This window comes from Strigops habroptila, chromosome Z, assembly GCF_004027225.2.
Source record: "Strigops habroptila isolate Jane chromosome Z, bStrHab1.2.pri, whole genome shotgun sequence".
Lineage (NCBI taxonomy): Eukaryota > Metazoa > Chordata > Aves > Psittaciformes > Psittacidae > Strigops > Strigops habroptila.
In genome coordinates this window covers 101,806,294-101,869,369 of record NC_044302.2, presented here as the reverse complement: position 1 = coordinate 101,869,369, position 63,076 = coordinate 101,806,294, and the positions used below count along the sequence as shown (strand labels likewise).

At 44.7% G+C, this 63,076-nt stretch overlaps 3 protein-coding genes across 7 annotated transcripts; all 3 read left to right on the top strand.

Annotated features, from left to right (window-relative positions):
- Positions 1 to 23,966: 23,966 nt before the first annotated feature.
- On the top strand, positions 23,967 to 46,764 carry LMAN1 (lectin, mannose binding 1). Of its 4 annotated transcripts, none has more exons than XM_030474871.1 (14): positions 23,967 to 24,200; positions 25,532 to 25,686; positions 25,776 to 25,883; positions 27,283 to 27,344; positions 28,119 to 28,218; positions 29,343 to 29,466; positions 29,847 to 29,905; positions 30,523 to 30,655; positions 31,350 to 31,543; positions 31,664 to 31,734; positions 35,074 to 35,227; positions 35,858 to 35,979; positions 37,697 to 37,752; positions 46,680 to 46,764. In XM_030474871.1, the coding sequence occupies exons 1-13, from the start codon at positions 23,984 to 23,986 to the stop codon at positions 37,731 to 37,733; spliced, it is 1,536 nt and encodes a 511-aa protein (XP_030330731.1). In that variant the 5' UTR covers positions 23,967 to 23,983; the 3' UTR covers positions 37,734 to 37,752; positions 46,680 to 46,764. The 4 variants fall into 4 exon arrangements, with proteins under 4 accessions (XP_030330731.1, XP_030330730.1, XP_030330728.1 ...); XM_030474870.1 differs by lacking the exon at positions 46,680 to 46,764 and adding an exon at positions 40,048 to 40,660 and having other exon boundaries at positions 37,697 to 37,748; XM_030474868.1 differs by lacking the exon at positions 46,680 to 46,764 and adding an exon at positions 40,048 to 40,660.
- Positions 41,127 to 54,968, top strand: CPLX4 (complexin 4). The gene is made up of 3 exons (XM_030474872.1): positions 41,127 to 44,052; positions 46,680 to 46,767; positions 54,299 to 54,968. Exons 1-3 carry the CDS (start codon positions 43,886 to 43,888, stop codon positions 54,524 to 54,526), a joined length of 483 nt encoding a protein of 160 aa, XP_030330732.1. The 5' UTR covers positions 41,127 to 43,885; the 3' UTR covers positions 54,527 to 54,968.
- Positions 54,969 to 60,543: 5,575 nt separating this feature from the next.
- Positions 60,544 to 62,407, top strand: RAX (retina and anterior neural fold homeobox). Of its 2 annotated transcripts, none has more exons than XM_030474889.1 (3): positions 60,544 to 60,822; positions 60,935 to 61,164; positions 61,777 to 62,407. In XM_030474889.1, exons 1-3 carry the CDS (start codon positions 60,546 to 60,548, stop codon positions 62,227 to 62,229), a joined length of 960 nt encoding a protein of 319 aa, XP_030330749.1. In that variant the 5' UTR covers positions 60,544 to 60,545; the 3' UTR covers positions 62,230 to 62,407. The 2 variants fall into 2 exon arrangements, with proteins under 2 accessions (XP_030330749.1, XP_030330750.1); XM_030474890.1 differs by having other exon boundaries at positions 60,546 to 60,804; positions 60,917 to 61,164.
- The last annotated feature ends 669 nt before the right edge of the window (positions 62,408 to 63,076 follow it).

Below are 63,076 nucleotides of genomic sequence, written 5' to 3'. Positions count from 1 at the left end.
CGAACTCCTTCCCGCCCTAACCCTTGCAGACCCAGAGTCAGGGGTTTTGGAGTATTAGGGGGCCACCACAGCGGCTCCGGCTCCACAAGCACAACCCGTCATGGAAAGGTCTTTTTGGGGGAATCAGCCACAAATCAAGCTGTTACCCCCCTTTCTTCGGAGGACCCCCCATCCTTTACTCACCTACTCCTCTGCCAAATCATCGCCCCTCCACAGTGACACCGGGGTGCCCCAAATGACACCATCCGTCCCCAGATTCCCCACACACCCCTTTTTATTCCACCACCCCCCAAAAAAAAGAAAAAAAAAAAACCTCAGCAAAAAGTGAGAAAACTGCCCCAAGAACAGCTCGTTACTTCATTACTTTAATAACTGTCATTTACACAGATACACGCACACCGAAGAAAAAAGGGGGGGCTCTGCTAGAAGGAGACAAAGCGGGGGACAGAGACCCCAGCTCGCCATTGGCAGCCTCGCCTGTCAATCACTCTCAGCCCCCTCCCCTCGTCCTCCCCCCTGCTGCTCCCATTGGTTGCCGCCTCCCGCCACCTCCAGTGGCCCATGATTACTTCCGGCCGAGCCCACCCGGCGCTCCCATTGGCAGCCGCCCCCAGGGGTCTCCATTGGCTGCTGCTCCTGTCAATCACTCTCTGCCCGGCCCCCTCGCCGCTCCCATTGGTTGTCGCTCTCGGGGTCGCCATTGGTGGTCTCGCCTGTCAATCACTCCCGGCCCTGCTTTCCCGCCGCTCCCATTGGCTGCCACCTCCCACCGCCTCTATTGGCTTCCTTGCCTGTCCATCACTCTCGGCCTGGCCTCCCCCACCGCTCCCATTGGCTGCCGCTCCCGGCACCACACTGCCCCCTCTCCTTCACCACCACCTGCAGTACCGAGTCTCGGCCACACGATGACAGCACAGAGCAGCTCCCGTAGCCTCTTCAAGCCCCCCCTCTCCACCACCTGCACTACCGAGTTTTGGCCACATGATGGCAGCAGCGAGCAGCGTCCAGCTCCACAGCGCAAGCCCCCACCTGCAGTCCCGAGTTTTGGCCACAGGATGGCAGCACCCGCTTACTTATTTGGTACCTCATTGGCAATGGGCTGAACAACGGCCGCTCCCCCGCCCAGTTTACATCCTCCGAGGACACCAACTGCTGACTGGGGACAGGGCTGACTCTTCTCAGTCCCCGGCGCCTCGGCACCGAAAACCATTCCAGGCCTTTGCCGCTGACGACACCTGCTCCTCTGCCAAACCATCGCCCCCCACAGTGACACCGGGGTGCCCCAAATGACACCATCCGTCCCCAGATTCCCCACGCACCCCTTTTTATTCCACCACTCCCCCAAAAAAAAGAAAAAAAAAAAAAACCTCAGCAAAAAGTGAGAAAATTGCCCCAAGGAGCAGCTCGTTACTTCATTACTTTAATAACTGTCATTTACACAGGTACACGCACCCCAAAGAAAAAAGGGGGGGCTCTGCTAGAAGGAGACAAGGGGGGGATAGCACCCCCGCCCCTGTCCCGCAGGCTGCAGAGGATGACGCCACGGCTCTTGCTCAGGCTCTGCTCTGCAATGTTCCCCCTCCATTCCCATGCTGGGATGGGCGCCCCAGGGCACCATGGCCCCAGTCTCTGTCGGCCCTGTCGTCCGGGGGCTATCTGTTGAGCATCACATCATGAGATGTCTGCAACAAGTCACCTGAAAAACACAAATTATGTTTCAGCACGTTAAAAAAGAGCACAGAAGAACACAGACAAATGCAGTCACAGAAAGAGAGATGATAGAACAATTGGTGAGGTTAGAGATCCCCACATGGTTTTACTTGGCAGGAGGAGTGGGAGGGAGGGATATCAAATCCCCAGCGCTGGAATCCATCCGGCTGCCAAAAAGGACTGGCAGATTTGCCAATGCTTTTGGCTGTCCCGGAGCATGCAGAGGGGAACACATTTTTATGTTGTCTCAACTGTTAAAACTGAAAACCCCAAAATTAGTGATGCCATCAACTTTTGCGATACGTGCTGTGCTTGGGTCTTTGGAAGGAAATAGGCTTGCTTTCTTTCTTTGTAGAAGGTGAAAAGTCCTCTTGCTGATAAGTTTACTATCTAGAACAGCAGAAGGGATGCAAGGTAGAGCAGAAAGGATGCAAGGTACAGCAGAAGGGATGTGAGGCACAGCAGAAGGGATGTGAGGCACAGCAGAAGGGATGCGAGGTACAGCAGAAAGGATCTGAAGATCCCCTCTGATGGGGAGTTCCACAAATGCAATTTCTTTGAGAAAGATTTCTCTTCCAGAAATCTCTTTGCAACTGAAGTAAAAATTTACACATCATAGGGTAAGGAAAAAGGACACCATTGAAGCAACAACTCACCAAAATCACATCCAGAGTCACTGTCCCTGCTTACAAGGCTGCAAACGCTTCTCAGGAAAGCCTGGAAAACACACAGAAACAATGCCAATTTATCCCCTTGGGTCCACATCTCCGCTTCAACCTTGGTTGCTTCTAGTACAGCTGCTAGTGCCTCAGAGCAAGGTTCTCAAGTACTACTGCAAGCTCTTCTAAACTTATGGACTGAAAAAGCAGAAAGCTTTGATTGTGAATATCTGAACTCTTACGAACACTTTCTTTTCTCTTTCAGCACTGCAGTATTTTCATGGTATCATTTAATTGTAAGTGCACAGAAACAGAAGATTATGCTAACAGGAGGAGACAACAAACGGAAGGGAGTAAGCTTCACATAGCATCACATGCTCCACAACAGACCTTACTTTAAATACTTGTGTTAAAAATATTTCATATTAAAAACAGAGAATGAGAGTTGGCACAGTCTTAATGTCATCCTTAAAGTCCATACTCCAAGTACCTTTGGAAAAATCCAGACACACATCATTGACATACCTTGTGCTTGCAGACCTCTATGGATTCATCCCTCCTCCTTGTCCTTTTGTGGTGGAACAAAGGGTGATCGTGGTGAAATGGCGGCAGCCGACATCCTGCCAAGAGAGGAAGAAATCCTTTAACATTGAGCTGGATGGGAATCCAAAGCTTCCCTTGTTGGTGCAGCTCTGCGAAGACCCATCTTTCTTTTCTGCTGGAGCTCATCCCTTTCTCAGCATATTGTCTTGTCAGAGCATGATGGCCAGATGATCTGTATTCTCATGACACATGCATGTAATGAATACACGTTCAGAAACAGAACGTTCAGCTGTCTAAGACTGGTGTGATTTTATAGCTTTGATAATGTGATAACTCCATTTGATTTCTGAGGAAATTTCCAAACGGAGCCTCTCCTTGGGGAAAAGCACGTGCTAGAAATACCAAAAAGAACTGTGATTCATGGCTCCCAGCCACGAGGGAGTGATGAGAAAGTCATGAGAGGGAAGAACCACAGCAACCACATTAAGTGAAATTTGGCTTTAATTCTGGTTGTGTCCATAGGACCTCAATCCTATGAATGACTAGATCTTTTCCCGAAGGACAAACTTTTTTTACTTGGAGGTCCTAGGCTGAAGACTGCTGAACAGAAGGTGAATCATGCCACAAGACAACGTGCCACCAACACTCCAATGAAAAATACAATCAAACAAAATCCAAGTTGAAGTATCAGCTTCCACCTGCTTTGATTCATTACATTTCTACTGCCATCTAGATGCTCAAAAGCTAACTATACTGACACCACATAGAACTAAAAACTTAGCTATACTTATAAAAATAAAAGGCTATGAACAAGATGGGTCCCAAAACTGACCACTGACTCCTGAGAGACACCACTCATCACCAGTCTCCAGTTGGACACTAAGGCGTTGACCACAACTCTTTGCATGCGGCCATCCAGCCAATTCTTCATCCACCAAGTGGTCCATCCATCAAACTAATGTCTCTCCAGCTTAGAGACAAGGATGTCGTGTGGGACAGTGTGAAATGCCTTGCACAAGTCCAGGTAGATGACGTCAACTGCTCTGCCCCTGTCCATCAGTTCCGTAGCTCCACCAAATTGGTCAGGCAGCATTTCCCCTTAGTGAAGCCATGTTGGCTGTCACCAACCACCTCATTGTTTTTCATGTGCCTTAGCATGCTTTCCAGGAGAGTCTGCTCAATGATCCTGCCAGGCACAGAGGTGAGACTGACTGGTCTGTAGTTTCCAAATGAGGGAAACAACGTGCCAGCAGCTGGAGTCCAGCACAGACCAAGAGGGCCAGCTGGTGCCAATGGCGGGTGTCTGCCGGTGTATGGTCACTGGCCAATGCACAGCCCAATCAGCCCAGGCCTCGCTCGAGTGGCTTGTGAGCCTGGCACTTGTGTGTGAACAGAGAGTGCTGGAGGAGCTGTCACAGACCAGGACACTTGTTTGCACGGGTCTGGGCCTCTGTGTGGGAAGAAGGTGGGGAGAGCAAGAGTCCAGTGCCAGCTAATGGGGTGGACAGACCATGTATCTAAGCACTGTTGCCTGAAGGATCCACAGTGAGAGGGGAGAATCAGCATCCAGAGCGGGACCGTGAGCCTCGGGCTCATGTGCCCAGGTGCCAGCAGCTGGGGACACCTGGGGACCAGCTACTGAGCAAACTGTGTCTCAGGCCAGCTGCTGCTGGACTGGCAGCATGTGTGCAAAGCAGAGGGGGCTGGACACCCAAGCTATGAGACACACCGAGTGTCTAAGCCCACCTGCTGGAGGGACTCTCCACCTATATATGCTAACGGGCCTTCATCCTGATCAGCCAGATATGGGAACAGGATGAGGCCATTAGTGCTATTTGTATTTTTATGAGTGCTGAAGGTTGCTTCCTGTGTTGGTCTGTGTGGATTGGCAAATGTTCCCCAGCCCCACCACTAGCTAGACCCAGAGGCATGGAGTTGCAGCAGCTTGCATGATGGATTTTACTTGCTGCTTCTATTAAGCCCCTTGTATTTCACATGCAAACACATAAACCGCAGACATGAGTGGCACATAAAGCCTTTTCACCAAAGCACTGCATTAACCACTAGCTTTCTTCTCCTGCAGGCATTCAGCCCACCAGTTCTGGGCAGACAGACCTCATTCTTTTTCGTGACTACCTTTAGTAGGTGATGTGAATTTTCAGCCTGTTTTCACCATAACCACCTTAATGTTATGGTGATGCAGGGGTTAAATGTGATGCAGAATACTTGTGTCTGCATATTGCTGGCTCCATGCAGAACACAGCTGACCTGCTTACAAGAACCAGTTCTCTTAATACCCTAACTTAGCCCTACAAAGAATCTTTTCCTCTTCTTTCATCTACCTTTAGTTCCCACAGGCCTCCATTATGAAGGTTTCAATCGAATGCTGTTGACATATACTTGAATTCCAATATTTGTGCTATTCATAGTGAAATGCTCATTCAGCTCACTGCTTGGCTGTGTCAGGGTTCTTTTGATGAAACTGAATAAAAGACATTACCAGGTATTCTGCATAGACCCAGGTCATTCAAAGGAATTCACCAGTGCAGGGACCACATGCAGCATGCAGCATACATCCTGCCCAGCAGATAGAAGGAAAGATTCTGCCAGGGCAGGTCTTGATCTGACTTTAGAAGCCTTTAAGGGCACTATCTAAGTGGAAGGCAGAGAGAGGTAGATAAGTGTATCCAAGTAAGATGATTCTTGTGATCCAGAGAGTGAAGTGCAGGTTGCACACAGACACACTACTCTTTCATTGCGAATGTTTGATTTTTGTCCTCTTTCCTGAGGACTGTAGATAAATTTGGTGTTCCATTTAACTCTCATTACCCTCCTCAGTGACACCTCAGTGACAGGAACCCCACTGTCCTACACTTCACTGTCCCCACATCTCTTTGCTCCCTTCCCGCAGGGAGCAGCCAGCCCTCTCCACTCCCTGATACCTTAATCTAGAGGATGGGGAGGATGGGCAAGACATGAGACCACAACCAGGCTGTAGAGAGCACCTATGCCTCTGTGCTCCCACAGGCAGAACTGCCAGTTGTCCCATCAGATGGAGTGCCTAGCTTCATCAGACCCGATGGCATTTCTAGTGTTCTTATGCTAAGATACTTCATCTCTTCTCAGACTCTTTGCTATGCCTGAGCAATGCATTATGCTAGAGCCTGCTGATATTACACTTTGGCTGCTCTTCTGGCCAGAGTAATGCAGAAAGAGATTCTGCCTGCTTGCCTTTCTGCGCCATGGTTGCACATGTCTCTTGAGTCTTCTTGTGCTGTTCTTCCAGTATCCATGCTTTGTAATTCACCTTCCCGGCTTCTTCAGCCACCCCTGTTACAAGCCACTTTTCCCACAGTAAAAGTCATCTTTTGGTGCTGCAAAGCCTTTCTGCTGTGTACAGTTCCCTTCCAGCTCTGAAAGTCTCATTTCATCAAAAGAGGGCACTCTGGCACTGTGGTCGAATCTGCATGGGCGATGTTAGTACAACAAATGGTCCGCCTGGAGTTGAAGAGCTCTGACCAGTAACCGTTCATCACTGGGTAGTTAATTTTCTGGTTTAGCAACTGCCTGCCTATGTTAAGAAGCCTTCTTGATAAATGGATGGCAAAGACATGCTCCTCAGGGGCATGTCTTTCCTTCAAGTTGCTTTAAACTGTCCACCACTCAAGCAGAAACTAGCATTTCCATCAGTGGCTATGACACATTCAGCCTATCTCATCCTTCTCTGCTTCTCCTTCTGCTTCCTCCTGCCCAGCAGTGCCAGCAGATGGATGGAGAGGACAGCGCAATGAACACCAATAGGGAACTTAAAACTAACCTGTCAATGAAGGGGAGAGTGGGGAGTGCCGTTTTTAACCTAACTATTTGTCTGGCCCCACAATCAGTGTAATGCCACAAAGGTGGGAGCACACGGCAGCTGTCAAGGAGTGTGCCACTGCTGCCAAGCACAGCACGGCAGCACAGTGATGCCCTGCCTGCGCTCCTCCCTCAAAGTGTGTGTGCTGTGGGCCTGCAAGGACAGATCCAGGCTGACCCTGCTGTGCTTTCATCTCTCTTGGGCAGCACGAGAGCCTTCCCTGAGACTCCCGTGGCCCAGCCCATTGCCAGAGAGCCCTGCTGGCCTTTTCCCCTACGTACACCTTTTCCTCGTTTCTCTCCTTATGTCTGCCATATCTCCAGATTCTGCTGTTACTTTTTGTTCCATACTCACTGAGGAACAATAATGTGTTTGAACTCACTTAGTTCATCTTTGTGTTTTTTTCACTGTGATTCTTGCTCTTCATACTTAGTGCTTCCTTTCATCTTCCTAAGCCTTCTGCCTGAGCACAGGTACCCATCAGAGGTTACATCTGTGTGGCCTACTTTGTCTTCAGGCTGTGGCAAATCAGGTTTGGGATCAACATTTAGACTAAGCTCCATTTTTCACTGAGCCACAGTCAGTAGCCACTTAGTTTTACTCCTGGGTTCACCACATACAACTTGCTCTTTTGGTGACCAGGCTCTCTACCTGCTCTCCATATCTGATACTCTCCAGAGTAAAAGGAGCAGAAGCTAAGCTCTTTAGGTGACTCCTATCATACCTATGATCATGGTATCCTGTAGCAAGGGCACTCATCTTGGAGAGAGAACTCCTGTTCGCTCGTCTTTGTTTCTAGTATTATATTATTTTATTAAATAAACATACAAGCATAAAATACAGGGACAGTTCTTGGAGTAGAGACTAAACGCACCTCTGGCTCCAAGCCTGAGGGTCTTGCCTGTTCTCTCTCTTTTTCTGCATAATGCCATGTTTCAGAAGGACAGAAGTGGGTAACAAGAACCATTCCTTCCATTTTCTCCTAGAAAGACATGGTGTGATGATTTGAAATGCACATACTTCCTGGAAATGAGGAGAGAATTGGACTGGCTATCTCACTTCTTCAGTATATGCTTCAGTCACTGGACTAATAGGGACCTGGTGGAAAATGCTGTTGGATGTTAGGAGAAGCTCGGGTTTGATGGTGTACGTTACACTCAGAAAAGTCCCTGGACCAGGGTCTCCATGTGTCATAGAGAAACACTTATTATCTGGATAATTATTGGACTTGAGCTAGCTCTTCCTAAGCCACCCACACTATTCTTATTCTAGCTGACCTAGAATAGAAGCAGGACTTTATGGCATGTTCTCACTGCAGAATAAGAAAAACCCAGAGCTAGGTAAAGCTAGCTTAGCTTTTGGACCCCAGCCACTCACACTGTGTAACTGCTAGCACAGTTTTGGGCCCTGCTAAATAGCAGTTTATGAGAGGGCTTTGGTGCACCACAAAGCAATAGCATACCTGGGATTCATCAGCATGGACAGGACAGATGAGACTGTATCAGAACTGGTTCCCTGGACCCTTTGCAGCCGCCTTCTCCAGGTTTTATGTTTCAAACCACATTATACACCCTAACACCACACTGTGCAGCAGGCAATGCGCACTCTTCAAGCTTACAGCGTCTTCTCTGTCTCAGGCACTCTGAACTGGAAAAGCACACATGCAGAAAAAAACCAAAACCAACCCCCCTATGTCTTCTATCTCTTAAGGCCAGATAGTCTTCTCATTAAAACCAGCAGAAACTCAGAGTTAGGAGCAAGACAATGGGGACATGTGTGGTCTGTGCTGCATGGACTCATGGCAGAAAGCAGTTGCTGGCACTTTCATTTGTAGTACAGATGTAGCTGATGTACCATCTGAATCAAAAGGCCAAATAACCTGGTCCCAAAGTGCTGCAAGGGTGGCAGCAGAAGAGATCCTGCATGAAACTGCAGGAGTAACATCTGCCACTTCCCTTCTGCCACCAATAGCCACCCCAGCCAAGTCCTCACTCCATGCAGGGTGAGACCTGAATAGCACACTCTCTGGGGAAAAGTAACCTGGGAAAGGTAACCTGCATACTATGTATTGTTTAAATAATATAATAAAACAATCACATTGTACAAGTATGATATGTAATATGCCCCAAATATATCAAATATTTATAATAAATATAATACGTAATGTATTATAATAAAGTTACAATTCGTGGTATTTGTAAAACACTGTCGTGTCATGTTACCATATTTAATGCTTGCATTGAAAACACAGTAATTTCCTTATAATTACGTAAGGAAAATGTCCCTATGGAGGTCAGTAAACAGTGGAACAGGGGCCCAGAGAAGTTGTGGGATCTCTGTCCTTGGAGGTGCTCAAAATGTAAAGACCCTGGACAAAGCTGCAAGCAAGCTGATGTGATTGTGCCTCCTTTGAGCAGAAGGTTACACTAGAGCCCTCCAGAGGTCCTGTGCCCATGTGTGTGACTCTGATTTTTGACTTCGGGCAGCACTGCAGCCACATAATAAACTATAGCATGCACATGTCAAGCAGACTGGAAACTTCTCTCTCCAGTCTCTGGAGATTACCACCTCTCCAATGCATCTTAGATATCCTGTGACACGAGTTGTAAATGAAAGGAGAGAGAAGAGCGAGAATTAAAGATCAAGGATCAGATGTTAAATCCTGCTTGCTCAGTTGCTGGTATCGAATCAGTTTGTAACTGTGCATTGACCATTAACAGCAGACATTCTTTGTGCCAGTGTACCCAGCATGGTTAAATGAGGCTAAGGCAGTTTCTGTTTGACAATACTTAGAACTCAGTAGTTCTTGCAAATAAAAGGCCTTACCCTACCAGGCACACAGAGGCAAGCCTCCAGCTAGACTTCATATGACCATGAAGTACAGGATGAGACCCTGTGCTAGTAATACTAACCAAGCAATGAGGTCAGTATAGAATAATGGGGAAAACTGAACTTTGCTACAACTAAATGTCATGTTGATAAACGCAATTTCACTGGTTTTTATAAACAAAATTAAACTTAATTTGCTTCACAGTAGCTAATGTGCCGTTAATTCAAAACCCACAGAATAACTCACTGGACACAGTTAATAGTCAGCAGACCACATAGGCCAGGCTTTGAAAGCATTTAATATTCACTGAAGTGCTGCTTGTATCCAATTATAACTCACTACTTGCCATCTTAATAATTTAAATCTGTCCACTCTTTAGAGAGAAAAAAATGCACTAATCAAAGACATGAATGCACCTTTTGCTTTTGACAGCATTAAATTAAAACTAAATGGTAGATCTTGAATGAGTTACTCTGCAAGAAAAAAGGCATTAATGAGGTAATTTCATTATAGAGGCTCATCCAAGCCTATGTGAAAACAAGGGAAGTAAATGGAGAGGAAAGCCGCCGAGGAAATTAGGGTTCCTTCCACACTAATTAATGTTTTGGGGCATTTAGTACAGGCACCAAATTAACTGCTCCAAAGAACTCCACTGAAAAAAAAAATACATTGTTGCCCTGCCATGTAATTAGAAGACAGTACAAGCAGAACACTTAATGAGGATAAAGCCAGCCTTTAACTTATTCTGCCCAGCTTCTGAAAACATGCCATTGTGGAGGCCTAAGTTTAAGGAAGCACTAAGCGTACAATATAGGATTGTTTAGGTCCTTCTGTTCGGTGAGCTGTAAACAGGTAGCCCTGAATGAGAGACTCTGAGACTCCTGGGAGGCCCGGCTTCCCAGAAAGAAAAAAGGTCTTAAATGCATCCAGAGAGAAGGAAAGAAGGTGAATAGGCCCAGCACAGCCAGTGCAGTGAATGCTCACCGCTGTCTTAAGTGATTACACGATGTTGTGCCACCCCCTCTCATTGAGTTATCTTTACACTGCTTTTGTCTCCTCTAATTGGAGCTGATGAGGTGCTAATTGGTTGCTTTTTTAAAAAAGCACTACTTAAGCACTGGCAACCAGAGTGAGGCAGCGTGAGCGGAGTTAATGAGGCCTCGGAGAGCAAAACCCCACAGAAACCCCCGACCAGCCTCAAAACCACCAAACTACTGTGTACACACACATATACAGGCGTGCCTTCCTGTTGATATAAACAAAAACGTGAAGGGAAATGACCAAATGTAAGTACATGGCCGTGAGGATTTGAGTTTGTGAGAAAAGGGGCAATACCAACAATAAATACATCAATGCCCACTGCTTTGGCTGGCACTCTTCGACCTCAGAGTGGTGCCTGTGCCCTGCGCTGCCCGCACACCCCGCTGGCCATGGCAGAGGCTTGGAACTAGTTGATCTCAAGGTCCTTTCCAACCGAAACCATTCTATGATTCTATAAAGGCAGGCTAGTGGGTTGAATTGCCCTGTCCCTGGCACTGTTCAAGACCAGGTTGGACAGGCCTTTGAGCAACCTGGTCTGGTGGAAGGTGTCCCAGGCCTTGGCAGGGAGTTGGAACTGGATGAGCTTTAAGGTCCCTTCCAACCCCAACTATTCTACGATTTTGTGAGTCTATGAACCTCACCCCACTTTGCTGCTCACAGGCGAGCCGCTTGCCATGGCCCCCTTCACAGCTCAGAGAAATGCAAGCATTTTCTGAGTGTGATGGCCAGACCTTGCTACGCTGCCTGCCACCCACTGCGGTGGATGTGGCACCACAGCCATGAGGCAGATGGCACTGAGGTGGCAGCAATGCTTGACAGCACTGCCCTGCAGGCTGCACCCCGTGAAACCACAGCCTTGCTAGGCTGGAAAGGTTCAACGTAATTTCATAAACATCTTTGCTTTTAAATTGAGATACAGGCAACACACACAGTGCAAACATACAGAATCATAGAACTGGCTGTTAAACACAGTCTTCTGCCCTTTCTGATTTTGTTTACATGTAGTCACACAGACATGCGGTCATAGAATGCTTTTTAAGTAACTACAAGGCTGCATTTTACAAGTAGGTGATGCCTTTGGGCAACCAGGGAGAGGTTGCCCATTGATAACAAGTTTGTTCTCTCTGTCATGGGCTCAGTACCACCAGGCAATTCTCTAAATCCTTCAAAACTCATCTGCTGAGCAGTTTCATACTGGACAAAAAGAGGAAAGTGGAGAGGAAACTATAAAACCTACAGTCAAAAAACCTACAAGAAGATAACGCACCTTTTAAGACAACTCAGACGATCTATGTATGCTGAAGAGAAATGAAGTCAGGGCTCTTGCTCTCCTCACTTCTGGTGTTTCGTTGGGCTTTTTTCCTGTTTTGCCTGTGTATAACTGCAGTTAGAAAAACCAATTAGTTTGCAAACAGCCAGTTACTTGGGGATGTGTTTATGCTTGGTAATTTGTACCCCTATTCACATTCTAAACTGGATTCTTTTCACTCTAATGCATGGTCGCTGGCTTTTCTTTTGGTTGTCATGAAAACAAGGGATTTCTTGCTGGCTGGTAGAAAGAAACTTCCTAGTGAACAAAGTTACAATTAATTCCTTTAAACATGTGTTCCTAGAGCCATCCATCTATAAAATAGGTAACAAAGCAGAGCCTCTTGCTTTAAGAAGTCCCAAAAGATGCAGAGCTGGAAAAAAGTTTGGATCCCTTAAGGCTAATTAAGCAAATATCTTTTGTTGTTTTTGATTTTCTTCTGTGATTCACGCACTTAAAAAACCTTCATGTGTTTTCGAAGGCAGGTACGACTGTGCTCGCAGAGATCTGCGCTGTTGTCAGTGCTGCCTGCTGCGTTCTCACAGAATGCTTGCAGGAGGTAGTCCCTCAGGTTTCCTTTGTTTCCCATGGGATTAATAGCTTCTGGTTTACCACAAGCCAGTGTGACATGAGTTGTGAAATTGCATGCTGTGCATGCCAAGATGTAATCCTTAAACATGTTCTACCCTCTTTCTGCTTCCTCCTCCAGTTTACTTTTTGCCTTGCTGCTGATGATGGGAAAGATGCTTCCCAGGCCTCCTCCCTTCCTAATGAGCATGGCGAATTGCGCACTAATTTAAATAGGAATGACCTTCATTTTCTGAAGGTGAAGGTGATCCTATTCTTAAGGAACAAAGAGGCAGGAAGGCTGGGGTCCTAGTGTTCCCACTCAGCTGAATGGTGGCTTCTTCTCTATGCCTGCTGCTTCATCAGTTGCAGCTTGGGGGCACACGAAGAGGATGAATGCAGCTCTACCAGGCCTAGGGAGCGAGAAAGGTAGGCACCCCTTACCTCCACCCATGGCATGGTGTATCTCACTAGCTGCTGCTAAAGAGGGAACTAAAGGTGCCTTAAACCACCTCCTCTTGTTGGTAGGTCTGGATCTGGACACTTTCTCTTTTTCCTGCAGAAGTGGTGAGTAGTTTAGTGGTTGCAAAGTGCGTAACAAAGGCAAAATCACATTTGTAATTGCACCTGCTGGACCAGAAGCATCTTTTGATTCCTGATGGGAATTGTTCTGGAATGCATTTTGAGGCCATCTCATCTGTGAGCCTGAGCCAGTGGCTCCTACCATCAATGGACAATAAATCTTTCATCTTTGACCTCGGAGGGAATTTGACAGCTACCTCTGTATGAGAGGTAGCAGATGGCAGCATATGTTCAGAACAGTGGCACAGCACCTTGTGTGGAAAGTGGGAAGCATCAAAGCCACTTGCCCATCACTGCTGCCATCTATAATGTCCCCAGAGAAAGCAAGCAGCAAAGGGAAGGCAAGTAAGTGTAACCTCCCTACCTTTCCCTGTCCTTCCTCCTGCTGCTTTGTCCCATAGAATCTGAAAATGGATCTTCCTCAGTATCGATCACTCTGGAAATCTTAGTTCAGCACAAACTCACTTGGATTAATAGGTAAGTCCTGTCAAAAGGAAGTAAAGCCTGCTTACCAACTTCATGTGAAGGGAAGAGGCACAACGGGTGACAGCAAAGGAATTTAACATAGACCAGACTTTTCACTTTTTCATTTTCAAAGTGAAAAATTTCTGTTTCCACAAGGAAATACCTTGAAAGTGTCACAGAAGGCTCCAAAAATACACAAAGTTTGGAAAGAATCCTTCCCAGGAAGGCTGAGCAGGTTTTCACTGCTGTTTTTTCAAACCCCTCCTCTGGGCAGTCTGCCCAGGACAGAGGTTGTGGGTGAGTGAGGCCCACAAGCTGCATGCAGTGTGCTGTGGCCTGAGACACCACAGGCACAGTGAGCAATTGGGAAAGCTACAGGACTGATGGTAGTAGGGTGAGCCAGCCTCACTGGCTTTTAAGGAAGGCATATGAATTGGGCTGCCTGAAGCTGATGAGAGCAAAAGAAATGGCATACTGCCAGTAAAGTGAACAAAGCAAAACATTCCTGATTTGTCAGGCTTCATCTTCTATTTGCACTTTTTGGCTCTGCCCACTGGAGCTGTATCTCACATATGCAATGCTCACATATGCACTGCTACCTTTTCCAGAGTTAAAGGATAACATCAGGCAGAGTGCTGCAGTTACAGCCTGCTCCTTTGGTTTGTGGCAACTGGAAACAAATGGGTGTACTAGTAATGAATACACTGGACAGCTCAGGCATGATTCTCTGGGATACTGCATGCACTGTTATTCACAAGGTCAGCACTCTAGAAAAAGTAAGCAGTATCTCAGAGAAAGGTGAGAAGTCGCTCCTGTGATATAAGCTCAGTTATCTTCACTAGCGTGACTCTAGCTAACAGAGAATAAAAATGCAGTGTTAGGAAATGCACGTGACCCTCATCCTTTAGGTAATACTGGATGCTAAAAATATGAACTTTGTGGTTCCACGCTGAAGTAGTTGCCATGTAGGCTGAAATTGGCTTTGTAGCTTTCAGGATGGTGTGTGTCTGTGTGTGCGAGTGTCTGGTTTCCCCTGAATTCTACACATTTCTTTATCCTATTTCAGAGACCTATTCTCAATAAAATGAAATTGAAGGGGGCTTCTATCTGACTAATTATTCCTTCAGGTACCAAAATCACAGAGATCTCCTTCCTGTTGTCATATAGAAATTAAAGAGGAAAAGTGTGCAGTGCACATGCTTGTGTTGAAAACAATCAGGATGGTTCTTCATCCATCAGCTGATGCTTTAGGGATCATTCCTTACATTGTCCTCCCCATTGAGACTGGCAGTTGTGTTGCGTTACACAATGAAGTATCTGAAAACATGTCCAGCTGCTAAGGGAAGACCTATTGTCAGGAGGCAGATAAACACACCAGAGAAATCAAACAAGAAAAAGAAGGGAGATGAGGTAAAACAAATGAGAGAACAGAAGTGTACCAGGGGCGAGGCTCAAAGTCAGGGGTAGACATCTGAGAAGTGGAAGAGATTGGTCCCATAGCCGGAGGAGAGGTAGCAGCAAGAAAATTGGGCATTTCAAGCTGTGCTGTGGATCACATGAGCCGTTTCCCCAGAGGCTGCACTCAAGAAGCCAAAGTTTAAAGCCAGGGATGCATCCATGTTTTTCATGGTTCACTTCTAGGTCATTTGATTGAAAAGATTCTAAATTTGACAACTTCCAATGTTCAAAGAGGTTCAGAGGTTTTTAAATCCGTTCAGCTCACCCCTTCTTGAGATAAACATGAATGGGTCAATTGTTCATTTTAATAAAATTCAGATCAAAAATAGCCATTCAGGACTACAGAAGGGCATGTTAGGAGGGGATCCCTCACTAAAGAGGAAAGTGAGGATGTTCAGCTTTTAAAATGCCTGATAAAATCAGGGAAAAGCTGGCTGAATGTTGTCACTATGCAGCCCTAGACTGAGTAAAGCATAAAAGGAAGGTAAGTATGAGACAGAGAATGATCACAGACTTATCTCAAGTTGGAAGGGACCCATAAGGATCATCACATCCAACTCCCTGCTCAGAAAAACTACCTAACGCTAAACCATATGACTAAGAGAACTGAACTCTGTGAACTGAACTCCCTGAACTCTGGCAGGCTTGGTGCCGTGACCACTTTCCTGGGGAGCCTGTTCCAGGGACCACTTACCCTCCCAGTGAAGAAACTTTTCCTAATGTCCAATTTGAACTTCCCCTGATGCAACTTCATTCCATTTCCTCACGTTCCATTGCTGGTCACCAAGGAGAAATCAGTACCTCCCCCTCCAGTGCCCCCCTTGAGGAAGTTGTGGCCTTTGATGAGGGCACCTACCAGCTTTCTCTTCTCCAGGCTGAACAAATTAAGTGACCTCAGCTGCTCCTTGCTAGTCTTGCCCTCAAGACCTTTCACCCTCTTTATCACTCTCCACTGGACACGCTCTAATAGTTAAATGCCTTTATATTGAGACACCTAAAACCACGCACAGTACACGTACGCGCACGGCTATCACGGGAAGCAGGCTGGGGAGGAAAGAAGAAATATTGAGAGATGATCTGTCCTGTCCAGTGCCCAGGCATACTCAGCAACACAGAAGCTGCTCCTAAAAAAGCTTGTGCACAGATGCTATGGCCCTGTCAGCATTCTCTCCACATTCTCAGCAGCTGGAACAAACTAAAAATATCCACTAATATTTTGCACACATTCTCCGTGCCACTATTTAAGGCCATTACATTTTTCTCCAGATACCTGTGAACACAGAAGGTTAATTCCCTTCTGGTTTGGGTTTGGTTGGGGGTTTTTCCAATCGTTGTTTTGGGAGGTTTTAGCAGTCACTTTTAGGGTTTGGATGGCTGTGCTGTGCTTTCCTTCATCTAATCTCTACCAATGTAAGAAGTCTGCCTTTCCTGACAGGTAGTGTTTTCCAGGTCTCTCCTCATTCGCGTGATCTCCCTTGGTCACACGTTTCTGTGAGGAACAGCATATTTACCACTTGCAAACTCACTTGGGCCAGCTGCTGCCCCAAGCTGTCCCACAGAGCTGTCATCACCGGTTGGCAGCTCACCTTCTCCACAGCCTGATTTCTACTAAAAGGTCTACAGGGCATGTTTGAGAGAGCAGAGTGTCTAAATTCCCCCCAGTGCAAGCAGAGGTGGTCCAACACAAAATGGCTTGCTTTTACGGCAAGGCTGCACATAAAGAGACAAGGTGGCATCAGAAATTGTCCTAATTTATATCTCCACAATGGATATACATTCACAAAAAGTGTGCCACAGAGTTAGAGGTACCTGTATTCCAGGTGCAAAAATGACCTGACTGTTACAGTATATTGTAGGACATTAATGTCATCTGAGTGTAGCAAGAAGTAGAGAACGCTTGTTTGTTTCAAAGGAAGCTTTGAAAAACGCCTGTGCAATTCTTTCCTCTCACAGATCACAAGGGATAGCTGTGGTACAAGTGAACTGAGAAAGCATTTAGTATCTAATGGGTCACTTCTACTCTCTGTACTCTATATTTCTCTATAATATGCTGCTTCCCAAATGTTTCTTACATCATGCAATGCCTGCATAATAACAGAAAATGTTAACTGATTTGCTTGTTAAAAAGCCTCTTTTACTGCAAATTTTGTATTTTTATAGGCATAAAAGCTGGTAAGAAAGGGAATTTCTGAAATTAAGCAGATTAATTTTAAATTAAACAGAAATCTGATTTTTTTTTCTGGAATTAGAAAGAAAAACATTGCTTTGTTTTCATAAGGTTAAAAATACTGAATTTCTATAATGTTCCTTCCTTTGCTTACTAAATGGCATAAAAATCCTATACATATAGATAATATCGTACCAAAATGAAACACATAAAGGTCAAAATATCCTATTTTGAAATTCTACAATGCTAAGATAAAAGATGTTTTGCCATCTAATGAAATAAGTCAGAACATTCTTCCTGTCATCCAAACTATAGCTGCAGATTCCACCTTTAATATATTAACATGTTTTAATAGATCAGTTTGTGTTTGCTGCACATCAGCTGCTTTGATATTTTAGCTGTGTCCATGATGTCTGTGTGTCTGTCCTGCCAAACCTTCCATGAGATTAGTTCCCAGAGCCTACAGCCCTAAGGGAGGGTGTGTTACATCCTGAGCTCCTGGAAGCCTAGTGTCTTGCTTTTCAGTGTGCTAAATCCACCAGGCTGATTTTGTTCTGACAGCGTTACACACGTCATAACCTCTGTCAGGACTAACCTCAGGAAGAAATGAACCTCCAGCACAGAGCAAATGTGTTAGCAATGGCACCTTACGCAAACACTGACAGCCTCATACTGAGAAGCTGTGAAATCCATGAATGATGACTAAGGCAATCTTAGCTTAAAAAAGTAGAAAGAAAACAAGTTTGTCGAGCGTCACTGTTTTGGACTTGTCGTGACCTCACCACCAGAATGGTCCCATTGCCCATAACCTTTGTCTCCAGTATTTTCAGTGAGAACTAGCTTTGTAGGCATTTGTTTTCTATCATCAAATCATTAAGTGGTAATGCAATTGTTAGTTTCATTTCCCCAGTTCGGATACATTTTGCAGCCAGTAACCATTCCCAGTTCATTAACTGACTGACCTCAGCATTAACACCCCCTCTGCCGGGGTTGCCTTGGAAACAAAGCTTCCTGTGCGTAATCCAAGCTTATCGAGCTCTTTATCCTACATGTGACCCTTAATTACTTGCTAAATTAGAATGGTTTTCTGAAAATCACAAGAGGAGGTTAATATGTTCTTCCAGAGCTGGTCAAGCTAAGATGACACTAAATTCACAGGGAATTCAAATTACATGATCCCTGAAGGCGTCTCTTTCAGAGGGAAGATGAACTTTCCCAATGGGAGGCAGTGTGCCATGATAATGCTCCTGTCACTCACTTTCCTTGCCCTGCTTGTCCAGCTACAGCTTAATCCAGTATGAACAATGTAGTAAGTAAATATCAGGTTGATTAATTATGGTGCAAGATTCAGTAACCACTTGTCTTCTGTAATTAACGTGTAATTGAAATTAAGTAATACACTTCGTACACAGATTTCTGCACTAGGAGGGAAACAAGTGAGAATCCTCAAGGCTGTGCAGGGATATTAAGAAAATAATAAGAGGGGTCAAAATATTAATTGTATCTTTAAAAATGCGGTGCATTTTAAGAAACTCTTCAGTCAAAAAGAAGAATTGCTTTATTACTTCCAACTGCCTTGGAGTAGACATGAAGTGGGGTTGGTGCATCCAAATATTGCTTACAATTTCTGAAAACACACATTTCCTCCACTGATTTGAGACATAGAAATCGTAAGAAAAAGTGGTGTTCTCTAGGACGCCCAGTGCTTTTCCTCTCTGCTATTTCCAGAGGCACATTACTTAAAAGAGAGTGAGTTTTCTGCTTATGTGAGTGGCTTTGCAAAGCTGTGCTAAGGCTAACATGCTATTACATGATCTAAACCCAAACCCCTTGCATCCCAGCTGAGGAACATCAGCCAGGTTGAAGCAACTCCTCAGCAGAGCCAAAAATGGGGCTAGTGCAATTTACCTCTCCTTACTGTCTGCATCTGGCTCAGCGCTCAACGCCTCTGGCTCAGTCCTAGCTGGACTTAACCACTCTGTCTTGTTTGCAGAGGTGCTCTGAGGGTGTCTTTCAAAAGCAGCACTTACAAGTAACTTACATGTCCTCTGTCTTTTACTGACAGCACAAGGTAAATTTTGCATTGGTTTTATACTGTTATCTAAATCCATAATCATTCTCTTTATTACCTTACATGCAGGGCACTGTCCTATTTCTGGAAATAAGTAGTCTACAGATGTGTCAGTGCCTTCTCACCTCTCAATGTGCTCTGGGAAAAGCTCTGGATCTCAGTCTGCTTTGAAGACGCAGTACTGTCTACTTTGCTGCTTTTAAGGTAGTCTGGGTTAAGCTTGCAACCTGCCTAGGAAATCATACTGGTCCTGGAGGCAAGACCCCAGCAAAGAAAGATCCTTCATCAAAAGATCCTTCACCACCATCCAGTGATGCCCCTCAGACAAATGCAGTCTGTGCTGTCTATCTGTGCCTATCTGTGCGGTTCCTCTTCATGCTCCATATTTGCATGAATGTGCCAGGTCAGGTGTTTACAATTGCCTTGGGGAAATACCCTTTCTTGTGCAGGGCTCCAGGGAACAGAGCTCTGTGTCAGTAAGCTAGTGGAATGCCTGAGTTTCACAAAGCTCCCTGGAACAACGTGATTTAATGGTTCTTTTCCATCTCACATACATGGTTCCTCTCTACTGAGCAAGTAGCACACTTGGAGCCTTGCAGATCTATTTTTCCATATATATGTCACAGGAAAGCAGGAGAAAGGCAGTTTGAGGTTGGCAGAAACACTAGTCCTGTAACATGCAGCAGTCTTCTTTAGGTCCTCCACAAGTTCACGCTTCTGAACATTATCATTAGTTACAAGAATTTGAGAGTTCTGTGTTCTGGAGATGTCAACATCTGTATCATTACTGATGTGGTATTTTCACCACATCACCAGGAGTCTAATTTCTGGTTTAGCAATTAAGGGTTTCTCCTACCTAGTCACAGCTTCTTTCCACACAGCATTTCATTCATATAAATTTAAGCTCAGCCAACGCAAAAAACACAGTCTGCTTCAGCATGCCCCCAACTATTGCAAAACATAAAATCATTTGGGTTTGTGTACAAGTGCTTGCTTTCATGGATATATATAAAACTCACGGACTAATTGTTAAGATGGGAAAAGACTAGACAGGTAAGTGCAGTCTACCAGTTGTACTGCAGATTTCTCTTGGAATAAGACATACTCATATTTTACGCTTGAGTTACAGATATAGTCACCTGCATTTCTGCTCAGAATTCAACACAAGGTGCCTCAAAAGTATATTAGCATGATAAGCAATCATACCTTTTAGAAAGTCCTCACTGTGGCCTTATTTGTTTTCTCCCTTTTCTTTCCTTTACCTCCTCCCAACATTGTCTCATTAACGCATCCAAATGCTCACAACATTGGAGGCTGAAGGATAGATTCCTGTATATCCACAGGGTCTTCGACTTCCTTGCTGAGATCTCTGGAAAATATGATGGCATTTTTCTAAGAATAATGACAAAAAAATGATACCATCTATTGCTTGGCAAAGAGACAGTTAAACTATTTAATTTGTTATGATTTACAGAATTTATCCCCACCGAGGAGGTATCTTACAAAGATGCATTTTAGATGTGAGAGAGACTAGCAGGCGCAAAGCAAGACCATATTCACATGTTCCTTGGGGTTTCTGCTGAAACTTCCAGCAAATACGATCATGCTTTTCTGAGTGAGCATCTACCCAGTGGCACACACAAATATGCAAGGTGATGAGCTTCCTTTTTTCAAAGGGAGAGAACGTCCAGTTCAGAAATGTGGGCCTGATCTTCATATTTATTGCGTGAACCTCATAACTCTCCTTAGGTTATGACCACACTTCAAAATTGTAACATGTGATGGGGTCATGTCCTCAGCTAACAGTTATACTAGCCCATCTTCCCAAATATGTGCAATTTTAACCTGCAAAAACCTCTTTTGCTACATTTAGTGACAGTTTATGCTCTTGAAGAAAATGGCTTACATCTGGCACTGGCGGCACTGGTAAGAATCCCCTGTGCTGGTGTAAACTGCTTAGCATAGTGCATTCCATAGAAAATATTGGGAGTTCAATACCTTTGCAGACTTGGTATAATTATAAATAGGTCCATGTTGATAAAACATTATACAAGCTGCAGTGTACACTTGTAGAACTAGCCTGCTGAAAGACATCTCTGGCAGAGATTGTATTTTCTGAGATAACTTCTATCTCAGTGAGACCACTGTGATCTTGACAGTTGGCATTGCAACCAACATGGGCTTTAATGAAGACTTTTCATGCAGCTTCCACTGCTGCGGGCTTCCCAGAATAGCTACATGATTACGCGTGCATTCACGCGTATGGGTCACGCTTCTTAATATTAATCAAACCTCCTTGGCACCAAGAGGGATGAGAGTGCCACAAAGGGTAGCGATGAAGAAAATTGGCCTTTCCCTGTCTTTTTAAATCAAGTATTTTGAAGTTGGATATCCAAAGACTTTCTGCCATTTAGCCAATGTATGTTTAAAATATATATTTATATATGTGCTAGTTTGTATGTGTGCATATGCATATATGGTTTGCTTACTTCATTTTCTTCTTTGACTGAGGGAAACAAGTAGCTGAACCGAGATAGTTACTGCAGTGTAGAGAAGCCGTTCAGTACAGAGTCATTATACAAATTAAGCAGAGTTTTCCTTTTTGACAGTATGGTAAGTAAGAAATAACCACATGGTGACCGGGAAATTCTTGATTATGTTCCTTGATTATGGACTGCACTCAAGTACTCTGGAGTTTTGCATGCTCTGGGACAATTATGAAGCAACTATGAAGTATTATATAAAAACAAGGGGCACAATCCAATGGCAGAACAGTTGATAGCAAGAATGATACATGCAAAACTAGCTCCATAACATTCTATTTTACCTACTAATAAGTTGAGACAGTTCAATATAACATCATAAAGTTATGCGGCATAGCGTCTCTTCTCTTAAATCCTGTATTGCTCCATTGCTAGTGCCTCTAAGTAGCAGAATTTCAGACCTGCCTATGTGTGTGGGTGAGTATGAGAGATTTGTTTTGAGGCTAGCGCTTTTGGTTTACTAGTCTCTTTCAGTGTGGTTCAGTTATTTGCCATTATGAGTTCCAAGACTACTGCCAAACATATGAAGTAGGCAGGATAGGGCTTCATGCTGTTCTGTTTGGATCTCTGACACATACACCATTTTATCCTCCTGAAGTAATTGCAGCACACTGTATTGCTTCAGTGTTCTGGATTTTTACCTGAAAAATTACTTTCTAGATCTTTAAATAATAGAAAATCAGCTGAGTTTTCTGTGCCTAGTTAGCTGCCAAGAAGAGACTTCCAATTCCCTTAACATTTCCCACATGTGTACTCTAAAAGAACCCAAAACATATTCTTAAATTATTCCGAGATATTTTAGAACATAGTTGGATGGAAGACACTATTCAAAACAAAATATCAAGTACTTCTTTATATTAACAAGTATTAACTTATCAAAAGTACTCAGGAAATTTATATAAATTCTTCTAAAATTTACCTCAGAAATATGTTGCTTTTCTGTCTCATCTAATCAATATATTTGCTTAATGATTTATATAACTGATAATGTACTTTTCCCAGTGAACATGTAAGGTTTTACTTTCATCCATGCTGAAGCACGTGTGCGCCATTTTAAAAAAAGAACTTAATCTCTCCTGAGTGACTCCAAGATCATCCTCTTTAGCAAGGTCTGAACCTACTTACGGACTCTTTAATTGCTCATACTCACAGATTAGGTAAGAGGGAGAGAAGGGATGTCAGAAACAAATGGATATGGAAAAGGTAGAGCAAAACACAAGGGTGGAAAGAAACTGCGGAAAAAAACCCAACCCACTCCTGGGAATTATTTTCTTCTGGAATGAGGCTGTAAGACAGAGCAACACACGGTATTCAAGAATGAACTGGGAAGTCTAGCTGTTGGTTCAGTCGTTCATTGGTTCAGGGGCACACTGGTCAGACAGACTGCCGCTCCAGTGAAACAAAGCTGACACTGGCCCCTGCTCTGTGATGCTGCACACTGATAAGCAAATATGCATATTTCTCACCTCTATAGATCTGACTCTCTCTGAAGCAGCGACCGCAACTCCAACCACCTCTCCCCACTGGCAGCTTGTGTGTTCAAGGGCATGAGTACCACCAAAGCAAACCGCAGAAGACGATTGGTCACGCATGGTGTGAAAAATGGCATCGGTTTTTCTGCAGGATTTCTGACTATTCTAAAAATGAGCATACAGAGCCTGTGTGAGATTTTTGTTAAGGAAGTAATATCGAGCGAGAAGAACAGACTACCCTTCAAACACAGCCGACTTAATCTCATACAGCCGTCCAAGAGGCCGTAGCACAAGCGGAACCACAGGCCTGCCGACGGCCAGGCGCACAGACACGGTCCCACGGACGCCTCTGAGCTTCCGGGGCGCGGCCTCGGCAGAGCCGCCGCCCGGCAGCTCACACACAGCCGGGGCTGATCGAAATCGGCTCCCCCCCAGATGCCGACTCTCGGGCTTCCCGGGACCCCACCGTTCCCACGGAAGAGTCCTCCCTCAGGCCCTTCGCAGCGTGGGCCCACACCCGCGGGCCAGACCCCGCAGCATCCTCAGACCGCCCCGCCTGCCGCGACCGCCCCGCCTGCCGCGACCGCCCCGCCTGCCGAGCGCCAGCTGCCGGCGCCACGAAGCCGCCCCGCCCCTTACCCGGCCCCCTTGCCCGGCCAATCGCGTGGCGCCCTGTTGGCTATGCCCGGCGTCCCGCAGCACGGCTCAAGATGGCGGCGCGCGCGCAGCGGGGTGGCATGGCTGCGGCCCTCCTCGCCGGTGCCCTGCTCGCCTTGGGCCGCCCGCCGCTCGCCCTCGGGCAGGCGACGGCGGCGGAAGGCTCAGCAGCAGCTCTGCCGCACCGCCGCTTTGAGTACAAGTACAGCTTCAAGGGGCCGCATTTGGTGCAGGCGGACGGGACGGTGCCGTTCTGGGTGCATACAGGCAGTAAGTGCCGGGCGGCAGTTTGCGAGCGGGGCTGGGCCATGTTCCCGCCGTGCGGGCGGCTGCGGGGAGCGGAGGGGCACGGCGAAGGTGGACGCGGCCGGCGGGACCGGGCAGCCTTGTTGGGTCCCAGGGCCGCCAAGGCAGCAGGGGGCTCTTGCCCGAAGGGAGCGGAGCTGGGCTCGGCCCCCGATCCCTGCGCCTTCTGCCGCCGCGGTAGGGTCCTGCTGCGGGCAGGGGCGGGCCTGTCCCGCGGCATTCCACGTAGCGCTGAAGGGGCAGAGGAGGTGCTGTGGTAGCGGTGGATGGCTGCAAGTCCTCCCCTGATGTGCGGCTCGAAGGTACCCTTGAGCTGCCCTGTGACGCGGTCGCTCCGTCGCTGTGAGGGCTCCAGGCAGCTCCCCGCGGAGTGATGATGTGTCACTCGGCCAGAGTGAGGGCCCGCCTCGCGCTGTGCCAGAGCTGGGCTGCGGAGACGGCCGCGGGGCTGCACGTCCCGTTAGCGCTCGTAGTGTAAGAGGCTGAAATGGAAACTGTGGCTTGGCAAACAGCGCTTCACTGAATATAGCTTATGCGGTTGAAGTATGGGTCAGGGATGTGATTGTGCTAAAAATGCATCTAGTCTTCTGTAAGGCTTCCTCTTGTAAAATGTATTGATATTTATGGTACATAAGGTTCTACCTTAGTATAGTTTCTCTGCGGTAACTTCTAATGTGGGGTTTGGTTTTTTTGGTTGGTTGTTTTTTACAGGCTTTAATTATGAATGTGAATCTTTTACTATGATTTCACATTATGCTGTAAGTGACATGAAGGAAGCTGTCTATAGACAAGCTTTTTTCCCTTGCTTTTTTTCAAGTAAATGATGACAAAAATAAATATTGTTTAATACAAGTGAATGAGTTTATGTATGTATGTCATTCCTTTAAACTATTAAACAGAAAATTAGAACATCTGTTATTAAAAAGCAAAGGAGAAATCTGTGATTTGTGAAGAGTTGTGTGAGATACAGGAGAAAGCTAAACCTGATCTTATTAGTTTGTATCTTAATAGCAGGACCAAGGTTCTGTTTAAGTTGTACCTTGTGGTCCCAAACAGAAGGTGATTAAGTCTTTTGAAAAGCACTATTAACAAGTTGTTGAAGATAAAGGTGTGTTTTGTTGGGTTTTTTTTCCCCGTCAGCTGGTTGAGCACTCAACTAAAAAGTTATTCTGAAAACTGTTCTCCAGTTGAGGAGACCGGAAAACTTTGACTTTAGAAGATCTGTTAATTGGCTGCTTAAGCATTTACAATACCTTCTCTCTCATATAATCAGTGTTGGTTCCTTTCCTTTCTAGATGCCATACCAAGTGCAGATCAGATTCGTATAACAACGTCTTTGAAAAGCCAAAGAGGGTCAGTGTGGACAAAAACCAAGTCAATATTTGAATATTGGGAAGTCGAAGTGACCTTTCGAGTTACAGGAAGAGGCCGCATTGGAGCTGATGGATTGGTATTAAGAATTTGATCTAACTGAAAAAAAATGAGACATGCTGTAAAAAGTGAATCTTGACTTGTGACTCTTACTTCTTTCTGTAACAGGCAATCTGGTTTACAGAAGAGCAAGGCTTGGAAGGCCCTGTTTTCGGGGCAGCAGATCAATGGAATGGTGTTGGAATTTTCTTCGATTCCTTTGACAATGATGGAAAGGTTAGCTGAAAGCAAACTCTTCTAGCAAAGATTATAAGTTGGTTTCCTGCCTGTTTCGTACCTATAACTTTGGAGGAGGGGGGGAGAGAGAATATGATGTTCTTTTCCTATCCCTTCACTTTGAAGGGATAAATTAAAACAGTCAATTTTCCCTTGCATAATTTTTACTCAACTTTTTCACACTTTTTTTTTTTAAGCTTGAAAGTTGAAGTGTAACACATAATGAATCTCCTCTGAACATTGATTCATGGGCCAGGTTTGGAGGGAAAATACCATGTGTAACTGCATAAGCTGAAATTTGGGATGGCTATGCATGATTTGAAATGTTGCTATATCTGAGGATGTGTGCTTTGCAAGAGGCTTATTCTAACAAAATATGACACTACGGAAACACAAATTTCTGTCTTCAGAGATGCTCTTTTTCTTGGAACAAATCTGCCTTGAGTAGTTCAGCAGTGAAAATTCTATGGGAGATGGGGGTGACAGTTGCTGTTTCGAATTTCCAGTTTCAAGTCCAGAATGATCCTTGGAAACATTAACAATAGGTAGTATGTCTCTTGCTTTTTTTGTTGGCACAATCTATCTAAAGGAAAAGAACCGCAGTTTGGTTGTGGTTTGGTCCTTTTTGAAGATGGACTGCCCTACCCCACCACTGTGAATTGAGAAGGTCATTATTTCTTGAGTTCTTGAAGTCTGTTTTGTTTGGTCTTTTTAAGAGTTGGCAATCTGTGTAGCGGTACAGTGTATACCTTTATGTCGTGGTTTGACCCTTGTAGACAGCTAAGCACCATATGGCCAGTCACTTACTCCCCTCTGATGGGATGGGGGATAAAATCGGAAGGCTAAAAGTGAGAAAACTCGTGGGTTGAGATCAACACAGTTTAATAGGTAAAGCAGAAGCTGCATGCTCAAGCAAAGAAAGAAATGAATTTGCTACTTCCCATTGTCATGCAGGTGTTCAGCCATCTCCAATACCTCAGGGGTCCATCATGCGTATAATGATAACTTGGGAAGGCAAAATGCCATAAGTCTGAATGTCCCCCCTTCTTCTTATTCCCCCAACTTTTATTGCTGAGCATGATGGCCATATGATCTGGGATATTCCTTGGTCAGCTGTCCTAGCTGTGTCCCCTCGTGACTCCTTCTGCAATCCAACCTACTCACTGGCGTGAGAAGCAGAAAAGGCCTTGAGGCTGTGTAAGCAATAACTAAAACATTGCTGTGTTGCCAACACTGGTTTTTATCATAAATCCAGAACATAGCCCCATACAATCTACTAGGAAGAAATTCTATCTGTAGTATAATGACTTCAAGTGCTTTATTGCAGAAGGGCTATCAGTGATGTTACTTATGTTTCACTTTGAATTAAACTTCCATTTTTTGCTGTTTCTTTTTCTAGAAAAACAATCCTGGAGTGATTGTTGTAGGCAACAATGGTAAACTTCTGTATGACCATCAGAAGTAAGTTTATTTTCAGTATTAATGATGGATGTATGCTTTTGAATGATGAAATGTTGCATGAAACTCTTAAGAAACATTGTGAAGGTTTCTTTCATGTGAAACCTTGTTGTTTCCTTTATGTTTGAGTTTTTCTAATTGTTAAAACACTGTTCTGTCAGTAACAGCACAGAAATTGGCAACTGATGGATATTTAAATGGCATATGCCCTTTGGGATGGGGTAAACTCAGATAAATGGACATACAGACTTTTTACCTCTTCACTACCTATGGGTATCTTCCACGCACAGCTAATAATGACAGAAGTGACTGAAACCTAATCGCTTGCTACTACAATTAATTGGTTTAATTTTGATTTCAGATTGTTTAGAGTCAACAGCACAATTGACATCTTTTTGGATTCTCTGAGAAGTGTCTAGCTTAGTTGACGCGGTCTGGACTACAGCTTATTTCCATCTCAGTTTGTATCTATCTTAGTTAGTGCAGTCCGGACTGTAGCTTGTTTGTGTCTCAGTTCACAGGTGTGGGAATATATCTTGGAGATATCCCCTGTGTTCAAATTTCCCCATTACTGCTGTCTAGCTGTAGTGTGTCCAGTGTAAAGCATCTAGTACTGTTGATCTCGGACTTCAGGGAACAGTGCAGTTGTGGGACAGCTTTTGAAAAACTTACATATTGAAAAACTACCATGATGTTGCATAGTGATACATTGATGCTTTTTTGTCTTAGCTGATAAATCATAAGATATAGTTTTATGCAAGTTGTCTTCTTGCATAGTGATGGTTCCACACAAGCATTGGCATCCTGTCAGAGGGACTTTCGTAACAAGCCCTATCCTGTTCGAGTAAAGATAACATACTACAAAAAAACACTGACTGTAAGTACTCTGAAATAGCATCATTACCAATGTTTCTTAGCCACTTAAGTGCAAGATTGTTGCAACTGTCTGAAACCCCAAAGATCCTACATGTTAATTCTGGTATGTTTGAAAATGTGGAGCTTGGTAGGAGAAGTTGGAAGGAGGTGCAGCATATTCAAATGCTGGACAGGTTTTTAGCTACATTAATGCATCTGTAGTTTTAGGAGCTGACTTGGCAGGTATTACTGATTTCTCTGATGTTACTTAGGAGTCAGTTATGCTAAGTCATATGTGCTCGCACCCTTCTGTTGCTGTCGACTTGCCTGTAGAGGTGTCTCAAAGCCAGCATCTGTTTCTCAGCTACCAAGTGATTGAGCAGCTCCTTAACTTGAACAGTACTTTTCAAGCTGATGTGAGAGCTGCACAGGGTTTTGTAGCTGATCGTAAGAGGCTCTTGAAATGTGACAAGAAAACTGAAGCTAGCTCACTGACAGTAGATTTAAATTTGCTACTTGAGGCTTCCCACCTCCAAGAAATAATAGGACTTCAAAGATTAAAGGTAGGAAAAACAATGCTATAAGGAAGTCTTCAGGACTTCCTAAATCCTGTTAAGATGATTGTGAATTCCTTCTAGATAAGGAAAGAAAAATATTATTATGGTGCTGGGTTGCAACAGCTACGAAGTGTGGGTTTCTTGGCTTCTGAAAAGGTGCTGTTCATAGGTATTAGCCATAAAACACACAGCTGTCATTTTGTAGTAAAAGTTTCTCTAAAAGTAAACATGAATGCACCTAGTAGAGGGTGGACCTTGTACTGTGTTGTAATGGTAAAAGCTATTTAACTTTTGAATGAAAATGGAATTTCAGACTCCAAGGCTGCTCTCTTCTTGAATGTACCTGGTCTCTGATCTCTTATGTAGGAACTCCTCTATCCCAGATGTTGCTGCTCACCTTAGCAGTTCTGCAGATGCATCTGTGCATTTTCTTTGTTAAAAGCATCTTTTAGAAGAGAAATAGTTTTTGCTTTCTAGTATCAGCTGCTGAATTACCCAATAAGTTGTATTTGTGACCATTACTATGAACTGACAAAGCAATTAACACAAATAGATTTATGTGGTAAAATTTACATGTTTATCCTTTTAGGTATTAATTAATAATGGCTTTACTCCAGATAAAGAAGACTATGAATTTTGTGCAAAAGTGGAAGACATGGTGTTGCCATTACAAGGCTATTTTGGAATATCTGCAGCAACAGGGGGACTTGCAGGTAGAAAATGTTAAACATTGTGACAAATTGTGTGGGGACTTGCAGGGCTTGCAAGAGAGGGGGTTTTGTCTGTTTCTTTTTACTGCTAATCTCAATGCATTATACCAATTTTTGACCGTGATGATGTAATTAATTCTCTCCCATTCCCAAATAAGTGGTATGCTTAGGCCTTTTCCTGGCCAGAGCAGAAGGACTTTCAGTTTATCCTGACAAAGATGTTGTGCAGTCTCATTTCCCGCTGCATAAACTCTTGGGAGGACTCTGAGAGGATGCTGTTGCCTGAAGACCCTTTGCAAGTGCAAGGTTGGCTTGAGAAATACCAGGGTTTGTAGCCTGTAGCAGTAGCAATTAACAGTGTGTTTCCGTTTTATTGAATACAGATGATCATGATGTCCTGTCGTTTCTGACCTTCCAGTTGACTGAGCCTGGGAAGGAAGTAGTAAGCATCTTTATGCATAATTAATAATATATGTTATTGTGTATATCTTGTATGTAGCACCAGCTCATGGCATTTCCTCTGAAGTCATACTTGTCACCCCTGTTTCAGGATTTTGGCATGTAGCTGTGCTGTCATCAATTTTAGAAAAATGGGACTAATAGTGTAATGCTTCGGTAATAATGACATTTTCAAGATGAGAGTTCTTGAAGCAACAGGGAATCAACAGAAATCCTGATGCTGAGTCAAAACATGCAAAGAAAACAAATTAAAAAGTACACTTTGTTTGGAAAGCAGACACATAATCTGTTCTTGCCTTCAGCTTCTCATACCTCTAGAACAGTCTGTACTGCCTAACAGCATCTATCCTTGTAAAACTTGGGTTTCTTTTTAATCACAGAAAGTATGCATGTATCAGGAAAAAGCTATGGGTCTCCATAGGAATGCCTGGTTTCTCACTTCAACGTGAAATATTAATGTGAATTAATATTCAGCTAATTGTGTCATATCTTCAAATCTGAAATACAAACAGCCTTGCTTAAGAATAAGTTATATAGGAATGGTGGAGAACATGAAAAAAAAATCTCTTTTCTCCTTCCCCCCACCCCGATGTTTTAAAGCCAACGCCAGATGCAGAAATTCCTCAGAAAGATAAAGAGAAGTATCAGGAAGAGTTCGAGCACTTTCAACAAGAATTGGATAAAAAGAAGGAAGAATTCCAAAAGGAACATCCTGATGTGCAAGGGCAGCCAGGCAGGTTATTTGAGCCATTTTTCAGTTGTCAAGGAAAACGTTTTTCAGGATGTTCAGAACTGGGGCCTTATGCTCTGACTGATCTTACTAGGCTCCTACTGGTGTTACCTACTTTATTTAAGAATCTTTGGTCTTTTGTTTGTAAACTCTTTTCTGAAATACCAAGTCCCTGTTGTCATGCCTGGATTGAGAACAAAACAATCAAGTGGAAACATGATGGGAATGACGAAAATCTTCTGGACTTTCTTCTTTCTAATGTTGCTGAAGTTGTGGAAGAACTTACTCAAAATGTGCAGTCACTCTCTATTTCAAGCTACGTTTTAAAGCTTACTTTCTCTAAAAAGTACCTATTGCTTAATACCTGCAATTTCCTTCTGAAGGATAGTTGATAGCACAGTGCTAGCTTACAGTTGCTATGCTTTCATTCTATGTTGCATGTTACCCAAGTATTGAAATAGGAACTCTAAGGTAGAGTCTGGGTTCGAATGCCTGGTTATGTCTGTTCAGTTGTTTGGATCCCATTTGAGTCTCCTTTGCCATGGCAATAGTAACAAATAAACACCAAATATATCAAATTATGGGGGAAAAAGTATATCTGTGTGGAAACTTGAGGGGTGCAAGAGAAACAATACAATGCATGTATGCAAGAGGAGTGCTTATATGTAAGAACTCCTGTGCTTTTTTCTGTTATCAGCGGATGATCTTTTTGAAACTGTAAGTGATCGTGAACTGAGGCAAATCTTTGAGGGGCAGAATCGAATTCATCTTGAAATAAAACAGCTGAATAGGCAGTTGGACATGATTCTGGATGAGCAGAGGAGATACGTGTCTCTAATCACCGATGAGATTGCTAAAAGAGGAGCTGGTTTGCCAGGTCAACAAGGGCAGGTAAATAAAAACCCCAAGCCCCAACGCTGTCATTTCTGTCAGCCTAACTTCAGCAGCATGATTGATTTGCTTTTTCCAAGATACGTTGATCTTTTTCTCACACCTCTTTCCACCCACCAGGTTTCCCAGCAAGAGATGCAGACAGTTGTGAAAACTCAAGAAGAGGTCATTAGACAAGTAAATGAAATAAGGTAAATGTTTTCTGAATAGTAAGGCTGTGTCTTGAATTTTGTAGTATTTTCCACCTTTTAAATCCTACTTATTATTTCAGTAGGAGAATACTGACAAACTTGGAATTTCTCTGTGCCAGTTTCTTAGTGATAACTCTCTGTGTACATTTGATTTCTAGAATAACCCCAGTTCATGTTCCAAGGGTGGCTGAGCCCTGAATTCGCCTCTTTTTTTTTTTGTTGTTTTTGTCATGAGATTCCATTTTCCAGTTAAGTCTATTCCCTTTAAAAACCATTTCTGCTAGTGTTATAACCTGCTACCTTGTGGCAATCTGTGGCTCTGACATAGGGAGTATTGATAACGACATGAGCATAAATGCCCTGGACTTACAGCTAGTGAACCTAAAGAAAAAAAGGGTGTTGGAGTATCTTGTCAATATACTCAGTCTACTCCTGATATATTAATAACCCCATATAATTATTAATAAAATAGATAATATATCACATATTATCTAAATATAATATTTGAGGGTTTTCTTAGTGTAAATAGCCTGGAAAAAGAAAAAAGCACTCTAACATGAAATTGCTGTCACGTTGCGGAGTGAAGGCAGAAATGGGTTGGTTTAATGTTGCATGTGCCAATGCAGTGTGTAGACCACTTTAGTGATTTGTCCCCATTTCTTGCAGGTTAAATGGGTTCTGTTTTCTGGTTGGTTGGTTTGTTCTTTTGTTGGAGGGCTTTCTGCCAGTGAACTTCCTCAGGGAACTTGTGTATCTGCAGGAGGGATTGCAAGCTCCCAACTGATTATTGATTTTGCTTTTTAAGATGCAGTTTTTAGAACGGATTGATTTGAACTATGTTACCAAATGAAGTAAAATCTTATTTTGACGGTGCTATACTTGTAAAGTGGAGTGGAGAAAATTCTTATGTTTGATAGGATGGTTGTGTACTGCTTCCAAGATGTTTTACAGTTCCTGCTTTTAGCAGGAATGGCTTAAAGTTGGTTTAACCCTTCATTTATAGTAGTTAAAACATTCCTTATCTTGGGCTTAGAGAAGGGAGAAAAACAATTCCTGCAGTTGTGGGGTTTTTTTCCTGTATTAGTTCAAGGGCAGCTCTTGTGATTTATCTAAGTAGGTCAGGTTTTCTGTAGGATGAAGATTAGAGTGCTTCCATTTTTGCGCTTGTTCTTCCACAAAAGCTTTTATGTTAATATTCTTGACAAATCTTTATACCTTGCAAGCAAATTAGATTTTCTTGTTAACATCGGCAGTCTGCCCTTTTAGTGACTACTTATTAGGTATGAGTTTGCGTAACATCATCTTAATATTTTTCTTAGATTAAAGAAATGTTTTATTTAGAGATAGAAATGAACAGCCCGCTGTTGCATTCCTGGTCATCCCGGAGGAAAAGGACTTAGTGTCTAAGTAATTTTCTTGTCAAGATTTGTGGATTTCTTAATCATCTGGTTACAGAAGAATCTTGCATGTTCATACAATAGAAACTACCAGAATGGTATTGTTCATGCAAAAGTAAATGTAAATTAAATTTGATACAGACCATATCTATTGAGGGAAGTTATTTTGCCTTTAACAAGCACTGGATCAGTCAGAGGGAAGGTGGGTGTGCAGATTTCCGTAGTTGCATAGCGATGGTGGTATGAGGAGCACGAGGAACAAAATGAGTGTCACACTTGTGTTGTAGCACTGAAAGTAGTGGGGCAAGATAAACAGTGAGATGGATGTGGATAGGCAGAATTGATACCAGCATTTACTAGGCAGTGGTCCATGATGGTGGTTGCATGGCTTATTTAAGAAAGAAGCCTTCCAGTGGAAAACTTACTTCTAAAATAGGTCAGTATAACACCAATTCAAAGTACAGGTAAATATTAATCAATTTACTTTAAAATAATCTATACCATGATGATACAAAAATATAAAATAATTTCTGGCTAAAGCTAATTTAAGCTGGGACAGGAAGAGGGGTTTTTGCATTCAGTGTGTGCATGTGGGTTTGCTCTATGTGTGTTGAATTTTAATGGCATGAAGAGCAACTGATACAAAGCCAAAAGACAGGCAACATCTTTATGAAACTTCTTTGAAGCTTAACTAGCCATTTTCACAATGGATATGAGCCATTTAAATCACTAATGTAATTTTGTATGAACAAACATACGTTGTGGTTGCCAGTTTACTCCATAAATAGTATTCAAGCCATTTTTTTTGTTTGTGTTTTACTTTGGTTTTGTGTGTAGTTGTTTTTGTTTGTTTTCATTTTCTTTATGTGACAGTTAAAATAGAAAGTATTCAAAGCCAGGATACATGGGGCTTTGGGACATTGAAAGATGTCCCTGCCCATAGTGGGGGGGGGGGGGGGGGGGGGGGGGTGTTAGACCAGATGGTCTCTAAAGGTCCCTTCCAAATCAAACCACTCTATGGTACTATAACAAATTGCTAACTACTGTACAGTTGGGACTGCATCTTGAAGGCATCGAAGTAAGCTCTCATCTGAACAAAATGTAAAGTTTTAAGTAAATTAAAAAGAAATCCAAAGACATCTATTTTGATTGTTTACTCTATTAATAATGAAGAGATTAACATTCACATGATAAATATTTTAGCTGTAGAATAATCCTCTTTGCAACTGAAAAGAAACATCACAGTAGGGAAAAATTATATAAACGTATTGATTAGAGATTAAGGGTTTTTTCTCTCATTGACTAGTTTACCTCAAATAAAATTAGTTATGGAACCTCAACTTTTTACAGATTTAATTTGATTTGATGTAGTAGCAAAATGAATTCACATGACAACAATATTAAGTATTATGACAAGGCATATGGGAAATGAGTTTCTCGTATAAATGATAATCATAAAACAAGGATGTATCTAAATCTTTTCTTATCCCTAAAGCCTCTTCTTTATTTTTATTTCTTACATGACTGCTTTTATTTATTTATTTTTCAAATAGCTTTTGGTTTTCTTCAAAGATTGCATTAAACTCTGCTTATCCTAAAGCCTTGGCAAGAGCCTCAGATAAAACACTTGTTTTAGACTTCATCAGTCAGGCAAAGCAGATGTCTAGCAACAGAGTATTTGCCGGATCTTGTTCTTGGCATGGCTTTGGGAGATGGTGCACTGGACAAATCGAAACTGTCTGACCCAATAGTTTGATTAAGGAATTATTTCCTCATAGGTATTCTTGGAAACTAGAGAAAATGTTTTCTGCCTAACTATTCTATGATTTGGGGCAACTCTGTATTTCAGACTAACTTTAATGGACCAAAAGGTGCCTAGAATAAGTGCTATTTGTAGAGAAGCTTTTCTGTGCTGACATGTTTTGTGTTCATCTTGTTTCAGAAATTCTGTGGCTGATACTCTGAGGTTGATCAGTGGAGCTCAACATCCTGGCTCTGCTGCCGGAGTTTATGAAACAACTCAGCACTTCAATGACATCAAAGAACACCTTCATGTAGTAAAGAGGGACATTGAGCATTTAGTACAACGAAATATGGTAATTTAGGTGCTGGTAGTGTAAAGCATGGCTGTAATACTTCTTTATTTGGCTATTAGTGAAAGGCTAGGACAAGCCAGCATGCAAGTTACAGAGCAATTAATCCTTTATTAAGATGCTTTGCTAAAACTGCAGTGCCTTAACCTAACTGCATGATCTGTGTCTTGATGAGAAGTTTTGCACAAAGAGCATGATTTTTAGTCTAATTTCCTGTGGAAACAAGGTCAAGCAATTAGGTTTTCTGGGTGCTTTTTTTTGTGCTTGTCCCCCTTCTTAACAGCTCTATAGAGAGGAGATTATTGCTTCTTCACAGAAGGGAGAGCTTTAATCAGGGGAAAGTTGGGCAGGCTTCGCTTAAGATCTCCTAGGTGTGAAAGATGACTGTGTTCACATTCAGGAGCACCTTAGTCTTGCCTAGGTAGCAATTGAATGAGCTTATGATCCCATAGAAGGTTTGTTTTGTGTTTTTTTTTTTTTCCCCTCAGGATAGTGTCATTTCTATCTGTTTTCTGCCGCTTCTTATTTTTATATCATGCTTTAAAGACCTTGTTTTGTTTCTTGTGTGTAACAGTCTTTTGATGGCATGTCTTGTTTGCTCTTTTCTCAAATATTGTTTTTCTTGGGTTTTAGCCATCTAGTGAGAAATCAAAGTGTCCAGAACTGCCACCATTTCCATCGTGCTTATCTACAGTGCACTTCTTCATCTTTGTAGCGGTGCAAACAGTGCTATTCATTGGTTATATCATGTATAGGTAAGTCTCTTTTTGTTTAAAGACAACAGGGCAAATGATTTTAGGACTTCTGACTGGAAATATAATTGCAATGTTATGATTATGTTAATCATCTTTAAAACAAGCAATTATTCAGATGGGAAGAGACCTTGGGAGGCCTCAAAGGAGGCTTGATGCTGAATTCAGAGAGATTGCTTAGTGTTTAGACTGCTCAGGTCTTAACCTCCAAGAATGGAAAATGTACCGCTATTACAGACCCCACTGGAAATGTTTAATTCTCGTAATGAAGTTTTATTCTCCCCTCACAATACATCAAGTGGGAGCCTGCCTGGTTTCAGTTTGCCTGTTGTCTCTTATAATGTGCATCTTTGTAAAGAAACTGCCCCTCTCTCCGTAATAACATCTTATAGGTATTGCAAAGCTGATGTTAGACCTCTTGAAGCCTTCTTTTGCCCAGGATGAACAAGCCTGGTTCCATCCCTCCCTTCTCTTGAGGCATGTGCTTTAGCTCTTGACCACCACCCTTGTGGTCCTTTGGATTTACTGAAGTTTATCAATATCTTAATAAAATCTGATGTGATTTTTCTTTTTTCTGTGTGTACCTACAAGCTACTTATCCCATCTGTACAAATTCCTCAGTGAACTTTTTTTTTTTTTAACAGTACATATCCCTTCATCTCTCTCCTACATGTAATATTGATAGTGTATGGACTCTTTCCCCCTCCCCAAGCTAATTGGGATGTCTTCTCTGTTCTCTTCCTTCACCTTATAATGTGATAATGCTCAAATTAAATTTGTATGGATGGGAAGGAAAACCTGTTAACAGTAAGGACTGCTTGGTAGTCTTCCTTCTTGCTTCTCACAGACACTAATCAGGATAAGGAGTAGGGACCAGAAATAGCTGCATTGCCCTTCAAAGGGAAAATGCTGTTTGCCACCTGTCTGGAAGGATAACTAGTACTAATATAAGACCACTGCTGCTGATTGCAGTAGTTTTTGTGTGTCTGCTTCTCCACAAAGTGGAGAGAGCACGTTTCCTACGTATGTCATGTTATTCCATCAACTGAAATGATGGCTTTCAAGGCAAATGAGGACCTGGTCCCCACCAGTTTTTTGATGCCCTGGTAATTTTAGCATCTTTGTGTGGCTGATCCACACTACCTGTATCCACTAAGAAAATAAATATGTTCTGTGCCAGAGAGAAAAGGAAATCCCATTTCGAGTAAACTCTTCCACTGTTTGGTTGCATGCGTTTCCTTCTCTGTGATGATTTTTAGAGCCTTGAGCCACATGGTCAGAGCCTTGAGCCACATGGTTTAGGGCAAGGTGTCCCTGCCCATGGCAGGGGGGTTGGAACTAGATGATCTTAAGGTCCTTTCCAACTCTTACGATTCTATGATTCTATGATTTTAGGCCAATCGGATACTGAGAAGCTTTAGGAAATTTTAGTTAAAACATTTCAAGAGTCAGTTTGTATGTTCTTTCACAGCTTCTGGTTTGTCTGGAATGTCTCGTTTTCTTCTGTGTTGGATGCAAAATTGGAACTACAGTGATGCTACTAATGTCTTTGTAAATAGAAAAAAATGTATCCTGCTTTTGTGATATGACTTATATTTGATTTCCCTAAGCCTCCGTTGACAAGGAATGGAATCTTTTAATCCCCAAAGAAATATTTAAACCAGTTAGCTAGCTTTATACTATAAGTACGTAATGAATTGTCTTCTGCTTTTTCTTTCAGGAGTCAACAAGAAGCAGCAGCCAAAAAGTTCTTTTGATGACCTGTTCCCTTTGTGTGTACGTAACAGCAGTATGTATGCACAGAAAACTTGTAAATGAGGGAAAATTTAGTGTTTGATATACTTCAGTATTGTAAATTATTGAATTTTGTTAAACAAAATGAGTTCCTATTTAAACTGTTAATGCTAAAGTTACAAATGGACTGGGGAGCAGCAGAGCAAATGCTAGCTAGGGGAAGACTGTGGCCCCTATCTAGGTTGTGTTTTTGGCTAACTTCTCATACATACTGGAAGGCAAATGCCATATTCCCCTTTTGTTAAGATTCCAGAGGAGGGAGTTGAAATGCCTAGGTTTGGTTGTTCATAAAGAGATTTGCAGTTGGATGACTTGTGCAAAAAGCTTCCTATTAAGTGTCCTGACAGATTGGTTTAAAAAAAAAACAAACCCACAAGAGCAAGCAAATAAACAAAACACAACCAAAAACCAACAACAAAAAGAAAAACAAACCAACCAACCCCAAACAACTGTTCTTCTCTGGTTTTTTGAGGTGGTTGTAAAGGTTTTTTATAAACACTTCTTAAGTTTGACACTTGGATTTAACAGTTTAAGAATTACTATGTTTATTCTAAGTCTTCATGAAATACAGATTTAAACACTTCTTAATATGTGGACACAAAGACAGACCATTAGCAGTCTGACTGTTGATACCTGACATAGAAAACAGACTATACTGAACAAGCAAATAGAGGCTTATCTCCTTATTTTGGGTTTGGTTTTAGGTAGTGAGAGAAAACATGATAAAGTAGTTTCTTCAAGTATATTGTGGGACTAAGTTCTTTTTTGTAGTTTCAAGTGTGTCTGTAATTTTGCTTGGAGATTTGTGGCACTTCTTCAGCAAAGATATCATTGCTTTATACCTCTTCAAATCTGTTTTTATTAAGGGTCTGTTTAGTATACGAATATGTCTTTTTATAAAGCTGTCTTCTGTCTTTCATGTATCAAATACAAATGCTTTAAGTCTTGACATGGCAACTGTTCTAAACCACAGCTATTGAGTGTTTAACCCATTTCTTTACAGGCTGTTGTTTCAGACATGTTTGTTAATCCAGTAGCTATTGTAGAACCAGTATTGTGTGTCAATTCCTGCTTAGTGTCAAAAGCATGAGACTGAACATGGGTGTTCAATACTGCTTATCAGGTGAACATTTGCTTCAGGAAAGAAACAAAGCAGAGGGCCCAAATTAGGAATGTGAAATTTAATTCATTTTGTCTTGTTTACATATCTGTGGTAACTTTGTCCTTAGGATGTTTGTGTGTAGAGCTAGAATAGGGGGGTTTGTTTCGGGTTTTTATAATTCTATAAAGTACACAAATGCATTGGGATATTTTGCTTTTAATTATTAATCTGTTTTTCTAAATCTGCATAAGTTATCTGTAATCTAGCATACTGCTACTGCATTCCTACACTCTACTCCCTTGGGGTGCAACACATGCTGCCAAATTTGCTGTAATGAAGAACACTTCAGTATTGTGCCTGTCAGTTTGGAGAAATGATAAATCTATGCAACATATTTTGTTACTTAAATTATTGCATCAAAAAAGTGGATATCTGTGCTATACCAATAAAACTGCCTACACGCCTATTTACATATCTACAGTATGTAGTATGCTGTATGTGGTATAGCTTTATAGATTCATTTCTAAATTTGAGAAGATTTTGCTGTGCTAATCGGAAACCACTGCTTCAGGCTGATCTTGCTGGATAAATAGGGTAAATCCTTACTTTAAACACCAGCAAATACTTACAGGTGCCTTGAGTCTAAGCTATTACAACCCTGACTCTTGTAACTAAACTTAATATACTTTCATAAATAGTTCTGAAAGTGTACAGTGTTGTTCCTTTCAATTGCAAGCCTTCCTGCATCAGTGCAACATCTAAAGAGAACTCCTTCTATCACAGCAGGCTTTGCAAGGCTTTTTATTCAGAAAGGCTAGCAATTGTATGTCTAAGTAGATGCATATATCTGGGATAAAGAGGAACAGCTCTAATGTATCGATTGGAGGAGGTTTGTATTTTTGTTACTGTGAATTTATCCAGATAGAATTTTGCTGTTAAAGCTGGAGCAGCCCATACTTTTGTCTTGTCTTAGGAACAAGAGAAGGCTGGGGATGGTGTCTAGGGGGACAACCTACAACTGCCTCTTCAGTATGAGGCTCAGCTCACGTGTTTATGCTGCTAACTGATCCAACACATCTCCCACGTGCAACTAGGAAACTTTTGTATTGGGGAGCAAAAGGTCTAATATGTAACATCCAAAACCTGATAACTTTGCTTCGTGCTTCATTTCACAGTTGTCTCCTTGGAACTTCCATATCTACCTTGTCACTCACTGGATCAAAGGAAGGCTCCCAATTGCCCAGCTCAAATTTTGTCCTGTCTGTTCTTGAAATCATAGCAACAAATTTGGACTTTAAGAATGTTTGTCAGTCAATGTAGCCTCCTGTTACAGCTGGCTACTAGAAGTTTCTTTTAACCCTAATAGTATGCTTGATTCTTATCAAGTAAGATTTCAGGACTAGGAAGAGAAGACACCTTGGAATCCAGTTTGATAATATGGGGGAGAAAAAGTCTAATAACTACGTGAAGTGTGGATGCTAAGTAGCAAATATTTGGCAGTAACAAGAGAATTTCATTGTACTGGTCAGGGTATATTATACATGGTCACACCTGAATCTTTCAAAAGTAAAACCCACAATATGGTTTGTAAATTGCTTAACTTCCTGTTTGAAGAAAATTTGACACTTATCAATGCATCAATTACTGTAACACCGAATGCTATCTACTGTTGGGGTTTTTTCTAATTCAAACAGCTGACATTGTCATATGTTTGTTTCTGACTAATGTAAATTGACACTTGGAGTTCAGAGATAACATTATTTGAATAAAGATGCATATTTTTAGTAAGGTTTTTTCTTTTAATTGGGTATATGTCCATGAAATCCAAGCAAGTGTATCTGAAGCATTCTTTACCCTCTTTTCAGAGAGTTTGAATGCTTTGAGATCTGGGTTCAGTCCTACCTGGCACTGGAGAATTTCATGCAGAGGCTGAGGCTCTGCCTGCATTGAAGGGGCAGATGACTGGCACTGGTTAGAAGCATACACTGAATCCAGAGTTCATTCTGCACAGAGGGATTATATCCTCTGTGTTGCAGTCTAGTGCAAGAGTGGCTCTAACCTAAAAGTAAGATTCACTCTAAAGTTTGTGTTAAGAGTATCAGACTTGCCTTGAGGATCAGATGCTTGGAGTTAAATGTAAAGTAGGATGTCAACTTCTAAGTGTCAACAGCCCATAGAGTTCCTTGCTGGCTGCTTTGAGTATATAAAGTACCTCATTTTTGAGCTGAAGATTGCCTATATTGCTGAAGTTCGTTCTTCAGATTCCCCAAACTGCTGTCACCAGGATGCTGTGTCTCCTTGTTTGCTTTTTGATTTTTGTTTTTGGTTTGGGTTTTAACTTCTGCCCAGTAAACTGGGTCTGTTTACTCCCACAGGAAGAGTAAGAATTCCCTCACTGACCATCATTTTCCCCCAGCCAGAAGTAATTTCTCTAACAGGTGGAGGAGAGGAATCTTTAATTGAATCTATTCAAGCTGAGAAAGCCCTAAACCACTTATTTCTCTCTGTGCAAATGTGTAATGTTCCAACTTACGTAAAGGGTGACAACCTCTTCTAGAGGGATGAAGCTGGGGGAAGTGTGGGGGGATGGGGTCTTGGTCCTTTTAAAGAACACTTGGATACTTCTGAATTTCGTGGTTGGAGTTTTCTGCTGTGACTGTGTTTTGGGAACACAGTCTCTGGAAAAGGCTGGAAGTTTGGGTGCTTGCCAGCCTATAGCAGAATCGAGTGCTGCATGTTGTATTTGCAAGGTGCGCAGTACAGACACACTGGTGCTCCCAGTTCCAGTTAAGAGAACCTGAAATAAAGATGAGCCAACCACTGCATGTGGACTCAAGGTATTTGGCACTAAGTAGTGGCATTGTGCGACAGCATTCCAACATTTAATGGAGTGGCTGTCAAAGCACAGAGAAAATGCTAACAAGCAAAAGCTACATTTATCTGATCTTAAGCTTCTCTTGTAGCATGCTTTTGTGTGATGCCTGGTGTACTGTTACTGAACTTGTGCATTTTAGGATTAGTGCATAAGCCATGCCAGTATATTACTTTAACCTGTTCAATGTTTTTAGCAAGCTGCTGAAAACCTCTTTGTGATCTGTATGTGGTCCACGCAGTATTTCATGGCCCCTCTTGTGCCATGTCCTTGTGTAAGACACAGCTTGGCTGTGGGGCTGAGGCAGGGTGAGGAGATGATCTTCCAGCCCCTCATGTCCATGTTGCCAGTTCCTGTTGTGAGCAGTGGATGGAAAGGTCAGTGAGATCAAAACTTTTTTCCTGAGTTGTGATGTGACCTCTTCCTCTATCCACCATCTATTTCTAGAGATACCTGAATTGACCAAGCACGTTCTCCTTTCACTTAGGATTATCTGTCTCCTGCTCTTGAGATCCACTGTGTTCTGAGCAGTGTGGGGAAGATGACTTATTTCAGTCAGGCTGAAGTTTGGGAACTAGCGATCGCTTTTTTTTCCAGGGACTTGCTCTTGGCCAAGCCCCTCTTGTATTTAACTCAGCCCTTTATTTTCACTTCTTCCTTTTAAATTAGGCTGTGTAGCAGAGAGGGGCTCTTGTGGACTTGTCCTGGGTCATGGGATTGCCCCTACTGCTCAGCAGTCTGAGTGCTCCTCCAAAGACTGTCCTTGTCCTGAAAGAGATGCTGGATTAGGCCAGTTTGCAGGACTTCTCAAGTGCCAGCAAAGTAGTTTTGTTGTGATTTGGAATTTGTGCTTCTGAGTGATACTCTACTTCAAAAATTAGGTTTCCTGTTTAATCATTAATAATCCAGGATTATTAAATGTCCTGCCCTTTTTTTTTTTTTTTTTTTTTGTTAGTAGTAAGAGGTCTGCTTTAATTAAAAGGCTCTAATACAGATTAAGGCTTTAGGCAAACGGGAATCCTCCCATCTCTCGGTGAAATTATGAGTGCTAGGAGAACCATTTAGATAATCAAAATTAGTCTTTCATTAAGGCATGTGCAGTCAGTAATAGTAGGATAAATGCTCAAAACCCAAACCCAGGAACTTTTGAGACCTATCAGATGATTTTCTTTCCCAAAATAGCCTATAGTCTCGATAGCAGATCCTGAAAATCTTCACCTGAATAGACCTGGTGAGGCTAATGATGTAATAAAAGGTTGAAAGATGAAGACCTATAGAAGCAATCCACAAACAAAAGCTAGCGAGGGTGTATTATAGCATACAGAATCAGTGAGATAAATTTCTCCTTTGCTGACAGTCAAGATTAAAAACACTAGGTATTCTGTGCAGCACCAGTCAAAGTGGTGAGCTAGATGGAGGCAGCCTCCACATAGAGGAGTTGAAATAAATACTAAGGAATGAAAAGTAGGAAGATGTGATTTGCTTTTCTTGTGATTATTTCCTTGAAAATCGAGTAACCCTAGCAGTACTGCCCCATTCGTCTGTGAGGCAAACCAACCATACGAAAAGTGGATGAAGAAGAATCATTCCAGGTACTTTCTGTCCAATATGATAAAACATTAATGGATAAAAAGGATTGGGGGTTTTGCTTAATGAGGAATTCCAGTGTATATCCAAAAGGGTTTTTGGCTCTGTAGCCTGAAATTCACAATTTCACTATGGGCATTTAGTCAACCAGGTTTCTAATTCAGTTCTATTGTGTTCCAGGGGATGTTTTCATCTCTGAAAGTGAGAGTTTCAAGACTTAAGAAGTCAAAATGCTGTTGCACACTATAATTGATTTGTGTGTGTGCATGGGTACAATTAGCTTAAGGTATTAATATAAAAAGTAGGTAGCTGCATCTAATGATTTTTTTGGAGTAATCTGAACCATCTGCCTCTAGATATTAAGGAGTTCACTCTTTAATCCAGATTATGGCTGACAAACTGGTTTTGTCATTCACGTTTCACTAGCATTGTGCCCTTGAAGAGCTGATGGGGCTGTAGAAACTCTCTTGCTTATAGTTACTGGTTTTGAGAACGTTTTTGGTTTGGTTTGGCTTTCTCGTAGTAGTTTGCTTATAGCTCCTTTTTCCCTGAAGATGGCTTTTCTAATGAAAAGTATGTTGAGCAACCAGGTAAAGAATTTGGGACTTGGAGGTGGAGGGGAAGAAAGCAAAGAAGAAAGCACTCCTTCTGATCCAGCAGCAGCTGCGGGAATGACCAGAGAGGAGTATGAGGAATATCAAAAGCAAATGGTTGAGGAGAAGTGAGTACCTGTTCCCTTATTATCAGTACGGGGCTGATAGTTGGTAACTTTGTGCAGATAAAAATAACCCAAGAAAAAGCCAAACATTCAGCACTCTTCCCTTTTCTTAAAGCAGATGAATCTTTGCTAAAGAGACTTTCCAAAATAAAAGTTCACCAACTGGAAATGATGAAATACTGTGTGTGTCATCTGTCCGTCCGTGTCCCCTGTCCCCCCCCAGCTCTCTCCTATGCTTTCCTGCTATCTCCACGCCTTGATAGGCTGGATTCATTCCTAGTTGATGTTACTTTATCTGTCACTTTTCCGTAGGTACAAGCTGTTGTGCAGGAGTTAATTCTAAGATGCGTATGATTTGTTCGCCTAGAACTCAGTGTGGATACGCTTTCAATACCCAATCTTTTATTTGTCTACATCTATTATGGCAGACATGGAAAAAGCAGTGAGTGCTACATTAAATGGATGATATTTATCTAGATAAAAGTTTGAAGATGGTTACTTTTTGTAGTTGCTTTTTTTAGGATTGGTTGGTTTGTTTGTTTTTGTTTTTGTTTTGTTTTGGTTTTTTTACAACCTACTAAATCAAAACTTTTCAACTGATAAATCTCAATCTTTTGTCTGTAACTACAATTTTTACCACTTGCTGCGTTTAAATATCAAACCAGAAGTAAAATAGAGGACTTGACAGGTAGGAGTTCAAATCATACATAATTATAAATAAAACGCTTGACTTTTAAAGCTCAAATGCATCTGTTCCTGTAATGGTCAATTACATAATGGTTGTGTAAATCCTTCATGTAAGATGATTATAGGTGAAAGGTTAATGACTGACGGCATTGAGATATCCGGGTCTGTATTTAGCAGCAGCCCTTTCTGTCATAAACCCCTGAATAGTATCATTTGCTTTGGAACAGAATGCAGAATGTTTTGCTGTGCTTTTTGTCAAGGGATATTTAAAAGGGAGAGAACCATCTGACAGCAGGAGGATGCTTGATTGAAACTGAGAATCAAAACAGTGTTCCTGGGATAAGGAAAATGCTTGGGAAAAGGATTACTTCTGTAGGGTTTTCAAGTGTGGTATGTGTGTTACACACTGACCTGTGCTGAGGAATTGGTGCAGTACTTCGGAAAGTACAGTTTGGAACTATGGCAGGAACATTTGAAGTAGTTTCAAAGAGGAAACATAAGCTCAGGCCAGTGCACAGCAGTGTGCTTCTGTAAATGTCTGTCAGAAATCTTTGCCACAAGCAGAGCATCTGTTTCAGGGTGCTCTGGATTTTACCCAATTTCCAACTCCATGGGAGCGGAGATCGGAGAAGTGCCTTGCTGGAGTCATACTTGGCCATCCCGGTTTTGGCTTCTTCTCAGATTTTGGGTTGGCTTGGGTTTTGTTTGGGGTTTTTTGTGATTAAACACACACAAAAGCACAGATTACTGTGTCTCAGGAGAATGTCGTATGCAGAAACAGACGGGGGGCTTGTGCTGGCAGTGTCCAGCACAGTCATATAGAATGTGCTTCCAGCGTCACAAGAGTTTAAGCACGAGGTGACCACCAGTTTGTGCTGTACATCACAGGCTGTCACGCAACTACTCCTATACCCATTTCCTGTTCCTACAAAGCTTCATGTTGCAGGGAATGGTTAGATCCTCCAGAACAAAAAGGTGTAAAATTAGGCCAGGCAATGCTGGGAGATTGTCTGAGCAAGTTTTGCCAGGTCTTCCCATGATGCCAGGACAAGTGAAAAGCTCCAGTCTACCTGAGCAGAACATCTCCTTGGGCCCCACAGCCTCAAAGGATACCTGAAGGGATGTACAGTCATGCTGCACATGCACTGCCCTGTGGGAACATCTCCCAGGGCTCAAAACAATCTCTTTCCAATCTTCCCATCAGTGAGTGGCTGAAAGAAGCTTAAGATGGCTTCCAGTTAATGTTCTCAAACAATAAATGGATGCAGAAAAGACCAGGAAAAGTCATAGGTGGCAGAGGCCATCCTAGGCTATTAAAGACAATGATGGAGAGAACTTCCAGCTCCGGTACCCTATACCACTGATTTTTGGAAGCTGGGCAGTTTTGATGCTTGGCCTCTTAAATTCTTTCTCTAAGTTTCCATTACCATCTCCTATGGACATGGGACTCTAGGATAGATAAACTTTTGGTCTGACCCAGAAAGACTGTTCTGCCATTGTGTGTGTGGTGGTATACTGAGAATGTCCCGTTTGTAGAACAGGAGCCTTGGCAGGCAGCTGTGTCTTTGTAAGCACCCCAGTGGAATAAGCAAGGAATAAGCATAACTTCCCTGTTCTGCTTTTTGGAGTTGTTCATTATTACAGTGAGCAGTAACAGCTAATACAGAGAGAAATTCCAGGCAAGCAGTTTATCCTTCCCAATTGGTTTATCTTTCCTTCTTCACAGGACTCAAGGGAACTGTTCTGAGAACAAGCAGGAGGATGGGAATTCTGGCCCCTTAGCCTCACTTTATTGATATCAATAATTATTCCTTCTGTGCCTTTGGACAAGATCCATAACTTTGGGAATAACTCCCGTGTGTAGCTTTATGCAGCCAAGCAACTGGTTCAGTGTAAAAGACTCTATTTTAGTGGTATCTTGAAACATTTTTTCTGACTTCCAGGATGGAAAGAGATGCAGCGTTTGCACAGAAAAAAGCAGAGCGAGCCTGTCTGAGGGTTCATCTGAGAGAAAAGTACAGACTCCCAAAGGTAAGCCTGTAGTTCCTGACCTCACCTAGTTCAGTGGCCAACTTTGGAAACAAACTGACTGCCAACACAGTTCTGAAAATGACAAACTGCCTTCACTAGTGGGATGCCCACTGCAGTTCAGTACAGAAATGGAGGAGGCCAGAGCCATGGTTTTCCTTGGTGATTGTTTCTTTTAGACCTGTTTTTCTCTGCTCAGTAGGTGAACCTAACAGAAAGGCACTGTAGAGCCCTACATCGATGAAATGAATGAACCAGAAGGCACTAAAGTTTCCTAGAAAGCAAGGAAGTGCAGGTTGGAGGGTTGTCTTTGCTAGAATCAATGCTGTCTTAAGCAGAGTTCTACATAGTTCTCAGAGATCTGTGTAGTTTCAGAGATTGTGTAATATAGTTCAGACTCTTCTGAGAGGGGAGCAGGATCTTTGTTTCATGGACTTTCCAAATTATTCTACTATATGCATAACATTTATTGATTTCATGTTCTGATCTCTCATGTTTCTTTGATTTAGCCCCATACGCTGTGTTACTCTGCACTGTTTGCATCATGCCACAGGTTCTGCAGTTGCTGTTGTTGACTTCACAGATTTACTGGGAAAGGGGGAAAGTTTAAGAGCTGCTTCCTTCCACCCTGACACAGATAGGTAGACCATGTGTTCCCACAGCCTGTGATAGCAAAGAGAGCCTTCTGTCTCCTAAAACCTGGGTTGCATCCATCCCTGAACTTTCAGTCTGTGTGCAGGCAGTGAAAAAAGCTTATTTCTGCCAAGTCTTTGGAGGCTCAGGGTTGCATAGGCTCCTTACTCATAGATTGTTAAAGGGTCATGTGAGTTCTCCCAGGAATAACTAATCTGAGAATGGTGGTGGTTTATATGCTACTAAACTGCTTTTAGCCTGGTCACTCCTTCATTGCTTATGAAAGATTTCTAAAGAGATTTATTTTTCCAGCTTCATTAAGATGTCTTTTTCTTACAGTTATGTCAAATATGACTTCAGGGACTTGCTGAAAATTTATCATTTGAGCAAATAAAGGCTGTTATCTGGAGTCTTCTGGTTGCTGTTCCCTTTGGAGGCAGTGATCTGGTGGTCTGATCTCTGCACCCTGGGTCTTCCCAGAAAGGAGAGACCCAGCAGTCAAGCAATTAGAAACTGGTAAAGTCACCTGGGCTCGGAAAGTGGTTAGATGCTGTAAATACGAATTACAATTCAGGTCTTTTTTGCACAGTGTGTTTGATGTTGTTTCTAACACTGAGCCGCCAGAGGCCCTCTAGTGCCACGTTCCTCAAATTGCACCACTCTTCATCATTTGCTTGAACCCTCGAGGCCAGTTACAATTTGCATGAGAAGTGAATCAACCTAGCGACTTTGATAAAGTTGTACCACTTGTATTTAACCATTCGGGGAGGCCTTATAATCAGGGGTGAAAAATGTCTTTTCTCTAACTTTGCAAACGTGGTTTTTTGCAACCAAACCCTTGCAAAGTGACTGCGAGAAAGAGAAGTGCTGTTTTAAAAAGGATGGCAGAATGGTTTGAGGCTGGTACTGGGAGGGAGAGCAAGGGAAAAAAATGCTGTGGAGAAGCCTCTGTCAGTTAACCCGCCTCTGCTCACCCTCTGCATGCATCAGTGTTGAACAAAGCTTTCATAAGCAAATTTGAAGTGACCACAGTTCTATATAACAACTCGTTTCAGATCAGCACGCTCTGTCAGGACATTTGGCTTTTAAAATTAGCAGAAGGCACAGTTTGTCATCTTAAAAAATGAAGGGACACCTTCCACTAGCCCAGGTTGCTCCAAGCCCCTGTGTCCAACCTGGCCTTCAACACTGCCAGGGATGGGGCAGCCACAACTTCTCTGGGCAACCTGTGCCAGCGCCTCACTCCCCTCACAGGAAAGAACTTCTGCCTAAGAGCTCATCTCAGTCTCCTCTCTTGCATCTTAAAGCCATTCCCTCATGTCCTGTCCCTAAGTGCCCTTCACAATATAGGGGTAGAAGGAGCAAGGGCAGATTATGTGCTATGCTTCTCTGTATTCATCAGTTGCAATATACCATTTGTTCTAGGCCATGGGTGCTCAGCATAGTGACAAGAAAGAGGAAAGTGTATCTTGAGGGTGAGTTTAATTACAGAGAGATTAATTATGGAAAAGGAAAAAAAGGTACCAGATTTGAAGTGGTTGATTGGATTGCAGGCCTAAACCTCTGAACACCAGCATTTTCATTAGCAGCTGAGTAGTAAAATATCATTAGGCTTTGTTTTCCTTTAGGAGGCATGTGCTGAGCCAGCTCCTGAACAGCAGTAGTTTCAAAGGCGTCAGGACAACTTGGCGCCCAGCTCTCAACTCCAAGTCAGCGGAGCTTGGGTGTCTCTGATTTTGAAAGTCTCCCATCTGTAGTGCTTCTTTCAGTTCTGAGATGGTGTTTAGGTCTCTGCAGTCACCCTTGGTGACCTCCAACAAGCACACTGCTACCTCACAGCACCCGAGAGCATGCAGTGGTGATCTCCCCCATCTCCATAGGATCTTGACTTTGGTATACACAGCGCACTTTGGGGGCCAGATTGCAGTAACAATAGAAGGCTTGCCTCCAAGGTAGGACAGGAGCTCTCGGCCAGCAAAGAAGATATTAAGCATCTACTCAGCTTTGCTGATGTGCAGTGGTTGCAAGTAAATTTTGCAGGATATGCTTTTTGGCATTTGTATATATAGCACTTCTGGAGTGAAGGTCTGCTTTCTTTTCATCAGCCCTTGTAAAAATACATGTTATATCAGGAAGACAATGAAATTATTATGTGCATGCTGTATGTCCCTGATAAAAATTCAACTCTGATACATTCTGGTAGCAAAATGCTCTCAGATGTGTGATAATGCATTAATTATTTTGAAAAATGAAAGTCATTTCAGGTAGCTTAGTAGGGGATAGAAACCCTGAATATTACCAGTATCAATCACTAGCACACATTGTAAATGAAAGCATGAAATTCAAGACTAAGCAGGGCCCCTTTTTCAGTGCAAAATCTAAAGCTCCGTGCTATCTGGGCCAGATTTATAAGAGAAAGCAGTCCCTTAATGAACCTAATCCTATTAACAGAATTGTCAACTTAGGTTTGTCATCAGAAAGATGTTTTTAGCCATGAGACAGTCCATCTGTGGACAACATTTTCATCTCCAGAGTATTCAATACTTTGCCTCCATGCAAAACATTTAAATAAAATAAATATGTACATAAATATTATAATTTAAAAAATCCCACATCAAACGCTCTTCTTCACTTACTGTTTCCTGCACTGATCTCCAGTAATCAGTTACTTTCTGCAAGGTCTAAACACAGGGATGTGAGTTGATGGTGCCTGGAAAGGAACATCTGACCACAGGCCTGTCCAAAGACCTCATCTGCAGTATGGCAACCTCATGGTATGCATATTGACCATGGGCCCCACCACCCTTTCACATCACTGATCTGCACATGTATCCACCATGTCACCTCAAATGTCACTACTCTCTGTCAGAGTATTGCCACATCAGTGCTGTTCTTCTGCCCAAGTGCTGGGGATTGTGTTGTGATACATGAATTTCTAGCACCTCAGGAAGGGACTGTGTCATCTGCTTCATGCAGGTGCATCCCTTCCCTAGTCAAAGCACTTGTGTGGGCACTGCTTTGTGAGATTCTGTTACTGAACAGCAGGATGTTTCTCATTCACTGATATTTAGAGAGAAAGAGTATTCGGATGCAATCAGGTGTCTTTTCAATAACAAGTGCTGCTGTAGACATTAAAAAGGAAAGTTCTTGCCATGAAAGGGACGTGTAGTCATGTAATCTCTTGGTCTATTGTGTTATGATGGGAATATTGTCAAGGCTTGATTTAATGAATAGCACCATTCCAGACTTAAAGGGGTTTTTCCCCTCATATGCAGCCCTTGCATAAGCTCTAGCTGTGCTGCGGGGGATGCACATTGACCAGGCAGAAACAGAAACTTGGCTCAGGAGAAGCTCTTCTGTGCATGCAAGCTTTAGATAAGCATCTGAAAACAAGCATTTGCTAAGCTTGAAGAAGAGCAGGGGCTGCTGGCACATAATGTGCTGGTAAGTGGGGTAACAGGAGGACTTAGACAACAGAAGAGAGGATGAAGGTTGGGTGTGAGTCTGAGAAAGCAAAAGGAGACAGGAGAAAGAACTGGATAAGCAATTAGAAGGGCTGAGCTGCAGCAAGTGCTGAATTCTTTTGCTGATCTAAATGTTTTTTAGACCAGAGTGAAACAGCTGTGGATCCACTGTGGAAAAATGGAATCACTGTGTGTGTCAGGAGCAGTGGGAACAGGATTGCTCCTGTTCCTATGTAGGAAGGTGCCTACTAGGCCCTGACAGCTGGGGTGTCGAGCAGCTTCTGCACTCCTTCCTGTGCTCCAAACTGTGATCCCTGGGTAGGGATGGCACAAGAGGGTATTTGGGGGTGGGAGACAAGGCTGCTGGTTCCTACCTGTGAGGTTACCTGCAGCCCTTGGATGGCACAAGTCAGCATGGGGCTGCTGCACTACTTACCAAAATTCCCACTTGCAGGTCAAGGGAAGATGAACTCTGATTTTGTACGTAACTGGAACATTATAGATAATGAATCACAGAATCAGGTCTGGATTCACCTACCTAAGAATCTTTACACATAGGGATAGGTAAATCTTATGACATGGTAAGTTAGACATAAGGAAAGCAGTTCATCACACAGTGATGCTGAAAACCGTTTGGTTCCCCTGTGGATTAGTCTGTGAACTTTAATCTCTTCTGTTTACAATCAGCCTTTATATAGACAGATTTAGCCTGTATTTAGATTATAGACTGTGTTTTCTGTTTACACTTGTTTATCATGTATGTATAAAGAAGTCTGTGTTATATTGCACCTCTAACTAGATGGATCTGAGTCTGACTACTCCAGGTGCATAATCAGGGTCAAAGAATATTAGCAGCCACTAGGGCTCTATCACCTATGCTGTTGAATTGTCAGAATAGCGTCTGACCCAGTTTTGGCCTGGGCACTCTCCCAGGCAGTTCCCAGGGCCGGTCTGGGAGTTAGGACAGGCATTCCCAATGGGCAGTTAGAGGAGACCACCCTGTTTGGTAGGGCAAGAGAGCTCAATGGCATTGCAGTGGGTTTTTCCAGGCCAGCTGGCTTTGGGGCAAGAGGCCAGTGCCAGGCATATTTAATTTACTAGAATAGATGTTGCTTCTGTGTTCTCAGACATCCTAAAAGCGTTGCTGAACACTTGCAGAGACCTGGAGACTGTGAGGATTGGAGTCATCAGGAGGGAGGCCATCCAGTCCAGCGCAGGATTGGCAGGGTCCAGAGAGGCTTTCTGTGTGGGTTGGTTAGAGCCCACAGCCCCAGCTGTCCTGTCCATGAGCTCTGCCTATTTTGGGTGCCCTCTGTAGTCCAAGCTGAGTGTGTTCTGATGCAGGGTAGTGCCTCTATCACTGTCCAACCCCTGTCTGGTCTTCAGCAAGGAACAGTCCCCACATGTGTCCAGCTGGGACAGTCAGGATCTGCACACCCTGCTGACACTCTGATTGCAAGCTGCTGTCTGAAGCAATGCCTTTACAGCACCACATTTCTGGTCCTGACTTTCAGAAGTGAGAGCTTGGAGCTTGCAGACTCACTGTGTATTTGCACTTGTAGCATTAGCCTGACTTTGAGAACATCCTGTGGGAAAATACTCTGGTCTCTCCTTGTGAGAAAACAAGCTTTAACTTATTTCCACCAGACTTAAAAAACAAAACAAAACACAACAGGTAAAAAGAGAAACTCAATCCTACATTTCCATTTCAAATCAAAGTAACAGAACCAGATCTGGCAAATTTTAGGAGAAAGAGAAGAGGCCACACACATCTTAGGTACTGCTTTCCTTGTTGTTGAGCAACTGTACCCTGTTGAAGCTCATGCTAGGTCTGTTCAAGGACAGACTAAATGCAAAGTGGGTAGAGGCAGGTGACTTGGGCAGAATGGTACTACTTTAGACTGCATCTGAATATGCTCTTCTTTGGTCAGAGACCACTTTGAACAAGAAGCTGGGCTGTGCATCACATTTCAGACTTCTGTAGGGCAGGGGGCTTTGGGGCAAGAACATGCCAAACAATTGTTCATGTTGCCAAAGTGGCCTTTGTGTGCACTGTGTAAAGAACACTTCTGCCAGTTGGGATGTTGTTTCTAGCTCCCACAGATCTGCTAGCAGCAAGCCTCACCCAAAGGAGTCAAGAGACATCCCTACTCATTTTAGCCATGTAGTAGTAACTATCATGATACACTCCTCCATATTTTCCTAACAGATATGAGGAGAAATGAGGTTAATCAGTACAGCTATTGCAAATATAAAGCTGTGTACATACACGTCACAGTAAATAGTGGCTATGCAGTCAAGCATCCTAGTCTGCCTGTCTTGCTAGGGCCCGAACTACACAGACATTGCTCATATACATCCTCCCATTCATTCTTGCATTCATTCATTCATGCAAACCCAAGACCTCGCTCACTCTCAAAAACACCTCCTGCTGATAGCATTGCTGCTTATTCATATCAGGCCTTTGCTGCTGTCATGCTTCATTTTGGAGATGTAATGAGGCATTAATGCTTATCTTTGATGTGTGAACTGTGTCAAAATATCCTGTTCTTCTGAGCTCTGGATCCAGCAGAATCCACCATAAAATGTGAACAAAATCACCATTGTTTAAGAACTGACACAGCCCCACTGATGGAGCATTTCAGTGGGCAGGCAGGAAGCGAGTGTGTGTAGCTCTTGCTGCAGCTCAGCCCTTCTAATTGCTTATCCAGTTCCTTCTGTCTCCTTTTGCTTTCTCAGACTCACACCCAACTCCATCCTCTCTTTTGTTGTCTAAGTCTTCCTGTTACCCCACTTACCAGCACATTATGTGTCAGCAGCCCCTGCTCTTCTTCACAGCTCAGGGATGCCAACTAAAGACCTAGATATAGTTTAGACGCAATTTGGGGAAGATGGAGACCTTTGTTTCCAGTAATTCTTTCCTAAGTTTAATGCATCTTTCTTCAGGAAGGCTTCGGTTTAGTGCTGATACCTAAAAAACACCCACCAACAAAGGGATAGGGAAACAATAGCCACACAGTTCTTCTAAAGCTCCTGCTTCATTGACTGAATCACACGACAGATGACAGTCTATTGTGGCATCTTTGGTGGATGCAAATAACTTGTGGCTTTCCTGCAGTTATCAGCACGTTACCACAGTTAACACATATGGCAAAGATTTCAAAAATGGCAAGTGACACTGAGGGCTTTGTTTTGACAACTACTGAAACCTATGAACAACTTCTGAAACCCTTCAGAGAGAACTGAGAAATCTTAGCACTTGTATGGGGGCTCCTGAGCCCCTGAGTTCACAGCTTTGACTGAAAAATCTGTGCCTATGTTTTGGTTCTCCTTAAAACAAATGAAAACCCCAAACAAATGACCAAGTCTCAGTGGTAGATCCTAGGGCAGCAGAAAGGCTCTCATGTGCTGTTCTTGTTTTCTGCTTTTTGTACCAGAGTGAATTGGATGAGAATCAAATACAGATGGCTGGAGATGACGTGGGTTTGCCAGAAGACCTTCAGAAGATGGTGGCAGAAGATCAAGTGGAGGAAGAGGACAAAGACTCTATCCTGGGACAGCTGCAGAACATCCAGAATATGGACATGGATGCAATCAAAGAAAAAGCACAAGCCACCTTCACTGAAATCAAACAGGCAGCAGAGCAGAAATGTTCTGTGATGTAGAAGAGACTCCAAGGTCCAAGGGTTGTGACTTCAGCCTTGTCTCAGAGGGGCTGGGCTGCAGAGTGAGTGCAGGCTGAGGAATGCACTTAGCTCTATAGCATTAAATGTAAATATAGAAAAGAGAGAGAGAGACTTAAAACCCCAAGGCGGCGGGGGGGGGGTGACGTGCTATGACTGCGCAGTGTGAAGTTAGAACTGAGCCTTGTTTTTAACAGAACGTTTTTCCCCCTAGAAAAAAATAGCTTCAAGAAAGCTGATACTGGGGAAAAAATGTGCCTTCTTCCATGTTTTCAAAGTGATCAAAATGCTGTTAAATGTGGATTGAGAAAAAATGTGCTTCTGGTGCATAACATACAGGCAGCCACTCATTTAATAGTGCTTTCAGAAAGAAATCCATCTCTTTCTAATAAAGCCATGTATGTTTCAAATATTTTGACACAAACCCAGTATTCAAATGTGGACATTTCTGCAGAAACTCCTTTAAAACATGGTTTTGACCATCTCTTCTCAATACAGCAAAAGGCAAAATTGAAGCATGTAACTCTACAGCTCGAGACAAAAATGTCACTGTATGAAATTGAGTGGGCACTTGCAGGGAACCAAGGCCTGGTAGCTATCCACAAAGCAAGAGCAGAGGCCCCTGGCTTGGCTGCTCTGTGCCAAATTCTGGGGCTTGGGTATCAGCAAATCACTTGTTGAGGCTACAGTGAAAATGAACTCACGGGAGTGTCAGTCAGTCTGTGCTTGCACAGCCATAGTCACCATGCATGACAACCCATCCCAGAGCCGTACAGCCCATGCACATGGATGCTGCACACAACACTACTCCTGAGCCTAGTAAATGAAGGACTTTGTATGTTCTCCAAGAGCTAGCCTGTGAATGAAGTTTGCAAATGAACACATGTAGCACCTTCCTACAGGTTTGTAAGTCTCTTTCTCTCTTCCTCTACCCAGTCAAGTAAAAATGTTCATTTTAAATGAATTAATGCACTAAGTATGGTTTGTCTCCTTTCTTTCTCTCTTTTCCTGCCTTCCTGTCTCCTTCCTGTCTTCTTTTCTTTCTGTCTTTTTACCTTTTCCTTTTCCTCTCTTCTCGAGGTGTTGGTCCTGTTCTTCGTGGGACAGCTCTGTGTAGGGGGGTTCTTAGGTGCAAGAGATCATCTTGGAAAAGCTCTTTCAGCAATCACTGTTCAAATATAAGCTGCATAGAAACCTGTTTGAAAACCTTTATCAAATATTTTCCCCAATGCAGTCCTATGAAATGTGCCTTTTCTTCTTACTCACTTCTTTCTTACTTAAGAAACACAGAAGTTGCCACGTTTTCCTTCCTCACTTTTTCCAGAGGATGCCCTGGTCCATTTAGAGAGGGATGTCAGGGCGCTCACATTGCAACAGGCCATTTCTTCAGTTGAGAAGTCCTGTGTTCAGCATGTTCATCAAGCATCAGGGCTAGCAAATGCTAACTCAGTTTCAAACACTGCCTAAACCCACCAAGGCATCTGATCCGCTTTCTGTCTCTTGGGGTCCTGCTCTCTCATGTCATCAGACAATTTAATTATCTATGTGGAAAGACAATCGGGCTCTTTCAGGAGGTCTTTACAGAAAGTAGGTAAAATAGTCGCCAGCTCAGTTCAACCAGCCTTTGGCTTGTGAGGATCAATCCCCTCTGTATTTGTATAAATCTGGTAGGTAGGTGTCTCCGTACTGTTCTGGTACTTCACAGACTGAATTATCTTACCCACAAAACACAAGCCTGAGGCTTTCAACCTTTGAATTAAAATGTGCCTGGGATATCCTGGAAAATCTTCCTGGAAGCACCTGGAGGTTTGAAGGGGCCAATTACATTTGTCAGCACATTCAGGACCAGCATGTTCACGGTTTCAGGGGTCAGAGAAGAAAGTACAGGCAGAATCAGCCAACAAGCGATTAATGAGGTTCCAGGAGCCTGCTGGGGCTGGCAGAGGTGAGCGGAGCTGGGGGGTGGCTGCGGGACGGGGTGCTCCCCATTCCCAGCAAGGGCTGTTCCCAGCCCTGGCCGCACTGACCTGCTGCTGGGAGGGGAGGGGGCAAATGCATGTGTACATATGTGCATGCACCTATGCACACATGTGCATGTAGGTGTACATGTCTGTATGTGTGTGTGTGTCTCTGTGTGCGCTGCATGGAAGAGCAGCAGATTAAAGTGTTAGGTCACATGGGAGCTACTGCTGGACGGACCCTACCTGGGATTTGGGTTCTTATAGTTAATAGGATCGCTGGAGCTCAAGGCCGTCATCCCATCAGGATAAATGTCTCTAGTGCCCACTTTTAAGCAATCCGAATTCAATTAGGCTAATTGGAAAACAAGAAGGATTGCATTAATATAGCCTTATAGCATGAACCTGCACTCCCTCCCTCTGGAGGGACGGCTGAGCGTGGGGAGCCCAGCCCCATGCTGCTCCCCACCCAGCAAGGGCTGCCCTGCTCCCCAAGCAGCCATGGCCCACCCTGTACCCACAGCCAGGACGTGGGGCAGCACAGCCCATGGAGGCTCAAGCTCTGTGCTGCACTCCCCATGAGAGTCCAACCTGCCACAGAGCACCTTGGAAATGGTGGAGAAAACACAACCAGGTCTCCCAGGGCAGATACAAGTCTCACCAGAAAGCAAGCAAGAGGCGACTGTCAAAGTGTGAGTGACGCAGCGATGGGAGGAGGCAGCAGCTTTTTCACACCCTGTGCTTTCAAGAAGGTTCTTACACTGCACGCTGAGGAGCTTCTGGGGAGGAAAAAGCCAAAGCCAGTTCTTTCAGTTGTTAACAATCTGTTGGTGACATGGAGTATGCAAAGTGCAGGGGCTGGAGATTTCCTCGAGGTCACTATTTCCCCCTTTTCCTTGCCCCTCGTCGATTTGCTGTCTGACCTTGAAAGTCCTGTCCAGGGAGTTGCTCCCTGCTGCACATCACTGGTCTGGAGAGTGATGAGCCCCCTGCAGAATGACTTCAGCTCGGCAGTAGTTATTTCAGCTTGACATAAGGAAAAAGCAGGAGGAAAGGGAGCAAGGATCTGTCGCATTTTATGGTGCTCATTTCATTGTGTGAAGCCACATCCCATACATATGTCTCAACAGCACCAACAGGATGAAAACTATTCCCATGTAGTTGTCACCATGCATGCACAGGAAGGGGGTGCAGCAGCCAGTTGCACTTCAAAGGTTGTCCATCTTGAGCATTTTTGTTAGCTTCCAAACAGAATTTCAGCAGTAACTGTTGTAATAACATATTGCAAAAGCTAAGAAAGGTGATGGAATGGAGGCTGTCTTCTGGACCAGCAAGTAACAAATCCCACTTATTCCATTCCCTAATGAATATCCTCATATTTTATCTTGTTTGCCCCTGTAAATGGTCTTTGTGAAGTCGTGATGCACCACAGTATCAATTCCTGAGGCTTCATACTAGTATGACATATGTTCCAAGGGACTCTGTGGCAGCAGAGGATTTAGCTGACAGCCCATACATTAGACCCAAAGGGAGATATTCAGTTACCTTTCTTTGCCATCCTAACGTCTCTACGTTAGTCTATGATTACCAGAGGATCTGTTAGACTTCCTGCCCCCCCCCAGAGCAGAGCGGTGCCACACACTCTGTGCCTGAAGCATGGCAAGAGGGAAAGGATGGAGCTGGAATTGGAGGGGCCAGGGCTGCTCCCTGCTTTGCTGCAGCAGGGGTGGGTGTGTCCCGGAGTTTTACAGATTGTGATGAAGGGAGTTGGTTCCTCACTCGACAGTTCCCTACAGTGAATACAACTGTAATAAGGAGCAGCCTCCTCTATTAGGGAGGAAGCTCTCTCCTGTACTGTGTGGGATGTGTGCCCTGCTTTGGGGGTGGAAGTTTTTTTTGCTCTACTTTCACATTATAGCCAAAAATAATGCATCTTGTCCCTGTATTTGACAATTTTGACAGGTGCCCTAAAAGCAGCATCTGTGCCAGGACCTGGTGCCTGTCCAGGACTGACTGTCGGAGCAGAGCTCCTCCGGCTCACCTTGCTGTCTTCTTTTGCTACAACAAGCAAAGCCCATTCTCAAGTTTGCCCAGGGCTTCTGGAGGGCAAGGTTTTGTGCTGGTTGCAGTGCCATGAAACCCCAGCGCCAAATTAGCAGAAATTAGGGACATTGCACAGTTCATTCATCTTCACTAATAGAGTTCTTGGGAAACACACATGTAGATTAAAGGAACACAATGGCCCCTGGCTGATTGCTTTGAGTACCCTCCAATGCCCCTACAATGGTATTGACTTGCTTTTCATATTGTGCACAAAAGCCACACTAACCTTTTCTTGTCTCTTCTGTTGGCCTCTTCCCTCTTTGCCAATGGATGGCTGAGTTCTTTCGGCCCCAACCCCGCAAAGCAGTGAGGAAGGCAAAGCTCACCTCGAGCCAGGAAAAGCTGAGCACTTCTACAAGGAATTAACTTTGCGACACCAGACCATAAACCTCCAAAAGGTGGGCACTGGCAGAGGCAAGCACTGACAACCTTTGGTTTGAGGTGATTCCTCTGGGAAGAAACTACACAGAATGCATCCTGCTGGGGCAGGGAGAGGAGCAGAAATGCAGATTTGTTGAGAGAGGTCACACCGCTTATTAGACCAGCTGATACATCTGGAAGCAGCAGCAGCGGTGGTGGTCATTCACATACACTCAGGCTTGAAACAGAAGAATCTTCAAAGCCGAGTGCAGGCTGAAAACTACTCTGGATGTTACTGTGTTTGTCACTTCAACCACTTGGTGCCTCAGAGGAACTGGCAAGTGCTACCATAAAAAAGTGATAAACTGAAGAGAAAAACAGGATAAATACTGCTGCACGAAGGAGTATGTTGGAGGCAGGACACATGAGGCCGTTGCCTGGTTAAGTACCACGTCAAGTCCAAGTCCTCCACCAGGCCAAGCACAAAGGGAGGTGTGCGACTTGGCTTACCTCCAAAAGCATTCTGTTGTCTCCCATGAAGCCATGCCCTGCCCTCTAGCTTCCCACCCCACTCCTGCCCTGGAGGGCAGGATCACAGAGCCAGCTCTTCTCACAGGATCTCTCCCATACCAGCATCTTGGAAAGTGTACTCAGAAAAGCCAACGCTTTCCCCACACCTGTGAAGGCTAAGCCCACCTCCTTCAGAGGAGTCTGCAGAGTCCATCCCCCCGAAACAGCCAGCACGCACTTTCACAACGTCTGGAAACCTGGCTTTGAAGGCAGCCCGGTGCAGGGCAGATAGCCCAGCGGGGGACCAGAGCATCAGCTTTTACCCTCAGTGCATTTTATCCTCGCATCTGACACAGCACAGTGCCACGGCATCCTCCTGCATGTCATCTCTTGAGAGGCTGCCTATGAAACCGGTGCACTTAGAAAATGCCAGGGACGGATGTAGGCTGGAGCTAAGTGAGAGAAATTCCGAGCGGCTCCCAGAGCCCGCGGAGCGGCGTAGGGCACTGACCGAGACCCACCGCCCGCTGGCCCCGGCCTCCCGCGCTCCCGCCCCTCCCTAGCCCCTCCGTGGACCATGGAGCCGCTTTCCCGGGCTCGTCCGCCGCGCTCCCGGCAAGCGGCTCCCGCCCCGTCCCGGTCGGTTCCCCGGCGCCCGGCAGCCGCCTGTCTCACGACGGTTTCCGACGGCAGCGCGGCCCCAGCGCTGCGGCTGCGGGTCTCGGAGGGGCGCCCGGCCCGGAGCAGTCCCTGGCAGCAGCCGTGGGCTGGGCCCGCCCCGCCTCGAGGGCCCCGGATGGCATTGCCCGGCGCCGTCTGGGGCCGGGACCGGGGCCCGCGGGGCGGGGCGGGGGGGCGGCGGGCGCTGCCGGCGGGGCGCGGGGATGCCCTGCCTCCGTGCGGAGTGGCGCGGGGGCCTCGCCTTCCCCTTCGCCCACCGCCCCCCGGCACTCCTCCCCCGCCCCAAGGAGGCCACAGCCCGCCCGGCGGCGCCGTGCCAGAGCTGCCCGCGCCGCCCCGGGGCCGGGCGGGAGCGCAGCGCCGTGCCGGGGCCCCGGGCCGGCCGCCCCATGCACCCACCCGGCGCCCCGCTCGCCATGGCCGAGGGCGCCTTTTCGCTGTCCGCGCAGGCGGCGCGGAGCCCCGGGGGGAACCCGTCGAGGCTGCACAGCATCGAGGCCATACTGGGGTTCACCAAGGAGGACGGGCTGCTGGGCCCCTTCCCGCCCGACGGCAGCGCCGGCAGCGCCAAGGAGGCGGACCGGCGCGGTGCCCGGCACTGCCTCCCCAAGATGCCCGGGGAACCGCCGCCGGCCGAGCCCCAGGCCCGCGCCGAGCGCTTCCAAGGTGAGCACGGCGGGCGGGAGGCGCCGGGGGGCGGGCGGGCGGGTGGCTCGCCCTCGGGCGGGCCCGGCGGGAAGGTCGTCCTCCCGGTGACACGCCGGTTTTCCCCCGCCAGAGCCGTACTGCCCCGGCAGTACCAGCCCCGAGCTGCCCGCCGGCAGCGGCGGCGAGGGGAAGCCGTCGGACGAGGAGCAGCCCAAGAAGAAGCACCGGCGGAACCGTACCACCTTCACCACGTACCAGCTCCACGAGCTGGAGCGCGCCTTCGAGAAGTCCCACTACCCCGACGTGTACAGCCGCGAGGAGCTCGCCATGAAGGTCAACCTCCCCGAGGTCCGCGTCCAGGTAACGCCCGCACTGGCAGCCCTCGGCGCGGCCCCGGGAACCCCTCACTGACCGGCCCGGCGCAGCCGTGCGTTCCTGGCGCCGGCAGCCCCCGGCCCGGCGTGGAGCCGCACTCCCGGCGGCCGGAGCAGCACCGGTCCGTGAACCCAGCCCGGCACCGCACCGCTGGCACCGACCGGTGCGTGCGGAGCGGCCCCTCGGGGCTGCAGCGCGGAGCCGTTCTCCATTCGGCAGCCGCGGCTGCTGCCTTTTGGCGGTGTGAGCCGGGGCGGTGGCTACCGGGCAGCTGAGCCGGGCGGGCAGGGCAGGAGGGCGGGCAGGCAGGCACAATCGGGCGGGCAGGGTAGACAGGACGGGCCGGCTGTGTCGCGGGCTCACGCTACCCTGCGCTGCTCTCCCCGTGGCGGGGCTCCCCGCCGAGCGCAGGGCTGCGAGTCTGCCGAGCCCGCGGGGGCAGCGCGGCTCAGCGCCCCCTGCCCCGCCGGCTGCTGCTCCGTGTGTTCCAGCTGCTCCATTTCGTCTGCGCCGCTGCACCTGGGGCAGAGCCTCTGCCCTCCGCGGGGGCAGCCGGGCCGCCCAGTGTCATCGCGGCTAACGCGGCTGTGCGCACAGGTGTGGTTTCAGAACAGACGGGCCAAGTGGAGGCGGCAGGAGAAGCTGGAAGTGACCTCCATGAAGCTGCAGGACTCGCCCATCCTCTCCTTCAACCGCTCACCGCAGGCAACACCCATGGGTCCTCTCAGCAGCAACCTGCCTCTGGAGACGTGGCTCAGCCCGCCCGTGCCCAGCAGCACGGCCCTGCAGAGCCTGCCCGGCTTCGTGTCCTCGCCACAGAGCCTGCCCGGCACCTACACCCCACCGCCCTTCCTGAACTCTCCGGCAGTGACCCACACGCTGCAGCCGCTGGGGGCCATGGGGCCGCCGCCGCCATACCAATGCGGAGCCACCTTTGTGGACAAGTTCCCCTTGGACGAGGCAGACCCCCGCAACACCAGCATTGCCGCCCTGCGGCTGAAGGCCAAGGAGCACATCCAGTCCATCGGCAAACCGTGGCAGACAATCTGAACTCCTTCTTCAGCCCCGGGAGAAACCCATGGGGAAGGCTGCTCCTGGGACGCCCCTTGCCCTGCTCTGGCCCTGTGGACGGCCATGCAAAAGAGGGATACCCCTTGCACCAGCCTTTCCCCCACGCCTTGACTTGCTTTGTATTTTGTGGTCCTTTTAATTCCCTTTTCCACGTGCCCTGCAGAGTCAGGGGCCTGATCATAGCTTAGGAAAGAAAACAATCTTTGCTCTCCCTCCTTGGCTGGACACTTTAGTTGCAATAAAAGCTGCAGTAGGGTGAGGAGCTGTGTAAGGTGGCTGGAAACCAAGGCTTGCATTATCTGGGGAGGGTTTTCTGCCTTTGCACCATCACATGGCACACCCTGTGTGAGAGCTGTGCGTGGTGCTGTGCACCCGAACAGGCTGCTCGGACCGGGCCTGTGCTGCCGGGGACCGCAGAGATCTGGGACAGGCCTGGCTGGGAGACATGGGCAGTAGTTGCCAGGCACTGGGCGCGTGGAGCTGCCAGCAGGGCCTGCAGGGCGCATCCTGCCCGGTGCAGCCCCTGGGGGCTGGCACGGTGCTGGGCCGAGCCGGCTCCCCTGCGCACCCGGTGCCCATCGCCAGGCTGCTGAAACTAAAACTGTGGCATCTTTCTTTTCCATTATCTCCGTTACTGCCTGTAATGGGGCTGAGAAGCTGTAATGAAACACCCCTTCTCCTCCGCTGGGCACAGGGTGCTCTACACACTCTGGAGGTTGTGGCAATTAACGTTTCTCATTAGGGAAGAGAGAAGGATGCACAAGTGCCCTCATTGTGTCCTGGGGATGATTCAATGCAGACTGGGAGACCTCTCCTTTCACCATTT

Bases quoted from the DNA above. Each gene is read 5' to 3' on its own strand.
- LMAN1 (XM_030474871.1), top strand. From the start codon at position 23,984: ATGGCGGCGCGCGCGCAGCGGGGTGGCATGGCTGCGGCCCTCCTCGCC. The intron at 25,884-27,282 runs GTTAGCTGAAAG...TTCTTTTTCTAG, and splicing joins CCTTTGACAATGATGGAAAG to AAAAACAATCCTGGAGTGAT. The intron at 31,544-31,663 runs GTAAATAAAAAC...TCCACCCACCAG, and splicing joins TGCCAGGTCAACAAGGGCAG to GTTTCCCAGCAAGAGATGCA.
- CPLX4 (XM_030474872.1), top strand. From the start codon at position 43,886: ATGGCTTTTCTAATGAAAAGTATGTTGAGCAACCAGGTAAAGAATTTG. The intron at 44,053-46,679 runs GTGAGTACCTGT...TCTGACTTCCAG, and splicing joins AAGCAAATGGTTGAGGAGAA to GATGGAAAGAGATGCAGCGT. The intron at 46,768-54,298 runs GTAAGCCTGTAG...TTTTTGTACCAG, and splicing joins AAAAGTACAGACTCCCAAAG to AGTGAATTGGATGAGAATCA.
- RAX (XM_030474889.1), top strand. From the start codon at position 60,546: ATGCACCCACCCGGCGCCCCGCTCGCCATGGCCGAGGGCGCCTTTTCG. The intron at 60,823-60,934 runs GTGAGCACGGCG...TTCCCCCGCCAG, and splicing joins CCGCGCCGAGCGCTTCCAAG to AGCCGTACTGCCCCGGCAGT. The intron at 61,165-61,776 runs GTAACGCCCGCA...CTGTGCGCACAG, and splicing joins TCCCCGAGGTCCGCGTCCAG to GTGTGGTTTCAGAACAGACG.